Source organism: Sinohyriopsis cumingii, chromosome 16 (assembly GCF_028554795.1).
Source record: "Sinohyriopsis cumingii isolate HCF-2022 chromosome 16, ASM2855479v2, whole genome shotgun sequence".
In the NCBI taxonomy this organism is placed as follows: Eukaryota; Metazoa; Mollusca; class Bivalvia; order Unionida; family Unionidae; genus Sinohyriopsis; species Sinohyriopsis cumingii.
This window is the reverse complement of record NC_142976.1, coordinates 31429808-31501896: the sequence shown is the minus strand read 5'-3', so window position 1 is coordinate 31501896 and position 72089 is coordinate 31429808. Positions and strand designations below refer to the sequence as shown.

The window sequence follows — 72089 nt, the reverse complement described above, 5'->3', positions numbered from 1 at the left end:
TATGAGGCCCAACGGTTAGGAGCCCTGTATCTTATGAGACCCAAACGGTCAGCAGACCTTTACCCATTGTTCCAACAATCAAGAGTCCTTTACCCTATGAGGACCAATGGTGAATAATCCCTTAATTTATGAAGCCCAATGGTCAAGACTCCATCTTACGCAGTTCAACGGTTAAGTGCTGTTAAAACGGATCAGACCCAACGGTAAAGAGTCTTTACTCTGATGAGGCTGAGTGGTGACGGGTCCTTTATTGCGCGATGTCCAAGGGTGAATAATACTTTATCTTACGAGTCTCACTACACCAAATGACTGTGCTGCTTGACATGCTCACCTCAATTCTTTTGATATTTTCAGCGGGCAATATTGGAAGACCATATCACATATTAATCGTTAGAAATAACCAACATGGTTTTGAAAAGTTTTTTCTTCATTTTTCTTATTTTCCGTTAGTACTAAATATAGTATCGAAATGGTGTGAAAGTTCACACGTACACGCTGTATGGCATTGGTGTACACGTACTTTGCAGGTTAATAACTGATTGTCTCTAAAGTCCGCGATTCAAAGTTATAAAACTTCGGAGATAACAGGTCACACTTATTTCACGTGATTGCTTCAAGGTTGCTTTATCTCACTTATACTAATTACTTATTTCTAACAAAGTGTATTAGATATAAAATAAATATAGCTTTATGACTGGTGTTTCTGCCGAGACAACTTTACACTGACATTTTACTACCTGGAATTTAGTTCAATGACTTTTACACAGGGCACAGTCACTTCACCTACGAATCTAAACAGTCACCATGCAGTAGTTTCACTATTACTCTACACCTGATGAACCTGTTCATCAATATTCTACCAACTAACTTGAAACATTCTGTAATATGCATTTTAGGAATAACTAAGAATTTTTTTACGGATTAATGCCCCGTTGCCTTCACAGAAGCTGCTTCTTGGGGCAACTATGCATTATGAAAAGCCAGAGACTGCAGATTTTTTACTTTTAAATGTGAGTAGTTAATACTATATGACATACAGATAAGTGCACACCCCTGTTTTCACAGTGAGCTATGGCATTCTTTATCGATCCATGTGCCAGCATAACATATCATACAAAATATGTTTCTAACTGTATTATTTTAAGTGTGTTGCTTGATTATTTTGTCGAAAATGTTTGCGGGTTCGATTCCCACCGTCGGATCAGCCAGGACCGGCGTCCGTGTAAGGAATTTATCTTGCATCGCTCTTTGTTATATTGGTGTCTATGTTGTGCCGTTAAACACGACAGCAAACCAGGACGAATCAAATATATTTGTACAGTGACGATTTAGGTCAGGAGAAAACAGAACAGGCATTACTATAAAATGTTTCACCCGCCAGGTTCACATTTAATATTTAGTAAATACAATAACATTAATATGACCAATAAATGATTTGCTAGCGTGAATAATGTACAAAAATGGAACATTGCATGTGGAGCCATGTCGTTTTAAGAGTCTCATAAGTAAATTAGTCTTGACAAGTCACTAGGCCAAATATTTCGGACTCAGGTATATGTTAATCAGAATAGTAACAACGTTAGGTTGTGATACAAAATAGGAGAGACTTCAGACTAAAGTCAATGTTAGAAAGAGTTTTCTGACATTCAAGGCTATAAAACAAGTTTAGGACTGTCTGTACACTCAAGTCAACTTTGGAAATGGTTCTCTGTTATCATGAAGGAAAATGTATGAATTGTCATTTATACACAACGTTTTTATTCATACATAAATCTCTTTGCTCACTGCATAGTTACCTATGTATGTTTTTATTATAGTATGCATTAGTATTACTATTTATCTATATTTGTTACGCATTAGTGCCTGGGTAGTATTAGATAGCTGGACACCTATAAGGAGGATATAATTGACCCACATAGGTCTGTTAAGACATCTAGCTAATACAGGAATGTGATCAGCAACTTTAAGTAGGCAGCCAGCTCATTTGGCACGATATTTACTATAACAAACTGTTGTTTAAATTAAGGATCTAGTCAAAGGCTAATCGGAATTGACTTCGCTGAAACATTTACTCCAATGAAGATCAATCAAGATGTACTTCAATGAATAATTAGTTAAGTTAGTTATTAATATATTTATAAGGTCCACACCCTGCTCTTCATCGTATCAATGGATAGGTCATTTGTAACCAATCAAAAATGAGATAAGATAAACTAGTCGATAATGATGTATATGATGTAATTACTACCCAATCCAACTTCGGATTGGGAAAATTGTTTGGTTCTGAGACGTTATACATCTTTATCTGGATTCATGATCAGTCAGCAGAGACACATAATTTCGTGCTCTTTTAACCTAGAATGAGTCCTTTCTATTTTCGAAAGGTTTTGAACTGAAAATCCAGCCACCATCCCTCTTCGCCACCTTAATGTATTCTATGTCATATTCACATTATAAACTAAGTTTTCTAGTCATATGCTTATGTGACATTTTAGGCAACTCATGCAGCATTGGCCTGCTTCTGTTTTATCCCAAATTCGGATACTATTTCACCTACTAATTTAGTAATTACCAAAGGCCTTGATTTCACCTCGGTTTTCAAACATGTAATGATCGGAAACCATCCTCGCTATTCAGCCTCTAGAAGCAGCTCAGATCTAGGATAGGGATTATGCTGGAATCACCCAGGTACAGACCTCTGGATCCCCCAAGATCATTAGAATATTGGAATAAGGGGTATGATAAGATTGACATCGACACACCTCTATCGGCTTCCAGATCAGCCCATCTTTAAAGTAGGGATTATACTCGAATCACCAAAGTAGAGATCTGGCGATCACCCCAGGTCATTAGAATGGGATCACTCCAGTTCTGAAGTAGGAATAATAATGTGATCACCCCAATAGAGATCTTGGGATCGCTTCGGGTCAGTTGAATAAGTGGTATAATAAGGCTGGTATCAACCTGCACTATGCCAATTGTTTTTATTCTTCAATTGAATAGCCCCAGAGAGAAGCCACTTTGTATATTTTATATATGTTGGGGAAGTTTCATTAAAGTCCTGAGTAGCCTCTAGGACGCCTACAAGTGTCATAGTGTTTAGCATTATATAATATTGTTTATATGATATTCTAGTTACGATGGAGAGAGAGACTGTAAATATTATTTATATGCAGATAATCACAGAATATACAAATTTGAACTACTTCTAGTCTTTGTACCACCTGAACTCAGCTTTAATTCCTCCTTAAATAGAAATACGGCAATTTACCCAACCAACAAACGTCAAGTATAGTGTTTGTACGGTAAGAGTTATGACTACTTCAGTTTTTATCACTATTTGCAACAAGGTAATCAAATATGAATTTCAAATACAGGTATGTTTATTCAGGTGTCCACTTGAATACATCAGGCTGATATAATACACTAAGTCACGGGGATAATATTAAGACTTTGTCCTTTGGTAAACAAGTACATGTACATAACCACGTTCCACTACATTGATGTGATTTTAAGAAAATTACTATATAGGAATGCGACTTGCACTTTGTAAAAAAATAATATATCAGCAAGGACATTGTATAGACCATTTTTAAGGAGCTTTTTTAATAAAATAAAGCACCCTTAAAATTGACGATTATAAGCCTTATTTTTATAAACCATGGCTTCCATAAAAATGCCCTCATACCAGTCGGGATTCTAAACCAACCCTTGTAGCAAGAGCATGGGCTTTTCGTCAAACGTCACAAAACGTGAATCCAGGTTTCAACTACTAGGATGCCATTTATTTCATAATGTTTTACATGATATACTATTGTTTATATGATTAAGATGTTATGGTTATGGGATAGAGAGAGAGAGAGAATGTAAAAATGCAATATATTTTGGATCATTACTCCTGCCCTTATTTTTTCTGTGATATATTTTATAAATCCACTTGTTCCAGGTTTTACGATTTACATAATTATCAGCGTATACAGTGTAAGAGAATTGTAACCGAGTCGGGTTTGGACTAAATAAATAACGCAAACACAATGTGATGGACGATGGCAATTTATAAAATGAATTAATAAAGGAAAAAATATATGGCGTATACATACAATGATTCTCTCACGCTCTCAGCACACGATTGAACCAATCACTCTACACAAACATTCACAAATTTAAAAACGATGTGTGATTTGGATGTGATTTGGATTGTTAACGTAGCTTTAACAATTTTTCAGTCATATCGCTACGATGTCTGCTATGTGGCCGTTTATAGTGATGTCTAGCACTGGGGCATCATGCCGCAGACATGTAGCACGATGTCCCACCCAGTCACATTATCCTGACACCGGGCCGACCAGTCCTAACACTAACCTCTTAATGCTGAGCGTCAAGCGAGGCAGCTATTAGTACCATTTTTGTAAGTCTTTGGTATGACTCGAAAATATGATTCTTGTAATCTTACGTATGGAAAGTGAGATTCAAATAACCTCATGGACTGCAAATACATTTCAAATAATATTATGCAATGTAAGAGAGATTCACATAATCTCACGTATGGAATACGATTAAGATTCAAATAATCTCAAGGAATTCAAATAGGTTTCAAATAATATTATACGCTGTAAGTTAGATTCACATAATTTCCGATAGTATGCAATGTAAGTGAGATTTTACATAATCTCCTATATTACAAATAAGATTCAAAATAATCTCAAGCAATTGAAAATGTACTCAATTCACGGATCCACCACATGTACAGGCATACGTATACACATACGTACAGACAGCATACAGCACCCATGTATTGGCTAAGTCTACATTCGTGGCTGCACCACGTGTACAAACACAGGTATTAACATACATATAGACAGCACGAAGCACTGAACACATACAGTCAGCTCTACACAGCTACAGTCAATCCTACACAGCTACCGTCAGCCTTAAACATCTTCAGTCAGTTCTAAACAGCCCTGAACATCTTTAGTCAGCTCTCAACAGCCCTGAACATCTTCAGTCAGCTCTAAACAGCCCTGAACAGCTACAATCAAACCAAACTGGTCATAATAATGGGTTCTGAAAAATCTTTAGATATATGCTAATAAATTAAACTCTAATAGCGACTTGTAATGCAAAGTTCACAACGTTTCCAATCTGCGTAGTAGTAAATGCATCATTATACGACATGACATTGGAACCTGAATAAGCTTCACATGTCAAATAAAATATGCATTAAACACTTACACCAATGGCTGGAGAACACATTGGAGAACGTTCACTCCTTGACAAGATCCAAAACGACTAGTGTCGGTTAAAAATGGAATCTACCTTAACTCCATAGGAGAGTGAGTAATAGTCAGTGTAAAGTATCCGTGCATATCATGGTTTTAATGTCTCTCGTCGCAAGTATTTTTCTACGAGATACATGCTAGTACAGTCGCTTACCTTGAAAAACAATTATATACCCTAGGTAACGTAGTACGCATGTACAACGAAAAATGGTCAAATCGTTTTAAGGCAAAACCAAGTTATTTCTTGCCTTATTCCGTGACACTCAGGTTTCAGAAATAATTTGTTGCTATCTTAACTACTCACTGCAAGTTCAGGTAATCTTTCCTCTTCAGTATTTCTTATGTAGAAAATAACCATATCAATAAATTTCTCGTTTGATTTAGTTCAGATTTTTGCTTCTCCTGGTTCTGTTATACGGTCTTTTATTTCAAAACGAGCTTGGTCAGTACCCTCAAGTATTTCTTCCTCCATGGGAGGAGGTTGAGCAGCAGCTATATCAGTTGGAAGATTCTGTAAAATATTTTTTGTTTGTTTAATTCTTCTTGCTATCTTTTCAGTCGCTCTAGCGGTTTGTTCTAATGTGGGAAGAAGGCCCATGGTGACCTCTGTAACTCCTTCGGTGCCTTCGTAACGGGTTTGAAAAATTGTTCTGCACCTTCTGCAAATTCCACCTGAGACTCCTGACATTCTTGTAATTTTTGTCTGACAGAATCATAGACTGGAAGAAATTTCTTAATTGCTTTTAATCATTCTCGAGCTAATCTATCTGTGTTAGATTCCATAGCTGGTGCCTTATTATTGATATAACAATGATCTATTTATAGCAGCAGAGGAGGCGGGACCTCAATTAGACGTCGGTTTGGCGTTATTGACCTTATATTTAAAAAAATATTTCATATGAGGTTTTAATTTATAAATTTACGTTTCAGCAAAAGGTATGCTCGCCTCCTCTGCTGCTTTAGCACAACTGACTCAACCAGACTGATGTTAAGATATGGGATATAGCAATGTGAGAGATGTCCCATGCTATATCTTGCAAAAGTTTTCATAAACATCTTTAAATATGATTAAAATTATAGGACACTTTACGTTTTCATTAGAAATGCAAAACCATTCGTAACTCCTTCAAAGGCAACATATTGCTTCTAACAAACTAAAAACAACAACATGCTGGGCAGGAATAATCCACTTGATCATGTTGTGAGATACATGGTCTAAGTTTGGTTTTGTTATCAGCCACATGAGTACAGTAAATGGTACACCAAACACCCATTCCCACAATTATGAGCGTCATTCCGTGCATTCCCCAAAAATCAGTAGCAGCCCACGTACCTCCATTATGGTGGGTGGCTCCTGAAAAGTCTTTGCCTGGTATATTTTTAAATAATTCGTCTTTCACAATTCAAATGCAACCAGCGGACAATATTTGGTCAGGGAAATAAATGAAGTTTTCTTTTTATACACGGTCAACCCGGTTTTCTTCATAGAGCAACTGTGCCCATTTGACTCCAGTATCAAAACATTCTTTTGCTTATGACATGAAATGTAAGCCAACAAAAAACTCTAAAGCCACAAAATCAATAGATCTTTTCCCTTGTCTAAAGTGAGTAAGCCACAAAAGATGGTCAAATTAGGACAAGAACTTAAAATTATTTCATTGAAACTGTATTTGGGGACAACTGCCTCAAAATCCAACAGTTGTCTTTAGTCTCAAATGCATGACGTCCAGAATTTCTGGTTTTTAGTAGGTAACGAAAACAGAATATATTGTCAGTAAACTATATTTCTCTAAATGGTCAGTGACCCTGACCACTAACTACAAAATCAATGTATCAGTAAGAAGTTTGGAAGATGATTATTGCACTCTAACTGAGTGGAATCTTGCTGCATCAAGGTGACATGTAACAATTATCTTTAACGTATAGGCTTGGCCCGCAATAAAAAATCACCGCCTGTGAATGATGCGATGATCTGCTGCATGGGATTGATTTTTAATTAGGACCTGATGGATTAATGGTTAGATGTATAGAAGAGGTGACATTAATATGGGGTTAAGTGGCATGAAACGACAACGTAGAGACAAACCAGAGACAATTCTGTGACATTTGGATTGCGTGCGTGTGATTTGGAATTTTAATATAGCTCTTACAATATTACAGTCATATCGCTACAATTCTGCAGTACGGAAGTTTTTAGTGATGTCTAGCACTGATGTATCATGCCAAAGACATATAGCATGATGTCCCTACCAGTTACATTATATTAGGCCGACCAGTCCTAACACTTACCTTTTACTGTTAATCGCCTAGCAAGGCAACTGTTAGAACCATTTGTATAAGTCATTGGTATGACTCTGCTGGGGTTCGATCCCTCAAATTCCCGTATCCGAGGCGGACGCACTAGAAACTAGACTATCGGAGCAGTCTGGTGCCATTTGATAATAAATGTCTTCAATTAGATTTTCCTGAACAGTTATTAATAAAGGCGGAGCAGAGATAATTATTATAACTTTGCTGAGGTGGTTAAAATTTTAGCGGTTAGATATGGTTAACCCTGATTGGCTAAGTTAAACTGGGGGTGTGTTTCCATGACGAAATTCAATGTTTAAAGTATTCTTCCCTAAACGTTTTGGCAGTCCAAGTTTTTCTGAGGAAGGGGAAGCCCGATTCCAAGAATAATAGCAAGTATCTTTTCTCATTAAAACATTTGCCAAGGGATGTGTGTCTGGAAGCGACGGACACGAAGACAAAAGAGATAATGTCTTGGAAAGCATAATGGGAAAAGAGATCTATATGTAAACCACACAGTGGGGAAAGAGAACAGACAATCCGGTTATGGCTGAAGACTCAAAATAGGCTCGAGAGAGACAGAGAGAAAAGATGAAAAAGGAATACAGCGACTCTAACCTCTCACAAACACTGAATTTGGAAGGATGAGACACAAACAGGTTATGCCGGCATGCTGACTAATGAGTTTTATCGTTCACTCGACTCTATGATGAAATTTGTTTTATCGGTATAACAGAAAGGATAATTGCATTTTTTTTTCCTAAGAGAAAGTATATCATTCAACCACGGTCGACCATCTCCTAGATAAGAATAACCAGCAAAAGCGCCATGTCTCAATCAATTAGTGTCTTTCTCGTCTCATATATGAGCCATGTAAATGGTTTGGTTAAGACAGTATATTTGTAAATAACTACCCTCGGTCTTTAAGTCCTAGTCACCCTGACGTTGGACACCTAAAATTAATCAGATTCTTCCCAGAGGCAAGCAGATCAAATAGTTTTGTAACCACAGATTGTAGAGAACCTAACTTATTCTGAATAAAATTAAAGAACAAACAGACTGCCATCTAGAAAACTGTTACACAAATAATATTATTATATGGCTGTTAAATAAAAAACTATAAGAAGAAATATTAAGGTTGCCATAGTTTGCTTGAAGGTGCAGCTTACATGTATCTAGTCAAGTTGTCTCAAACCGATAGCCCATGGCAGTATTTCCTGAGACCTGCAACGACATACGGAATTTGTTGTTGTTGTTATAGGGTTTAACGCCATTGTTCATAACAAGATAGGCTATACATGGCAGCCAGTATAAGCCTTGGTAAACCCCAGAAAAAACCACCGAGAAGCGTCCGGCAGGCTTTCTCACATACCACATCGGCTTAGACCGAGACTTGAAGCCACGCAGATAGAGGTGAGATGGCAGTGATCCATAACTGTGAGCGCTTTCGACCACTCGGACACTGAGGGACCGCGGAATCGGTAAAATAACCAATAATGCAAATTTCTTTTCCACAGCCAGCCAGTTTCATATAAATGGGATTGTTACATCATTTACTTTTTGTTTCCGACATTTCAACTGGATACCATTTTTTATATGAACCGCTTTGACATATCAAAGCTTATTAGACTTTGTATTTCAACAAATGTCGAAAAAGTCATTAGTCTTTGAATTTATATTTTGAAACTATCCAAGTTATATTTATTACACATGTCTGGCATGATGTCATTATAACTTCAGCTATGGCAATCATAAATCGTAACAATTGCTCACTGGTTGAGGCTTGCATGCGCACGTCTGTCATTCTAACAGACCAAAAAAAAAAAAAAAATACAAATGTTACTACAATACAAACAATAAGAGTCCATAGAATGGACTGATGCTTTACTGCGTGAGAAGAATTGTCATGGATTTAATACAATGCCATGTTTTCGGTTAAGACTTAGTAGATTGTAATGAATATCTATATAAATTTTTTAATGATTATACATTGTCATGGGTAGTTTTGTAAAGAACATATTAAGTAGTAATTTTGTCCGTTATTGTGGGCCTGCACTTTATTTTAATTTCGTTTGTAAACATGTTTACTTGGATCTGAATTCAGGACATTGGTATTCCTCCCAGAAAAACATGGTCTACCTGCCCGTTTCCAGACAGCTTGCTAAAATTTATGTAAACAGACCTGCCTTTCTTACGAATTCGATGGAAATTCTACTAAGATGGCAGACTATTTACAGATAATGGTTTATTGCAATTTATATCAAGTGGGAAGGTGTATACATTTAATGTTGTTTGAATCAGAATTACTATTCGTATCTAAACAGCTGTAGTGGAATCGATCTTTTGGTAGTGTTTAATTATTATTTGAGGAGATTTATTTATTTAAGTTTCCATTATTCATTGGAATTACAAAGTGCTCGTTGACTTTAGGATAAAATTACTTTTTAATGATTACTGTGAATTTATTCAAGGACATATTCTAGATTACATCAATTTGAAAGAGTAAGTCCATTTGAAAATTCGCAAATTCATGACAATTTACACATCAGTGCATGCGAGATTGGAATTATTTGGAACACCACTGGAATTCATTTGGAACATTATACTTCTGGAAACGTGGTAAAATATTTAGGACTATTTTGGATGTAAAGCGAGTTCAATTAAAACAGTAATAATCAAAGGTTAAATGCCTGAAGATATGTATGTACACAACATAGAAAAAAGGGTGGGACCAGTCAGTGTGTGCATATTGGGACATTGTTTAAATAAAATGTCATGTTGTAATTGCAGGTACTTGCAATTCCTCGTGAACATCTATCATATGTGTGATCCTCAATTTCGCTATTTAACTGAAATACCTACTATTATCCAAGTTTAATTGTGAAATGGGTATCACAGGTAGATATGTTTGTATTTACTACATGATAAATAGCCTACAGTATTGTATGTCAGTTTGGTTCTGGCTTCGTCTAAGTAGAATTGTTTCTTGTTCATACTATTTTTCCTGCTTTGTTCAGTCTGTACTGTATTACGTATAAGCTGAAAACGTTATATCTACGCCTTGTAGTTTGCCCCTAATTGCTAAGCCACAAGTTTGCCTGGGCTATACAGTTTGTTGCTACATGCATTGCTGTTATTACATGGCTTTGTGTTTATTTATTGGCTTTAAATAAATATCCTTTTAGAACTTCCATAAGTACTCCGAATTTGAGGTGAAAGAGGTTTTGGTTTGAAAGGTTAATTATTCCTGTTTATCTTGATTTGTTCATATTAATTTTTATTTTGATGAAAAAAGGGTATTTCTACACATTACAAACATGCATTGCAGAAACCAGCCAGAATTTGTCTACTCGATACTGAAACTGTTCCAGTGCAATGATGCATGGCAGAGTGATGGGATTAAAGCTAACAACAACAACAAAATCACAACAAGCTGTTAATACGTTACCTTATTGTTGTAATCTGGATTTTTTAGGTCCTTGTATGATGATTAATAAAGGATCAAACATGGTCTATGATGGCTTTATATTCTTTGATTAAACATCGGCTTTCATTTGGCGAAGGTGAGATAGAAAAGAAAACCTGACCAAAAACTCCTTACTCACTATCACTATCATTTGAGTAAGTATTTTGATTTTTTGGGGGTCTTGTTTCAATTGCAATGTTGTTGTTCAATACACAACGAGATCAAGTTTGATGCATCATAATTGAGCTGATCTTTGCTCACGCTTGCACTAGTGTAATGCAACAATGGTTAAGGATAGTAAGTGATACCTATGAACAACATCAAAAATATTAAGATAAACTGTATAAAGCAAGACACAGACGCTAATGAACATTAATGAGGACTAGTGGTCAGTTATCTGACCTTGACAATGTATAGGCAGCATCATCACTACTGGTCCAGCAGCTGATACAAACATAAATGTATATTCTGAAATATGGTTTGTTAATGATCATGGAATTAAAATTTGGTTTAATAACAATTCCTCAGTTGAGAAAATAAATGCGAAGATTTCGGAACGAAGGAATGAGCTGTTTGAAAGGTTTGCATGTTAAATGCATCTTTTGACACATGTGACAAGATGTTATTAAAGGAAGCTAAAGTAGAAAGACTTTATACTATAATATACCCATATATTGGATAAATAGCACTTCCTCATGTTTTGAAACAATACAAAATCTAAAATAGCACCAAATAAAACAAAATGAAAGTTATTTCTGATGCCAATTTTGTCTTCATACTAGTCAAGGGATTTGTTAAGGTGTTAAATGCTTTGACTAGACCTATCATTCTTTCAATATGTACTTTTACTACTTATTTTCCTGTCATTTAATACTACCCAAGCACACAACAACACATACTATACATAAGTAAAGAAATTTCAACTTCGTAATTCAATTTAGGAACGGTTTTGTTTTGTTAATGATCGAAGGTAACTGCACAGGAAATCAGATTGATTGACCAGTAGCGTTGGTGCCACCTAGGTAGTAACACTAACCTGTTACTATCTACCACTGGACAATGACTGACATAAGGACCTGGAGGTGAACAATGCTTTACTTGAAACAGTTTGAGATCAGAAAAAATACAAAAGTCAATTTAATATGATTTGATTGATTTCGTTTCATATTTGAAGTACATCAGTTTCAGCGCTGTGTGGCAAATAATAGTTTTAAAATGTGGCAATTTTGAGCACATGGAAACTGAACTCAGAGTTTGTGATTTTTTTAATAAAAGTCACCAGCCCTGGGTCAGCATCTGACAAAATGTTTCCAGTCTTGCTGATACCCCAACTACAGCTGACTTTGGCATACAGAGACATACATCACTGTTCAACCAACAAAAGTGTATGTAAACGGAACTTGCAAATGCATCCAATGGCTTGTATCAGAATTTTATTCCGTCAGGAAATGTGTCTGTGTGTGTGTGTGTGTGTGTGTGTGTGTGTGTGATTCACATATTCAATGTAGTTTTAACAGTTTTGTCAGATCGCTACGATGTCGGCAGTATGGCAGTTTATAGGGATGTATAGGATTGGGGCATTATGCCACAGACAAATAGGATCATGTCCCATCAAGTCATATTCTCCTGACACCAATCTGACCAGTCCAAACACTAACTTCTTATTACTGAGTGCCACGTGAGGCAGCTGCTATTACAATTTATATAAGTCTTTAGATTCAGCTTGGGTTCAAACCCATTGCATCCAGCATCCGAGGCAGATACTCTAACCAATTAGGCCACCTGAGCGGTCTCCATCAGAAAACACACTTCAGAGTAGGCATAGTTAGTTGTTGTTGTTGTTGTTGTTGTTGTTGTTATAGAGTTTAACGTCATTTTTCAGAATAAGATAGGCCAGTATTAAAGGTGGAGGAAGAACCCGGAAAAACCCCGGAAAGAACCAACGACCCACGAGAAGCTATCGGCAAGCTTTCTCACATATCCACATTGACCGAGCCTGAGACTCGAACCCACGAAGACAGAGGTGAGATAGTAGTGATCCGTGACGGAGAGCGCTTTAGATCAATCGGACACTCGGGGCCCGGGCATAGTCAGATTGGCAATATGGGCTGATGCTTGTGAGAGATATTCTTGAAAATTTGGCATCTAGTTACCCTGTAAGTCAACCAGGGAACATACTACTCAACACTGTTCATTCTGTAAGAAAGAATCACACAACATCAATATCAGAGTATACACTTTATATCTTATTACTGGGGTTAAGTGTAAATAGAAGTTCACACTACTTACAACTAAAATTTTACTGCCATTTTTCTGACATATGAGTAACCTTATCATTCCTGGCACCACATACTTTCATATTCGTTGCATATGCTTTTCTGGGAATAGATAAAATCCCCACAAAAATGAAAGATAGTACATAATCTCTGCTAGAACAAGTGTTTTAACTTTTTAAACTGTCAGAAATATGCTAGCCTATTTTTAAGATTGGATAGGGAAAATAGAAATCGGAAAAATTAACATTTAATTTAATCATGGAATTTCTCGTTTGTACAATAATATTTTGGCTCGGATTTTATGTACTTCTCAAAATAAGTCAAATACAGTACACACAATTATAATGGATATAGTTCACTTTAAAAATGCAAGTGTTATAGAACAGCTGAAGGATTTAATGCAATGGCTTAAAAGTGTTGTAATGATGATTAAAAAAGTGATGTGAAAAACACATATGCGTGCAATGCGTACTAATAGCATTAGACATCTTAATCTCCTTATTTGTTATAGTCATGATCTAACATTTAACATGCACACAGAATTGTATTTATCTACTCAAAATAGGCCCACATTAAGCATCAGAATCAAATGATCCATGGCGCCACAAAATATGTATATGTGTGTTGGTTAAAAAGTTTAAAAGGGGAAAAACTTATACTGGGTGAGGGAATTATGTCCTGTCTTTTATTTTTAGGGTGTGGGAGATGGGTGTTGAACTGGGGCTATTTTATCTGTACCCGATATTATTTATTGGTAAATTGTCCTAAGTAACGATACGAGACCAACCCCCACCACTATAATAGTTTGGCATTTTGCGTTATCGCCAGCACCTAAACAGCACGTAGATTAAATCAAAAACCAATCTTTAATCTACAGTATGCACTCAGATTGATGCAAGTCACTTTGATCTTTTTTGGCCCAGTTTGCAACAAAAGTTATTGACTGAATATTCCAGTATAAGCAACAGTCACATTCAGTTAAACTGCATGATCAACAAGCCTCTTCCATACTTTGGAATATTCCTCCTTCTGGCTACTCTGTTAGATCCCTGTTACGTCTACAAATCCTTGCATTACATCTGAAGTAATTACAATGCGCTTTCTGTAAAGTAACTGCAAACCCACGATTACTTTTGAGAATATTGAGACGGTTTGTCCGGAAGCTGACCAGGCATATATATAAGAATGCGCATCACGCTTGAAGTTATCACTTCGGAGGTAAAACCTAGAAGGGGACAAAATATCTAGCTAATATGTGTGGCTATGGTATTTCATTATCTATGCAGACGGTTCCATACGTAGGAAGGATGATGATCAAAAATAAACTTGAAATCTAATTTAGTGATATATACATTCTCTCTGTCAACATAGATATAGGTAGCATACATGATGTCGCCGAAAGTTTGCACCGTCAATATATATATGTATATAAATGAAGTTGACTTAAAAAAGTTTTAATTAATGCTCATGCATAAATGAAACACATGAAGGTATTCCTTATACCTATTCACATAAATACTTTCTTCATTGATTCTTTCTTATCTTGAATATGTATCTTTATATCATTACATATTTTTAATAATGTTAGACCACGCTATCGTTAAATATGAAACTTGTACATAATAGTTTTATCCTATTCAAGTACATTACGAGGGTAGGCTGATCGTAAGACAAAATAAAGGTAATTTGCATCTTTTCCAATTCGTACTGTTTTGTGCAAAGGATTCCCATTCATGAAATTATGTCTAAACAATGAACAATATACCAGCATTATGCAACTACAAAACATAGTGATTTTAAGTAGCTGATTTTAGTATAAAAATTGTTTTATAAACTTTTCATCTACACTTGAAAGATAACTAAGATAATATTGTGGCAATTATATAATCTGACAGTTTACAAAGGGTAACCTAATGTTAATTTCCTTTCTGACCTCTTTCAATGCACTGGTATCATTACAGGTAATGTGGGAATTGGAAAGGAATGTTAATTTTGTTTAAACATGGAGGAGGAGGGACATTACTAAGGTGTTGAGACTTTACTTTATTAATAATGGGAATCATATGTCCAAAGGGCAACCCATCGACATTCTATTGGATGCATAACAAATATAATATATCAACATTTCTAACATATCACTTGCCTTTGCCAGTAGAAACTCATAAAATGTAATGCAGCGAAGTAATAAAAAAAAAACACAAATGGCAGACTACTTTTCCATCTTCTTTGACTACACTCGTGAAATTATAGAGATTATAAGAATCGTCAAGGGGCTGGTAGTTATATCTGACAAAGGAGTTTAGTGTAGGTTACGTATATTGTACTAGATATTTTGTTTTAAATGTGAGTCATATAGCGGAAAGTGGCAGGGGAAAGAATTGTATTTACGAAGAGTTTTAAAATATATTTTCATACCCCTTCTTTAACATCCTGAGTAGTGAAGGGGGATAGTATAGGGTCTATGGGACTTATCATTAAAAATACCCTTGGGAACATATAGGGTCTATGTAAATTTAACATGGAGAAAAATCGTGGGAACATATAGGGTCTATGGGAATTAACATGGCCAAAAATCGTGGGACAATATAGGGTCTATGTAAATTTAACATGGCCAAAAATCGTGGGACAATATAGGGTCTATGTAAAATTGAAACAGGGAGGGTCTCTATTTTTAAAAAAATAAAAAAACAAAATAAAAAAGGGGTAGGCAATGGAAAGGCTATCTCTTTTCGAGAAATATGGGGGCCCTGAAAAGGGCCTTTGGTTTATGTTAATATGCCCTTAACATAAAGGGCATTTGCGACATCTTCTTTTCCTCAAACTTCGTCTTACAGCAGGGCCATACATCAGATTCCTCTTGAGGCAACCTTGTCTCTCTAGATAGACTCTTCTTATCCACAGGCTGCTGCTGGTCCTGTGGACAACGGTCCACTTGGATCGGACATACATGAGCATGTCCGTCCTGAACATCATTGTTGACACAAGGGTTGAAGATTCAACGTCGGTCCACATGTTGAGGCTCCGAGAATAGGTGAATCAATGCAGTGAACTGCGCTTATTTATAGGGACAGAAAGGATTGAAACGGATTGAGTTCATTCACCAATCCGAACACGCGTTACAGAATTCAGTCAGCCCGCATCCAATCCGAAGAGATCAGTCTGTGACGTCACGTAGTCTATATAGATTCGCTAGCGCTTGTGTGCAGTCAATCTATGCGACAGTGATTCAACATGACGGAAACTCAGAAAACGATCCAATGGGGTGCACCAGCAGGGGAGACCGCCCAAGGGAACCCAGACTTACTTTCAGAAGAGGTGAATTGGGATTTTGTGGATTTTCTTTCCTCGCAAGAATTTGTTCCGGAACCTTCGTTACCTTCTTCATTACCGCAAGTGGAGAATTTTAGACAGAGACAGAAAGAAGAATTGGAGAAATTTATACAACGACAAAAGGAAGCGGAACAGGCTTTTCTCCTACAGCAACAGCAGCAAGAAGAAGAGGTAAGAAAAAAACAACAGCAAGAAGAAGTAGCAGCAAAGAAACAAGAGGGTGAAAATCAAACGGTCACGGTACTGTTGGACATTTTAGCGGAGTTAAGAAGTCTGAAACAAATGTATCAGACTTCTTTATCACCACCGAAGAGAATACGACCTTCCCGAGCTAAACACGTCAACCCTGTGACTAAGCCTACCGTACCACCCTTAGTGATTTCAACCCAATCATTATCATCATCATCATCAACATTACACAGTCCAGAAGTAGGCCTTGGCATAAGGCAGTTAAAATTGATTGCTTAAACTCACCCCTACACCATAAAGAAAAAAAGGCCCTTTTCAGGGCCACCCATATTTCTCGAAAAGAAATACAATTTCAATTTGCCAATAACTCAAAATAACTCACCCATTTTACCCTTATAGTACGTGTCTTTGTATGAGTGCGTGAGTGTAGCTTCTTATTTTAAAATCACAACTCAAAGACACTTACCTTATATCATTCATTTATTCTTTTCTCCATTTTTTTACAATCCAATTCACAATTCATAACACAACACTTTAATAAAAAGTTAATTGACTTCTTCTTTCTCCTTGTTTAGTCTCTCTGTTTTTTAAATTTCTTCACCGTCTTTTCCTCATTTTCTTCCCTTCTTCTTTTCTTCTTCTCCTGTTTCTTTGCCTCTTGTAAATAGAATTGTCTTTTTTCTTCCTCTTCTCCCTCTGAAGAATCCCTCTCTTCTTCCGAAGAATCCCTCTCTTCTTCTGAAGAATCCCTCTTTTCTTCTGACTCCTCTTGTTTCTTTTTTGGGCAATCTGGAGACCAATGTCCTTTTTCTTCACAATAATAACAGGTATCTTGACTTTTGTCTTTTTTAGTCCCTGTTTTTGTTCTTTTTTGACGGTCTGGACACTCTGAAGACCAATGCCCTTTCTTCTGACAGATATAGCAAGTATCTTGACTTTTATCTCGAAAGGAAGGAGAGTAGTCCGTAGGCTGGTCTGAAGAGAATTTTCTAATGACCCCTCGCAAAGCTCTGACGAAACGTTCCATCTGGTTAGTCTCTTCCATCGTTGTGCTCGGCTTGAGAGTGAAATGAATAGTGAAAGGACAAGACACACACCCTTTTATATACGCTGGTCTGTTATGACTATAAAGTAGCTCATGGTGTTTGAACTTGAGTCATTTGACCTTTTTCACTCAAGATGAAACGATCTAATTCATTCGAGAAGAAAGAAGAAAGTAAGAGGCAGAAACGTGATCTATCGCCTCGAACCAGGGCTGAAATCTTGGCACAAATTCATGCCAGTGATTTTGAAGAGGACATGAGTGAACCAGAATTTGAAACCTCTAAACCAAGTTCACCACCCTTAGTCAACCCTGAAAAGTACTATTCCATTCGAGAGACGGAAAAGCGCTCCTCTAGAAAATTTAGAACCACGGCTTACAAATACACAGTGAAGTTTAAAGATTTCAAGTCCGAAGTACCGTTAGAGAAAGCAGAAGGGTTCATCACCGGAGTGTGGGATTCTCTGCTCACTTCACTCAAGCAACAATGTCAACCCAAAGAAGACGATCGCTTGAGACTTTCCATACAACACGACGGTTTGAAATCCCCTGTTTGGATCGAGTTTAGCACCCCTGCAGAATTGACCGCTTCCAAAGTCATGGACAAGATTCAACACGTGCAACAATCTAATGACCAGTTTGACATCACCGATGGAAAAGCCACATTGGACATGACCCACGTCTCTCCTCCTCAAGGGACCGGACGCAAAAAGATGTTATTGGTGAACGACCTTCGCAGCATTAAGCGTAGCCTTGTCCAAATTCACAATCCTCATGACCAGATGTGTTTAGCCCGTGCCATCGTGGTGGGACGAACCTATGCCAACAAGAACGACACGGTAGAATGGAAAAGAGACTGGGAGAACATTCGACAATCGGACCGAGCCAAACAACGAAGTGAAGCAGAACTCCTGTTACGACAAGCTGGCATGTCCAAAGACACACCCTGTGGCATTCCTGAGATGCAAAAATTGCAAGATGCCCTAGCTCCACGATACACTTTGAAAGTGCACCCTCAAGAAGTGCGCGGGTCTCTGTTGTTTCGAGGGCAAGATTTTAAGGACGGAAAATACATTCATGTTTATCATCACGATGACCATTTCGATACCATTACCAGTATCACCGGATTCCTGGGATACGGTTATTACTGTGAGAAATGTGACCATGGTTATAATAATCGAGAGCAACACAAGCATTGTGGATTGAAATGCTCAGGATGTTTGGCCTCTTCACCCTGTCTGAGCGAAGAACCAGTGCCTTATTCAACTTGTCTGCGCACGTTTGTCAGCCCTACCTGTTACCAACAACATCTGAAAACGCAAGGTTCACAGAAGAAATGTGCTTGTCAACTCCTGAGATTGTGCCCTACGTGTGAACAAGTCATACGTACCAATAATACCAAGGCACACGTATGTTCAGGAAAGAAAAAATGTCACATTTGTCACCACATCGTGGACTTGGAACACCAATGCTACGTGCAAAAATACCAACCCCCACCAGAGAAAGAGGACGGTCACAAGAAGAAAGGCAATTTCATCTTTTTCGATTTCGAATGCATGCAAGAAACCGGCATTCACATTCCTAATTTCTGCGTGGCTCATCGAGCGTGCGAGAAGTGCATTCAAGAACCTATTTTCAGTCATTGCCCTCACTGCAGCAAGATTCCTGGAGGGCGTGAAAAAATCTTTCGGGGGCCAAACACGTTAGCCGATTTTGCCCAATGGGTCTTAGACCCCATCGACAAGACGTGGAGCCAAGAGGACATCGAACTTTACGAAGATTGTCATCGTCATGCCACGGTGATGGCTCACAATTTCTCCGGATACGATGGACAGTTTCTTTTGAGGTACTATACGGTACAAGGCACCGAACGTCCTAAAGTGACTTTGAACGGAGCCAAAATCATTTTCATGCAAGTGGGACAAGTACAGTTTAAAGATTCGATGAGCTATTTGGCCATGCCTTTGAGTCGAATGCCTAAAACGTTTGGAATGACAGAAATGGCTAAAGGGTACTTTCCACACTTTTTCAATACGGAAGCCAATCAACACGCCGTTCTACCCCATTTGCCCGAGGCTCACTATTACGACCCCGACAACATGCGTACCGAACAACGAGAAGCTTTCTACGCTTGGTACCAGGCTCACGCCTCGGACCCTTTCGACTTTCAGGAAGAAATGTTAAAGTATTGTCGTTCCGACGTGGACATTTTACGGCGTTGCTGTGGAAAATTTCGAGAACTGTTCATGGAACACGGAGGGGTCGATCCTTTGAAAGAAGCTTGCACCATTGCCAAAGCGTGTTCCCTAGTGTATCGACAACGATTCATGCCTCAAAACACCGTGGCTGTCATCAGCCCTCAAACGACCCACTTTGTCAAACGTCAATACTCGGTCAAAGCCCTACGTTGGTTACATTACTTGTGCGACAAGGAAGACAAATGGATTCAGCATGCCCGCAACGGAGGAGGCGAAAAGACCATCGGAACGTATTCGGTCGATGGCTGGGACTTAGAAAACCCCAAGATCGTGTACGAGTTTAACGGTTGCTTATTTCACGGATGTCCCGTTTGTTACCCTGACCGTGGCACTAAAAATCAGTTTTTGCAACGAACCATGGAAGACTTGTACCAGGACACTTGTCAGCGGCGCCTAAAGTTAGAACAGCAAGGATACCAAGTGGTGGAAATGTGGGAACACGAGTACGATCACCGTATGAAAACCGATCCCGAGTTTAAACGCCTCGTGGAAAGTTACCAGTTCATGGACCCGCTGAACCCGAGGGATAGTTTGTACGGAGGAAGGACCAATGCCACCTGTTTGCTGTACCAAGCCGACGAAGAGAAAGGAGAAGAAATGAAATACTTGGACGTGTGTTCGCTGTATCCCTACGTGTGCAAATATTGTCGCTTTCCTGTAGGGCACCCACAATTGCTTACGGAACACATCGACCTGGTCAACATTCGACAATACGAAGGCTTGATCAAGTGCAAAGTTTTGCCTCCCACGAACCTATACCATCCCGTCTTACCTCACCATTGTCAAGGCAAACTGATGTTTCCCTTGTGCCGTACTTGTGCCGAAACGTGCAACCAAGACCAGCCTTGTCATCACAGCCAGGAAGAACGGGCCTTGACGGGAACCTGGGTCAGCGTAGAATTGTTCAAAGCTCTGGACATGGGATACCAACTGTTAGAAGTGTACGAAATTTGCCACTTTCCCAAGACACAACAGTACCACAAGGGTGATCCCAATCAGAAAGGCATTTTCGCCGACTACGTGGATGCCTTTTTGAAACTGAAGCAAGAAGCCAGCGGCTATCCTTCCTGGTGTCACACTCCCGAAGACCAAATAAAATTCGAAGAGAAATACTACGAACAAGAAGGCATCACTTTAGACCACATCGAGAAAAACGAAGGCAGGCGATCGTTTGCCAAAGTGATGTTAAATTGCTTGTGGGGTAAAATGGCACAACGACCGTGTTTACCCAAGACGGAATATTTGACAGAACCTTCCCGCTACTTCCAGATGATTCACGACAAAACCAAATACATGAAACACGTGGACGTCGTTCGATAGAATTTAATCTTGGTTAATTACGAAGAAGATCTGGACTTTGTACAAGACGACCCTTTTGGAAATGTCATCATTGCGGCTTACGTGACAGCTCATGCTCGCTTAAAATTGTACGAAGCTTTAGAACTGTTAGGGGAACGCGTCCTGTACTTTGACACGGACAGTTGCATTTACATCCATCACCCGAGTCAACAGCACCCTAACATCGAAGGAGACCGTTTAGGAGCCTGGACAGACGAGCATCCCGACGACAAGATTCTAAGTTTCGTCAGTGGTGGTCCCAAAAATTACGGCTACGAATACCGGGACAAGCAAGGAGAAGTGCACACGACGTGCAAAGTGAAAGGACTGACTCTGAATTATCGTACCAGTCGAGTGGTCAATTTTGGGGTATTGAAAGAGGCCTTGCAATCGGGAGAGGATGGAAACTTTAAAGTGACCACCTATCAACCGAACAAGATTGTACGTTTACCCACTCACCACATCGTCAGTCGACCCCTGGAAAAAATCTATCAAATCGTGTACCAGAAGCGAGTGAGACTTCCCAATCATTTCACCTTACCGTATGGTCACGTCGGTATTGGTCTGTATATAAAAAAGGAACCCTAGGCAAGATCGATAGTTCATTGGGACTACCAAGACCGAGCGAACAAGCTGAATACTTTGAAAGAGACATCGTTCCAGTTTGGGGATTGTAAAAAAGTTGTATCTTCCTCTAGTGTGACTAATATTGGATGGATAAGACCCATGCATTGCGACGGAAAATGTCCGGAAGGAAACTGCGATTGTCCATGTGGTTACCATTGTAATTGCGTAACGGAGTTTGCAGACGAGTGCGATTGTGAGCCTTGCGATGGATACGATGCTGTACCTTGTGACCTGAGCGATGCCGTAAAGCATCATGGGAACTTTAGTGTCCCTACCCCTATCGTGGAAATGGATGCTGTGCGTGTCAAACCTGTGGGATGCGAAAGTGATGCCGCTCGTCCTCTTGGACATTTTACTGGGTTTCGTTTTAAAGGGGAATGTTCACCTTCACGTCTACCCCCCTACGGATGTCATCCAGCCCTGAGCAAACTCCTACCCATGTCACTCAACCCTCATCGAAACGAACCTGTGAAAGACGAATATTCGTTTCCTGTGCGTTTGTCGGAATACTGCGACTTTGAAAATCGTCTTCAATCGTTCAAAGGAAAATGGCCTAAGTATCTGGGAGGACCGACCCCTGAAGAATTAGCCAGAGCCGGATTTTTCTACTTGGGCGAAGGAGATAAAGTCAAGTGCTTCAGTTGCGGTGTGTCACTTCACCAGTGGGAACCGCAAGATTCAGCCTACGTAGAACATGCTCGATGGTCACCGAATTGTCATTACTTACCCTTAGTGGGACCGAGACATTGAAGTAACTTACCATGTCGTTGACGAAGAAGAAACCAGATTGGCTAGGAGTCAAATGTTGGACATCACCGAGACCAGTATTTAAACTTCATTTCAAAAACGATATTGAATCATTACCTAAAGAACTGCAAGAGAAGATTTACAAAGAAGTTTGGCAAGGGTTTGCCAGAGTGAAATCTCAATGGGTCACTGTAGAACTTTTGTGTCGAGAAATTCATAAGAGGAAAGTGAAAAAAGTCAACCAGTGTGTTAGATTTCTTTGGGTCAAGGGTGCATTCATCCTATTGTATCGCTTTAGACCGTTTACATCAAAAGAGTTCAGTGACATTCTTGGACGTTACCCTGAATGGCAGTGGTCAGAAATTACTCACTATGTGGATTACTTTTGTGAATTGTACGGACTGACCTATTCATGAATACTTTACAAGAGAACATTCGTGCTTTGCCTGTGGAGTTGAGAGAAAGGATTTACCGAGAGCTGGTCAAAATACAAGTGAAACGTAAAGAACAATTGCATCCGTTACGTCACCGGTGTTTGAACCACTGGTACCTGAATGCTATACAAGGACTGATTGAGTTGAAACTGTTCCATTGGACAGACATTGATCAACGACCTCCTGGTTATAAAAAGGAATGGTTTGGTATGGACGATTCTATCTACTACATTGTAAACGTACTGCATCGAATTCCAGAGGAAGAGTTAACGAATTATCAACATCTTTCACGCAATGTCAACTTGGTGAAAGAGGAAACTTCTAAACGAATTGTAATGTGTAGATTAGTGGTGAAACGATTTAGATTCGACAATGAATTAAAACCATGTTTGTGCAAACAGTACATTTCTTGTGTCAGACCAAAGAGGATTTAGTATGACCTATTCATGGATACTTTGCTAGAGAACCTTCGTGCTTTGCCTGTGGAATTGAGAGAATGCATTTACCGAGAGCTGGTCAAAATACAAGTCAAACGTAAAGAACAATTGCATCCGTTACGTCACCAGATCTTTAACCACTGGTACCTGAATGGTATAAGAGAACTGATTCGTCAGAAATTCTTTCAATGGTCAGACATTGTTCAAAACTTTGAGGTCGCTAATGATCGACATGTTCATAATTATGGTTACTTCGAGATTCACCTAGTGCAACGCATTGAGGAAGACAAGTTAAAGGATTACCAACATTTGTTACGTGGAATCTACTTAGCGGAAGAGGAAACTTCTAAACGAACTCTGACGTTTCGGTTACAGTATGCAAGATTTAGATTCCCTACTGGAGAACGAAGATCTCTGGCTAGAAAGTACGTGTATTGCATCCGAAAAAAAGAGAATATAAAAACAGGCTGCCATGCCACGGTTTATGTCACATGTCATTCAACAGATTCCGTGGAAGGAACTCAATGACCATATTCAAACCGTGGATCATTACCATCAATTATTACAAGAACTGTATCCATTCAATTTGGGACGACAAGTGGTGTGTGTCTTAGTGACTTGTTTTTTGGGATTTCGTTTACCAGCCGATTCTTTGTGGACTCTTTACGATCAGTACTTACCACCTCAATGGCCTTAAATGGTCACGAAAAACTCCTTTTGCTCAAAGCCTTGCGTTTTCATCTGGATACTTCTCAACCTCAACAGGAAAAAAAGATTCGTCAACTTTTAGCTACCCAAGACGTGTATGACGGTGTGTGTGTAGCTTGTGACTTACATCCCCATTGGACAGATGTCCGTGCCTGGAAAGAATGGGGTTTTGAGGCTTGGACCCAAGAAGTGGCCCAGTATGCACGAGAGTTGTTCAAGGAAAAAAGTTACTTTTCAACCCGTGTTAGTGACGGTGCCAGAAGAACCCGTCACCCAGGACAGGACTGTCGTGGACAGACCTGAAAGACCCTTTCGGGAGGACACTTGTGTGACCTTACCCCCTACTACTATAGAACTGGTTAGAACATTACCCAAAACATGTGGTTGTTGTACAGACACTTGTGTTTATTCCACGTTCATCGTTATCATGTGCCTTTTATCCTTGTACTTAAGCCTTTGGCTTTTATGTATTTTTGTCTTTCGTATTCATGTTTGAAAAAAAAACATTCAATAAACGTGTTCTGAAAAAGTATATAAACTCTTGTCTTGTTTGTTTTTCGTGTCACAAGTGACATTTCTCACACCATGGCTACCTCTGCTGTCTCTGCTCCCTCTTCCTCTACTGTCAAAGTCATCGACGAACACTTAGATCGTGCCAGTTGGGAGGCTTTGTATCTTCGCCATCCCTTTAACATGCTCATTGCTGGACCTAGCGGTTCAGGCAAAACCGAATTCGTCAAACGTTTGATCGAACATAAACATCATTTGATCGATCGACCCCCTCAACGGATCGTGTGGTGTTACAAAGAGTGGCAATCGGCGTACAGCCTCTTGCGAGAAAGTCAAGGCGATTCCATCGTGTTTGTGGAAGGTATTCCTAAAGAAGACGATGGCATCGTCTCTGACTCCCGTCTAACCCATTTGGTCATTTTCGACGACATGTTAGGAGAAGACGAAGAAGAAATTAAACTGTGGTTCACGCGCAAAGGTCATCACCGTAATGCCAGTGTCGTTTACATCACCCAAAATTTGTTTCAACAAAGTAAAGCCCATCGCACCATCAGTCTCAATGCGCATTACGTGGTCTTGTTTAAAAGCCCTCGAGATAAATCGCAAGTGCAAGTCTTAGCCAAACAGTTAGGAACGCCTTGGCTGACTCAGGCGTACGACGATGCCACTCAAACGCCACACGCCTATTTACTCGTCGATTTGAAACCTACGACTCCCGAGGATTTGCGATTTCTTACCCACTTGTTTCACCACTGGTGCCAAGACGGAGGGCCTGTCCTGTACACGTCTCCGTCCTCGACTTCATTTCACTCCCCATAAAAAAAATCTATAAAAACCTCAGACCCTTTTTCGTCTGTCTCACTCTCAGTGCGAACATAACGTCCCTTCAGTCGCATCTTCCCGTCAAATTGATTCGTGCCTTGTATGGCATCAGTCGAGAAAAAGATCCACAAACACGAGCTCGTGTCTTAGAAGCTAGTCTCAAAGAAGTCTTACGATGGTTCACGGTGACGGCACGTCAATTACTCCAAGGAATCATTCAGATTCCTCATCAAACCAAACGCTTTTTCGATCGAAACAAAGTCGCTTTGGTCCAACTGGCCGATCCCCGCATTGACACTCAAACCAAAAAACAAATCATTTTGAAACCTGGAGGGAGCGGTACTCTAGGAGGGGTCATCATTCGCTCACTCTTAAGATGGGATCCTAATGCCCCCAAAGTTATCCCCAAGACAAAAGTTCAACGAAGCCCCAAGAAGAAAAAGAAAAAGACCAGGTCCCCAAGAAGAATAACTTCTCCAGTGGCAGGACCCTCCTCTTACCAGACACCACCCCGGAAAAAGAAAAGAAGCCCCCAGAAAAAGAAACAGAGAAAAAGGCCCCAGAAAAAGAAAAGTCCACAGAAGAAAACTAGTCGCAAGAGAGGCACTTCGGCCAGGACGCAACCTTACATTCGCAAACCACGACCTGCCACAGCGGTGACTGCGTCTCCGGCAGCCTCACGTTTATCCACTTCTCCGTTGATGTCACCAGGAACTGAAGAGTACTTAGAGACGTTGATCACACCAAGAACTTCTCCGTTGATGACCCCCAAAAGAACTTCCCCAGTGGCAGGACCCTCCAATTTAGCAGCAGTGGCTGCTGCTCACAAAGTACCTTCTCCCAAAATCAAAGTCCATGAAAGATCGGGCATGTTACAAAGTTTACTGGATTTGTCCAAGCAAGCACTGGCTCGATTTAGTCCGTTGCGTACCCCTGCACGACGTGTCATGCCTGTCCTCAAACTGATACGACGTAAAGACAATCAGTGGCGACGCGTTCCAGTATAAAAAGACCTGTGACCAAGTCGGGGTATCAGTGAACTTGTAAAAGATGTCACCTCCAAGAAGCCACAAAAGAAAGAGACAAAGGCAGACGCGTCATCCGACAAAGCGCTTAGCCAAGCATCGACGTTACCCTAAGAAAAGACACAGTCGTTCCAAGAAAAAGAGGCGTCAACAAAGGGGAGGATTCCTTGGCGATTTTGGGAAAAACATTGTCACCTTTATGACAAAGCGATAGTCCCAAAAAAAGATAAAAGGGTGTGTGTTAAGTCATCGACGTTAGTGTCTGTTTGGTGAATGTCCCGGAACCCACAAGCAAAGATGTCACCCTCCAGAAAACCCCAAGGAAAGAAAAGAAAAGGACTACCACCACGTTTAGCCAAACATGGGGACATGTTATCTGTCCTGTCCAAAGCTTCTCCACCCCTACGAAAAAAACTCATTCAAACGGCCTCCAAAGAGGTCATCGATACCGTGTGCGAATGTTGTTTGAACGTTTTGAAAGGCACGATCCCTTTGTCCAAACACCAGAAACAATGCTTAGGCAAACATCGTCACGTTCTTCGCCAAATGGTTCAAAAGAAAATTCCCATTCGTCAAAAAAAGAAGATGTTGGTCCAACGTGGAGGCATTTTACCTCTCTTGTTAGGCCCCATACTGAAAGGAGTCTTGGGAACCATGTTGGGAGGACTGGTGGGAGCAAGATAAAAAGGCCCTCGGAAGTCCCAACATCTCAGAATTCACCCCTGACAACCCCATGGAAGGACGAAAACTAGCTTTAGTGCCTTACAAACGATGGATGGAATACCATCGGTGGCAAGAACAACGCACCCAGCATTTACCTCCCAATCCCAATTGGAGCGAGATGTCCCAGTTACAACACGAATTGCAATCCTTGATGGATCGCCAAGATTTGTCCGAAACAGAAAAATCGCAAAAGTACGGTCAACTCTTGCAAAGACTGCAACTCTTTCACCAGAAAGCTTTAGACGAAACAGCTTTACCCACTCTGAAAGATTTTAAGACCTTGATGAAAAGTCCAGCACCATCATCATCATTACCACCACCACCAATACCATCCCCAACGGTCACCAGAGATGCTACCCCACAAAGACCTGAGGAAGAAGAGATGCGCGAAGTGTTTCAAACACCGTCAGCAGCTCCCATTTCGAGTAAGATTGCAGCATCCTTGTTGACCCCGTCCCCCACACCCCAACGAGAAGAAATCAAAGCTTGGGTTAAAAAGATGATGTCCACGCCTCCTTCGACAGAAGTGAAAAAGAAAGAAGGGAAACCATAACCAAAATAAGAAAAGAAAACCAATGCCATTCCATTGCCACCTCCACCACCACCACTACCTTCGACTTCTACTCCCGTAGCCCATCGGACACGTAAATCCGTTTCCAAACCACCCTTTCGACCCACCCAAAGTAGCATCACCGAAGAGTGGGTGACTTATTAACACACCAACCAACACAAAATAAAAAATGGAAAAAGTCTTAGCCAGCATTTACTACGATCCCTCGCATCCTGCAGGTTACGCAGGAGTTCAAAAATTGTATCGTGCTGCCAAAACGCGACTGAAAAGTCTCCGTTTACCTCAAGTGCAACGATGGTTACAAGAACAAGCTACCTACACTTTACACAAACCCATTCGACGCAAGTTTGCCAGAAGTCGCACCCAAGTGGAAGGCATCGATCATCAATGGCAAGCCGATTTAGCCGATGTCTCTCATTTGGCCAGCTACAATCGTGGTTACAAATATTTGTTTTGTGTCATCGACGTCTTTTCCAAATTTGCCTGGGTCGTGCCCTTGACTTCCAAATCTTGCAGCGAGTTAGTGCGAGCCCTGCAACGGGTGTTGAAACAAAGCGGTCGTCGCCCTCTTCGATGGCAAACGGACAAAGGCACCGAATTTCTGAACCAAGCTTTCCAAAAAGAATTAAAGAAACGTGACATTCATTTTTTTACCACCGAGAATCCCGAAACCAAAGCCAGCATCGTGGAACGTTTTCAACGCACTTTGAAAGAACGCATGTGGAAATATTTTACGCATCACCACACTCTGAAGTACATCGACATCTTACCGCACCTGGTGCAAGCGTACAACCAATCTTACCATCGAAGCATCGGACGTGCCCCGCAAGACATGACTCCCGACAACGAAGTGCTGGTGTTCGAACGCCTGTTCGGTACGTCCCCGACGAGGGCTGTCCCCAAGAAAAGTGGAGAGTTGGCCGTAGGAGATTGGGTGCGCATTGGCAAAACCAAACGCACTTTCGACAAAGGTTACTTACCTAACTGGACGACCGAATTGTTTCGCGTCACTGGACGAGTGCATGGCCGTCATCCTACCGTCTATAAATTGGAAGACATGAACGGAGAAGTACTCAAAGGAACGTTTTATTTGCCCGAGTTACAACGTGTCACCAAAAAAGAAGACGACGTGTACGACATCGAAAGCATTCTCGAACGCAGAACCCGTAAAGTGGGCAAACGACGTGTCAAAGAAGTCAAAGTACGTTGGAAAGGATATCCACCCAGTTTCGATTCTTGGATCGACGCTTCGCAAGTCATCGACTATAAAAAGAAGAAGTGACCATCATGCCCTTTCACACATCAGACGCAGCTACGTCGACCACTCCTTCTTCACCCAGTTCTTCTGTGCAAGTTTTACAAAAACAACCCTTGTGGGTGTGGTGTGGAGAACGTGTGCCTAAAACGCAAATCGTCTTTTTCTGCCAAATCTTCGTGGTGTATTGTGTCATCGGGGCAGCCATCGCCAATTTGAGTTTGCAACAAGGAGACAAACAATTGTGGACCATTTTATTGAGCAGTTTCATCGGTTACCTGCTTCCCAATCCCTCCCTGAAATTCTCCTCGAACGGGAACGTTGTGTCCAGTGCCAGTGCCAGTCACCACTCCAACAACAACCACAACCAGAACCCCATTTTGGGCGGAGACACGCCTCTGACGTCCACTAACCCCTCGGACAGCCACAGAACTCTGGAATTATGAGTCACCAAAACCAATTTTACTTAACCTTACCCAGTGACAGTTCCATGGAGGTGTTTCCCAATAACACGTTGTGCTGTTACACGGCCAAATTACCTCAAGCCATCCCCTTAGATCACGAAGCCCATTGGGAAGTGGCTTTAGTGGAAATGATTCACCCGACCCAAGTCCTCAATGTCCTTCCCAATCAAAATTTTTTTATGGTGGAAGTTCTTGACGATCAATTGCAACAGGAGTTGGATAAGAGAACCATATCTGACATTAAAACCTATAATGAGAAAACTAAAACGACCACCTACCACTTGACCATTCTCCCAGGCTGTTATTTCAGTGGTCAACATTTGGTCAACACCATAGCTGCCAAGTTTAATGGCGTGTTTGGGAAAGCTTTTGACATTGTCAAGAACAAAAGTGTCACCATGGAGTACCACAAAGTAGCTCGTCGCTTCTTGATAAAATTTGAACGGACTAAAATCATGTCCATTGTATTTTGTCCTGAATTGTTTGACATGTTTGGCGGAGACATGAACATGAGAATGACCATACTCAAGAACAGCGAATCACCCAGCGTTTACGACAACGAGTCTTTTAGCAAGTTATTTCGTACCCCAGTAGAACTGAACCAAGGACTGAATTTGATGTTCGTGTACTCCGATGTGGTGGAGTACAACGTGGTGGGACACACCTCCGTACCGTTACTGCGTGTCATTCCTTTCAAAGTGGATTCTGCCGCGAACACTGACGAGGAAGGTGGAAACACTTACCACGTTCACCGCGAATTTGTCCATCCTCACTATTTGCCGGTCAGCAAGTCGTATTTGGACACGGTCAACATTACTATAAAAGGAGATTTGGGACAAAATATTCCATTCACCAAAGGAAAAGTCACGGTGAAACTCCATTTTCGAAAACGGTTCTCTCACGACTCGTAAGTAAGTCATGTATCCAGTGTACCGAGGTGTTGCACGACAGCGAGGAAACGGTTTAGGAGACATGTTAAAATCGGCCTTTCGTTCGGTGGCTCCGGTGTTGAAACCGATGGTGACACGCGGATTGCACGCCTTGAAAGATGCGGCACTGACGCAAGGCAAAGAATTTCTCCAAAATGTCATCATCGACAAACAAAACCCTAAAGAAGCCTTCATGAGGGCAGGCAAAAATGTCTTGCTGCAAACGGGTAAAGACATTTTAGGCCGACGAGACACACCTATAAATGCCCTGCACGCTACCGAGTCAGGCATTCAGAAAGGACAAGGCAGAAAGAGACGACGAAGAAAACACCCTTTCACCAGACTTCAAGCTAGAAAGGCCAAGAAAAGAAGAGCCGTTCGAGACTTAGACGTTTTCGATTATTGAGACACAGCAACAAAAAAATGATGCACCGAGAGTCATGCGCTTGTTCCAAGACGGAACTGGATCTGTTTGCCATGCCCCCCACCATGATGACGATGCAAGAATCCCAATGGGTGGAATTTCACCCCGTCTCCTCATTGGCCGATTCTGCTCCCATCGAGTTTGAAATCAAGGGACAGCCCGAAGATTACATCGATCTGAATAGCAGTTACTTGTACTTGAAAGTCAAAGTTCTAGATAAGGGAGGAGATATTATAAGCGGCGAAGAGAAAGTAGCTCCCGTCAACAATTTCATGCATTCCTTGTTCAGCTCAGTGGACTTGTACTTGAATAACAAACTGGTCAGTAGCAGCATGGATACTTACCCTTATCGTGCCTACCTGGAAAATCTCTTGACGTACGGAATAGATGCCAAGGATACTCATCTCAATGCCTGTGTGCTGTGGGAACATGACGAAGCGGGCGAATTTAATGTAAAAGGTCTTGAAGCTGACCCCAAAACAAAAACAACCACCAATGAGGGATTTGTAGAACGAAGAAACAAAATCAAAGATGGAAAGAGTTTAGAACTGATGGATCGTTTGCATTTGGACATGTGGTTGCAAGAGAAATATTTGCTGAACGGGGTCAATGTTCGCTTGAGACTGAATCGCAGCAGTGCCGCTTTCCATTTGTTGGCTGATGGTGATGCTACTACTGGTGGCAATCCCAAAAGCAAAATCGAGGAGGCCAAACTCTACGTACGACGCGTGGAAGTGTTACCTAAAGTAGGTAACGACATCAGTCAAACGTTGAGCAGAACGACCGCCAAGTATCCCATCCGACGCGTGGAAGTGAAAACGTTCACCATTCCCGCTAACCATCATTCCATGATCGAAGATCATCTGTTTCAAGGACAGTTACCCAAACGTTTAATCCTTGGTATGGTCGAGAATTCAGCCTTCAACGGAGCCTTCGATGAAAATCCTTTCAACTTTCAACACTTCAAGGTGAAGAAAATCGAAGTCAGTCGCGATGGCAAGACCTTGTGTACCAGACCTTTCGAACCCGACTTTGAGAAGAACAATTACTTGAGATCGTACTTGTCCTTGTACGAAGCCACGGGCTAGTTAGGAACCAACACCAGTCACGGCATTACGTACGACGACTATGCAGGAGGCTATGCTTTGTGGGCTTTCGATTTTACTCCAGACCAAGGCAGCGACGAGGGACATTTCCACCCTATAAAATCCGGCCAGATTCGTGTGGAACTTCAGTTTGCAGATAAACTGACAGAGACAGTGAACGTCATCCTGTATGCAGAATTCGATAATACCATAGAAATCAACAGTTTGAGAGAAGTTATCCTAGATTACTAGAAACCATGGAAGACTGTTGTCCCTCTTTACCTAGTGGAGAGACTTTGGAGATGAAATGTGAGGAGACCGTGGAAAAAGAAGAAGTGATCATGATGAAGTCGAGATGGCCAGAACAAGAAGCCCATTTAGTCTCCTGTTTTGCCAAACACTTGGTCGACAAAATGACGGAATTGATCAAGAAAAATTGTTATGGATGTCAAAACGATCATCCCAGTCAAATTCAACACGATAAATGCCTGATGTTGAGTCAAGAAGAAAAATTGGACGAGTATCTGGACGAAGCTTGGAGTCTCATCTCGATCAAAGACGTGTTGCACCAGTGGTATAAAGACTTGCGTGAACATTCTTGTCCACCATTAACCACTCAAGAGATCCATCGTATCGAAGCTCTCCTGAATCAGAGTGAGGAAACAGAACGAATAACCGTTTATTTGTCAGACATTTTCAAGCAAAAAGTCAGGATCGAATTGACGACTTATTATTACCTGTGAAGAAGAAGAAGAAAAAAACACAAAACAATGGATACGTGGGAACTTTATTACCTTTTGAACCACAGTTCGTATACGGCTTCTTGGAATCCTGTCGTCTGTGCTAAAGATGAACTCCCTCATCGCAAACCTAAAGACCATCAAGCTTACGTGATCAACACGGACGACAGTCATCTCCCAGGAACCCACTGGGTAGCCGTCTACTTTCCTCAAGAAGGATGTGTGGAATATTTCGATTCGTACGGATTGCCCCCTTTGGAAGACGATATCATTGACTTTATGAGAAGAAATGCTCAGAGCAGCAGGGAAGTTGTACAGACCAGACGTTCCAGACCAAATAAAGCCTCCTACGCAAACTTTCTCCGTAGAAGCCTCAGATTTCAAAAATAAGCCTTCCTACGAAAATTAATTTGCGTAAATTCACTCCCGACTGCAATTTTTTGTGTACAAATTCAATGATTTCAGACAACGATTTTAGGGGGGGGGGGGGTAGGAGAAATTTATTCCGTCGATGAAGTTTGCAAAGTTTGGCTGCAAGCCTCATGAATAAAATTGATCAAGACCGATTCGATATCTACTACGCGGATCATGAAGATTAATCGTGATAAAACCATGCGGCGTTGCCTGGGCGCGGCTGAAGAAATTTTTAAATTTGTTTATGTCCATATCGCCGTTGCACCAAGTCTGATGAATATTTCTCAACGTGTGAGTATCGACGCCATTGAAAACTGATAAGATGTTACAATTGTCCCTAATTACTTTTGGAATTTGCGTATATCGCTGCGTCACGTAAATCACATCGGTGTTCTTGTGTCGGCCACGCGAGAATATCCTAGCCGGATTAGTTTGCTTATCCAGCATAACATCATCGAAAACAACAAGATTATTAACATCGCCATCTAAATTTTCCACGGATGGGGTTTCATTGATGTCTGTGATGAATTCGATTGTGCCTTCGTCGGTATTGTCGCTAAATTCTTTTAGTACCTGATAGCAACGCTGATCATCAACGGACGGTGCAACCAAATACAATTTATCCCATTTTAGCCATCGCATTATCAAATTTAGCAACAATTGCGTCTTTCCAGAACCGGACGGGCCAATAATTATCATCCTTATCGAATTTGGTAACACCGCGTTGTGTTTCGCTTGCTCGCGTTTCTTCGTGGCCGAAAAATCAATTACATTCATGTTACTAGAATATTATGGATCTATATTGTGTTAAGTGTCGCACGCGCACAGCTACGATAAATCCAACCGAAATCGTCACACGCAATAACAGGAACGCAATTACAGGGGAATGCGAAGTTTGCAAGACACGCAAATTCAAATTTGTAAAAAAAAAAAATAGAAGAACCGGAGGAGATGTTACCGCCTCCATGAAAAATCTACCTGGGCTGCCTTGGGCAAAATATCCCGGAGAAAAGCATCTGCCAGGATACAATTACTGCGGACCCGGCACAAGGCTCGATATAAGACTCAATGATAATAATCAACCAAATCCCGGCGAAGATCCAGTAAACGCCATCGATAACGCGTGTTACTATCACGATCTTGCGTATCGTAGCGGGGATTTACAACAAAGACATCTCGCTGATATTAGGCTAATTCATGCAATAGACGCGATTCCTGACAAAAAATTCAAAGAAAAATTGGCAACCTGGTTGATAAAAGGCGCGATGAAAGGTAAATTAGTACTCGGCGCTGGTAAATAATAATGGAGCAAATATATTATTCTCCGCGAGGTTTTTGGCGAGGAAAATCAGCAATAGCCAAACTTGCCAAGGCAGCAAAAGTAAAACAATCCACCGCTGAATCGTGGTTATCGAAACAGGCAGTCTGGCAAATTTATCTTCCTCCGCCTAAGAGAATACCGTATGCGAGTTTCTCAGTCAGCGTCCCTAATGAAGTTCATCAAGCTGATTTAATGTTTCTTCCTTACGATACCGTCGACGGAGTCACATATAAATACGTGTTAACGGTTGTTGATATCGCAAGCAGATACAAGGAAGCCGAGCCGTTATCGAATAAAACAGCAACGGAGATCGCTAAGGCGTTTAGCGAAATTTACTCGCGATCTCCGCTGACCTGGCCGAAGCTTCTCCAGGTTGATCCAGGTCGAGAATTTCTTGGCGCGGTTACTTCATTGATGAAAAAGAATAATGTTAAAATCCGTCGCGGTATTGTAGGTGTTCATCACAATCAAGCTATCGTTGAGAGATTCAATAAAACTCTCGCGGAAAGATTATTCGGATACCAGTACGCGCGTGAATTTATTCAAGATAATCGATCTCACGATTGGGTATCAAGATTGCCTCATGTGATTAACGCGCTAAATAATGAAGTAACTCGAACAATAGCAATGAAACCCGCAATTGCAATTACAAAACCGAATATACCCCTAAAGCGAGATTCCACAATTCCGCCTGTGCTAGGTAGCGTCACGGTCCGGTATTTATATAAAGAAGGCGAGGCCGAAGGAGGAAGAAAAAGAGCAACCGATCCAAATTGGAGCGTTACGACACATAAAATATCAGCCGTAACAAGATCATCGGGAAGACCGGCAATTTATTTCCTAGATTTGCTAGCGCCACAACGCGGATTTACCAAGGAAGAATTACAAATAATACCGAAAGATACTCAACTACCGCCAGCGTCATTAATGTGAAACCGAATTCTACCTAACTGAGATAATTTTCTTACTCTTGACACGGCTAAATAAACTAAATTTGACCAGGAAATTCTATCATCGACGATCCAAACCTGGCCATCCACGGTCAATCCTTGCGATGAGTGTATCGTTGTTGCGTAGCCTAATTTCCATGGCGATCTTTCTGCATTTATCGCGTCATTAACAAGATTAATATCAACAAGAATAATATCGTTCAGTACCAAGATCTTTTCATCTCCGCATGGTAAAGTAACACTGATATTTTGTTTCCTGGTATCAGCGGGCCTGTAACACAACGGCACCTGCAATGTTGGAAATTTCTCGCAATGAAGCTTGAATAGCATTTCCTGAATAACATTACGAACAATTTTCCTACTAGCAACGATCAAATGATCGGGACGCCACAAATTAAGAAAAATATCCATCGGAGTCTCGTCGATTATTCTTCTCATCACGTCACATTGAATTTTATTCGGTTGTAATCGAATTATTTTTTTAAATTCGGTCAGTAAAATATCATCGGATCTATAATCAGCGTCGATTTCCTCATAATAGTCAACAAAGTTCCTGAGCCATTCGTGAGGAGATTCACCATCAATCGGATCAGGTTGGCCATGATCTCCGCACATTATCACGGCTGTATTTTTCTCCTCCAGCCATGCCAGGAACGATTTTAATACAACTAAATTTACTGTGCAAATTTCATCAAATATTATAATTTTGTTGATATATTTATTTCCCATGCGAGCCGAATCCCATAATCCACCGCTGTATTTGAAATAACTATGATACGTACCAGAATCAACGCCGCGTTGCCTTATTTCTCGCGCTAATCTGTGAGTTGGAGTCAACACTATCATATCAGATTTCGCAAATAAATTTATCGCTCTTGTTGTTTTACCGCTACCACCAGGACCATTCATGTAAACGAATTTACTACGTGAAATCGGGTCGAATGCGGATGCAGCCGTCGATATTTCCTCAAATTTATCTCGATGAAATTTATCGCAATCTTCGACATCAGCGTCCTCACAGTAATCTAGGATATCCTCGTTTTTTATCCTCCAAGTTCCCCAAGAACCATCAGCGATTAAATTTTCTAGCCTACACTGGTATTTCTTATCGATATAAAACGAATCCGTTGCGACCCTTACCGCGATATCAGAAAATTTATTTATCATCGACAGTAAATTTATACTCACATAAGCGAGCATCGATGATCTCAAATGCGTATACTGCGCTGATTCTCCGTCGAGATAAGTGATTACGGTACCCAATTTTTCTCCGTCAATGATAATATTTTCTCTGTTACAGAATATCCCTCGCGATACCGTATCGGCAATAATAAAATCCATCTCGGCATCGTTGATAAATAACCTAGCATGCCTGTGTTTATGATCAACGGATCCTCCTTGAGTAAATTTGCCAATTATTTTTCTTCCTATATCCTTCGCGTTTTCACAATCCGTCGGCAACCACACTTCAGTTTGTTTTCTATACGATATAATCGCCTCGCTAACCGTCAACGATACTAACATTGACGAATCCAGCATATATCTCAACAACACTATAGGGACCCATCTGCGTTGAGATAAATGCCGACCAAACCAAATATAGCAAATTTTATGTAAATTTTCAGCAAACTCGAATGAAGTAACACAAGCGAATCCGGTCATGACAAAATCAGGTAACGGCCCGTTAATTGCTACCCTTGTCATTTCGTTGGTGGGATGGCCAAATTTAGCAAAATAATCCGCACAATCGCCATATCCGAGGAAACTTCCAGGATAGCACGCGCTCATATCAACGGAGATCATATCTTCGAAATAATACTTGGTATTCCACAATCCGCCATGGCCGTATTCGATACAGCTAAGTTGAATATCAGCGAGGTATTCGTTTCTCGTAGGTTTCCACGAATTTCTTTCTCTGGCAGCGTGAGCAGCAACAGACGGAACAGTAAAACAATTTGTCAGTAACTGATCAGGATTTGACGAATATTTCACCGCGATATTTTTCATAGATTCATGTAATTTTTCATCTCGATAAATATCCCCTCGAGGCAAGATAAACTGATCATACCTTTCTTCGCTCGAGAATAACCAAACCGATATCGGATCAGATGCGGCTAATATTTTGATATATCGAAACATAGCATCAGCGCCTTCCACGGGATAAAATTTAACAGCGCGATTTCGCGGAAATATCATTACCGATTGTGACCACGCATGTGAATTATGATCAACAATTTCGATTGGTACTCCTCGAGATCTATACGGCGACGAATATAATATTTCTCCTGATAGCGTTTTCACCGTGATAGGAAATTTAAGTTTCTTGCTCAACACAGCAACATCGTCAATCGATGCGCCATCAACAACTGTCTTCGCCCATGAGTTAATTTTATCCAGCCTCAACTGAGTCAGACCAGATCCACGACGAGCGTTTTTCATGTGCTCGATAACACGCTCAGCCACGCAGTTTATCATCGGTGATTCTTTCATCGCAGGTAGATTTTTCATGTCGGGATTATTATTTAGCCGATAAATTCCATAAACAACAGCACTAGATGGATATGCCCTAGCATAATAAGGACCGTCAATTCCCAATAATAATCCTGGCTTCGAATTTTTATCAAGAACGACGTTTTTCTTACCGCCACGCACGGGATCTCGTTTATCGCGAATAATCCAAGTGTCGTCAGGCATTTGTGCGATGAATTTTATTCCAAAGATAAATCGCTCCTCGGAATGCGAGTTTTTTATATGCTCGATTATCTTCTTGGCCCGTTCCAGATTCATCGTAGCATCAACAGAGTTAGTTTTCCATGTCGACCAAACATGAATCCCCCCATCATCGAGGAATTCTCTCTTGGCACTATCGACCTCAGGTATGATATATTCTGCCTCATCAAGATCAAATGTATCCATTATTATATTTTAGACAAATATTTAAATTATAATATGCAGTGCAAATGGATACCAATCGGATCAACAAAATCATGCGACAAATCCTGCAGAGGTGATTATTGTGGCGCTCACATATATGCGATTCGACGAGGCAGTAAAGGACCACAACGGTGTTTAGTTTGTCAAGTTGGCACTCGAGGAAAGACTCGATTGTGTTTGTCCTGTGGAGGGAAAAATTATCGGGAATTGCTCAGATATTACAAAAAGAAATCTTCCTCGGTGATAACCTGCGAAGAGGATTATATTAATCGCTTCAAGGCAAATTATGATTTAGACAGATAATTATTATATAATGGAAATGAAATCGACGATTCCTGCAATGAAAATCACGCACGAGTATAGATCTCATCCAACAATTACCAAGTACGAGTCATCATCGGATGGTATCGTTAGGCATATCAAAACGAAGAATCGTGTTGGTCATGTTTGTAATTCAGGTTATTTATTATTTACCATCAGAGAAAATAAAAAACAAAGACATGAAGGTTATTTCTGTCACAGATTTGTGTTCGAATGTTTTCATGGACCTATTAGAGATGGGCTTGTTATCGACCACATTGACGGAAATAAACTTAATAACGAACTTTCCAATCTCCGAGCAGTGACTCCGAGTGAAAATTCAAGATTTGGTAATACGGGTGGCATACGGCGACCAGCTAAGGCCGTCAAATCGATAAATCAGGAAACGGGCGACGAGCTTATATTTGAGTCGATAACAGCCGCTACGAAATATTATAATATTAATCCAGCATCGGTGCATCGTGCGGCAGAAAGAATAATCAACGCGACGTTTTCATATAATTTTTTTGCGTGGATCGAATTTTCCTATATCCCAATAATATTCGATTCGGAAAGTGAAGATTTTGAAGAATAATTGAATATTACAAAATTAATATACATGGATGAACAAACCATAAGCAATATTATCGAAGCCATCGATGATCTGAGAAAGAAAGAAATAAATCTTCCCTCGGAGTTGGACACGAATAAAATTCGATCCGAATTCGAGACAATTGTTCAAGGAAAACTTGAATACAAATACACGCTACCATCCGAATACAAATTAATAAAGAAAATCCAAATCGCGATGTATCAATCACTTTCGACAGTCAGCGATGATCGCGTCGAGGAGTTTGTTAAATTATCTACGCTAGTGGAAAAAGCTAGATTGATTTTATCAGACGCATACGAGTCAAGAAAAATTACAAGTTCGCGCATCAGACAACTGAAAAAACTTGTCGATGAGAACAAAACCAAGGAAATATCCTCCTGAAAAATTCCACAAATAACAAAAAAAAACAAAAATTATTAATTTTGAAAATTTCCCTGGATTTTATTTATTTTTTTGTAATTTTGACGGGTATTTACCCCAGCAGATTCACGAAATTATATAAATTACATAATTTTGACGGGTATTCACCAGAGCAAATTCACGAAATTATATAAATTACTCGATTTGACGGGTATTTACCCCATAAAAAACATAAAATTACGCAAATTTCCTAATTTTTCTGATTTTTATTTATTTTTTTTTGTTATTTACCAAATAATTTTATTTACTGAAATTATCCAATTTTCTTTATTTATACGGGTATTTACCCCATCAAAAACATAAAATTATACAAATTTCACAATTTGACGGGTAATTTACCCGGCAGATTCACGAAATTATATAAATTACTCGATTTGACGGGTATTTACCCCATCAAAAAAAAACAAAAATTACTAATTTTGAAAATTTCCCTGGATTTTATTTATTTTTTTGGCCTGTTTTTTTCCGTGTACAGATTTACGATTTGAAAATCTATGATTTCACCAGCAGATTGATACTTATCGTTTCCCCGCGTATATCAAGCAAATTTCCTTTCTGATCCGTTAGTTTGAAATTTATCTTCGACAATAATCGATTATGACATCGCAGATAAAACGGATTCACCGGCTCCTTTATTATCAAATAACCCGGAGATGCGCTAGGTGAAAACGAATACAATATAAAACCCTGCTGCGCTTGATTTGACTCTGACGAATCAACATTGTAACTGCCCTCGACAACATCCGCGTGAAGATAAATCGCGATAACTTCCGTTATATTAACAATACCTGGCGAGATATGCCGCCCGCCTTTGGTAGGATCATTATCGTGTCTGAGTAACAGCGCTAATTGTCTTTTCTCTGCCCATGCGGCGTGTAATTTCGGAAATAACTCATCAATGGTATCAGTGACTGATTTTCTCATTTTATCAATATCATAACCGGGGAATTTGAAATTTGGTAGCGTTTCCTCGGTTAATTTATGTAATTCCATGAATTTTTTCTTATTTCCTGAATTTTTGATCAATGTAAATTTGATAATAGGAAGAATATAATCGCCGATTGATATATCGTCGATGATTGCCTGAATGAGCATTTTATGATAATATTCAAGATCATTCGCAATTCGATTCAAGCTTCTCACGCTCCCTGGGAGAAATTCGCATAATGTTGATTTATTTTCGATACATTCATTGAAAAATGATCGAAATTGAGAAAGAAATATTTTATGTACTCTATTAAATTCGCTGATAGTTTTTTTCACATAATCGCCGTTTATTGGGGTTGTTGCAATTTTTTTATATTCACCAGCATCTACCACTGTATCCGGGGGTGGGATTTTGGGAAGAGCCAACCATGAAATATATCCCCATCCCCTATAATTAAAAGAAAATACAATACGATCGTGTTTATGCTGCTCCATGAGATCAACGGCATCATTGATTATATCAAAGCTGGATGTGGGGAATAATCCCGAATCCTCGTCGGTGATAAAGTCGGATTTTTTTGGTTCGGGCTGCCTTGGTAAATCCAACGAAGTAAACCCGGGAGTTGTATCATCCGATGTTTCCGCAGGCGGAATTTCGGGCCAACCTAATACGGTCCTAATCGATGATTGGTAAATATCTACCATGTACGGCGATTTCACTTCTATCATAGATGATAGTGTTGGATCGTGCGCAGATATTTTTATTCCCGGAGTAGCATCGCCGGTTATATTTGATATTCTGGTGGTAAATTCCTTATCTAGCTGATCAATTTCGTAACTGCCTGTTGGTATACCGACATATATCCAATCTGGCGTTCCATCGGGTTTGATTTTGTTGGCAAAAACGAGCGAATTATTCGATGATAATTTTCCGAATGACGTCGATCTAACATTAGGCCAGCTGTTATAGACACGCAATTGTGTTAACGCAATTTCCTTGACGCTGATTGGTGTTGGAAAATTAATGCTAAATTCAGGCTTGGTTGAGCTTACCGATATTAACGTTGTTGTCGGCGGTGTCGTGTTTGTCACGATCTGGGCTAGTTCGGACATTATTAATATTCATTTGTTCAATCTCCGAGTAAATACTTATCATTGCCGAAAATTCTGGATCGGAGATAATGCCATCGTTGAGACTCTCGGAAAGCAACGATGATAATTTCGAATACGCGTCATTGACCTTGGATAGTTTGTTTTTGTACAACGATAATTTTTCACTCATGCACGAGGATATCTTTTTCGCTACGATATTGAGAACACCAGCGATTGTCGTTGTTGACGAGATTATTATCGTTGCTACGATCGGCGCGATTGTTGTTACCGCGGATAAAATTATCCCCGCGCCGGCGACTATCGCGGATACCGTGTACACAGCAACGTCAATGATAATTAATCTACGCTGGTATTTTTTTATTTTTGATTGATACTCGTCTAGTAGTTTTTTTATCGAATCCTGCCATGATCGCGCCTGATTGTAACGGTAATCCGATGCGGTCATTTATAGTTAGTTTCCAATCAATTGCGGATCGGTTTTCCGTTTTCAAATGATCTAAGGTCATCTATCTCAGCAGCTGAATCTACCGTGACAATTACGATCGGCTCGAGTTGACCAATATTTTTCCAACCAGATAAATATTCGAAAATTACAAAATAATGCACTGGTTCCGTGGTGGTTCTATCCGGTGGCGTTAGTGTAAAAGTTTCAGAGTGATCTTTATCCATGGAAATAATGAAAAATCCAGGATAATATTCGTAAATTTCATGACGATTTGCCTTCACGTTAAATTTTGTTGACCCCGATATAACATAAACTCGATATACACCCCGAATTTGCGCGATAAAGGTAAAAGAATCATTATCGGGTGTCCAGGTAATATTTTGTGTATTCATCATAAATGATACATGACAAGGAAGATCTGATGTTTCTACCTCCACTGGTACGTGAATTAGCGCTAATTTTGAAATATCCAACGGTGATATTTTTGTGTTGATTTCGTCAATTTTTTTAGTTGCGTCGAGAAGTTTCGCGTTGATATTTTGAATTTCTCCGTCGTACACTGATGTATCGACTTTTTTATTCGCTAATTCTCGTACCACGGAGGTTTCCTCGGATATTTTAGTAACATCTTCGCTGATTTTTTTTGTTTTCTCGTGGAGATCATCGTGTGATGTTTTATCGACTTTTTCGTTTACGATTTGGCGTACCGCGTTAATATCATCGTTGATGGATTTTGTTTTCTCGTCGTGTGATGTTTTATCGATTTTTTCGTTTACGATTTGGCGTACCGCGTTAATATCATCGTTAATTTTAGTAATATCCTCGTCGATTTTTCTTGTTTTCTCGCTGAGATCGTTATGTGATGTTCTATCGGCTTTTTGAAATATTAATGCACGTGCCGATTCAATCTCTCTGTTGATTTGGGCGATATCCTCATTGATGGATTTTATTTTCTCGGTAAGATCGTTATGTGATGTTCTATCGGCTTTTTGAAATATTTAATGCACGTGCCGATTCAATCTCTCTGTTGATTTGGGCGATATCTTCGTTTATTTTCTTTGTTTTCTCGGTAAGATCGCTGTGTGATGTTCTATCGATTTTCTGACCCATCGCGGTATTTATTTTGGTAATTTCCTCGTTGATGGATTTTACTTTCTCGCTGAGATCGTTATGTGATGTTCTATCGGTTTTTTGAAATATTAATGCACGTGCCGATTCAATCTCTCTGTTGATTTGGGCGATATCTTCGTTTATTTTCTTTGTTTTCTCGATGAGATCGTCGTGTGTAATTGAGGAGGTATCAATGAATTTTTTTATATCCTCGTCGAGTTTTTTATTGAGATTTTTTGATACCTCCTCGAGTTTTTTAAGATCGTTAGTTAGCTTGGTAAATCTTTTTGTCACTCTGTCCTGAAGATCGTCGTATAATGCTTTATCAGCCTTCAGAAGCAACGTTGCTGATAACTCCTTGTCGGATTTTTCCACATCCGCGATATTGGCCTTTAGTGGTAATACCGCGATAATATCGGTAATATCAGCAATAGATTTTAATACCATCTCCGATTGACGAGTAAATTGACTAATATGATCGCGGTATTCGTCTCGCTTGATTATATCAGTTATTTTGACGTTGCTGGTTTGTAATCTTCCTTCGGTATTTTGAAAAACAGCAACTTCGCCAGGGTCCACCTCTGACAGCGATAGAAGATTGTTAATATCGCTCTTGGTTGCGAACTTTGATAGATCGACGTCAGTCACTTCTGCCTTTTCCTTCCTGTAGATAAATCTACCGTAAATATCAACCATGATATTTATCTACGGCGTATTCAATTACAATTTTGTTATAAGGGCCGGATGATTTTGAAATTGCGTCAAGAACATTAATTGACTCTGGACCGCATATTGGCGGATCCGCTAATGTCTGCGTTGGAAGTGTCGAATACCAAATCGGAAGTTTCAACGAAGACACGTAGTTGATAAATTCATTTGGTGGCGCTAATCCGTACGAGTCAAAGTAAACGACTTCGCGAGGATTAATCGCGTAGGCAATCCAATGCGTGCCAGGGCCGGTATTTTTATCGAGATTAATTATTCCTGTCTCGGTAGGGTTTGGTTTTTCTGGTAGCTGATCCCGCATAAATACGCCTCTGAAAAATTTTTTTTTTTTTTTCTTTGCTTCGTTGATTAGATCTAAATTTGAATAGGCCGTGCTAATCTTAGGCCGGATCCGTATGGGGGGCGTCTTAGATAAAGGCCGGATCCTTTTTGTTGTTTTTGCATCATTTTCGCGATTATGGGAGAGAGGAGGGGAAATAATCCTCCCTTTTTTTACGGTATCTTCCTCCCACCACCTTTTCTCCTAATTTGGAACCTATGCCTGTTAGCGCGCCTAATCCTACTGTTTTTGCAATCATCGGAAGAGCCATTTTTATCAGAGGAAGAAAAGGAAGAAATCCGCCTGTTTTGACCATGTCTCTGATGGCGCCTATGGAGAGACTCACATGAACACCGGAATTCGCTGATTTGGCCTTGGAAAATCGTTCACGCTGACCTCTAGTTAGCGATAGTTTGTTAGGCCCACCGTGAATCTGATCGTTTTTCAGTGTTAATTTCATACCGCATCGCTTTGATATCGCTGTTTGGAGTTTTTTCATCTGACCCGGGGTCAGAGTTACACTGACGTGTTCGTATGGCATATTAATAATCGCTTAATCTAAATTTGGAATTTATCACATATTCTCGACAGGAGCATCGATGACTCTCATTCTGCCGCTGATGCCTTCCAAGATCATTGTTCTATCGCTGAGGATTACCGCGATGGCTCTTGCTGCTCCGGCTGTGTTAATTCTGGCTTTGAAATGGATATCGACAACGGATTGTTTTACCAAATCGAGATGCTCCAGGGAAAAGTAATAGATAGGATAGTGAGTATTAAAATCTAGCTGTGATATTTGCAATCCGGTATCGATATTTTTATCATGACCCATGAAACTTAACAATCGATGATACGCGCGAGCTGTCGAATAATTTTCAAAATCAATAGATATTTCCTCCGATGGTTCTTGCTGCCCGTTTATCCTCAGTGATACATTTGTTGCTGCAAATTTGTCGACTATCATGTGACTGTGAGTTTGATCGTATCTGTTTGCGGCTTGAAGAGCAACAAAGATGTGCCTAGGTGCCGAAGCGCCCTGTTGTGACGCAATTCGCCAGGTAAATATTCCGTTAATATTAACATCGCAGGAGTCGGTCATCGTTGTCAGCCAGGACATGACGGATTTTCCACCTTGATTCATGAATGATAATAATTTTTCTTCCTCGAGCATCGATGGAACTATCGCTGGCATCCACAAGGTAAATTTAGTTAGTAATACCTTGCCTGCATCACCTGCACCCGCGCCTACTTCTCGCCAGATGGCTTTGTCACTGCCAGCAGCGTCTCGAACGAAAGTTATCGTGTGTTTTGCTCCGTAAATAACTTTTCTGAAATGTCTGCAAAATCCAAAAATGTGAGATAGCGGAATTGCACAGGAAAATCTTCGTTCATTGCCAGTCAGCATAGCTCTTCTCATGGCAAATCCAAGGTTATAATTGGGATTGGTTTAAATTATCATATCTTCGAAGGGAGTAGGACCAACGGCTTGAGCAACAACAGGAGGATCAGCACGATTATTCGGTTGTCTGACGATATACGGATTATGATCAGCGTGATTAGAATTATCCTTGGCGAACATCATGCTAGGACCAGCTGATCTAGTAAAATCATCCGAGTATCTCGCTAGGCCTATAATCGTCGTTGCTATATCAACGTTGTCCGTGATTGATTCGATCTCTCTTCCGTCGATCATGTAAGTGGCACTCTTGAATAATGCCATGATGCCGTTGTTGACAAATCCGACTTTTAAATCTGCTCCATAATCGGTATTATCGTTTTTCTTGATTTTTCCAACAACCTCGATATACGCCTCTGATGGAAGAAAATATCTTGTTGTATCGTGAACTTGAATTTCCAAGCGATTAGATGTATTTGGGTCAACTGCATCGTACGAGAAATACTGGAAATCCCGCACGGATGTGTCTCTGCCTACCGGCTCATCCATGTCAAACACTTCATTTGACACTTGTGCGAACATTTATTATTAAGAATATCATCTAAAACGAAGACCGCTGCCTGAAATGAAGCTTGTATTTGCAACTTCCTGCGATAAATCGTTTATTTTTTTATTTGCCGCGTCGTTTATGGTTTTACTAATTTCGGGTGGCATTTCTCTGGTGCTAGGTAATTTGACGGGTTGTTTTTTGCGCATTAAATTTGATATTTTGCTTTTGACAAAATCGTAACCTTTAGTGGCCAAATTACCGATACCAGAAATGACAGTCTCACCAATTTTTCCTATTGCTTTTGATGCAAATTGCTTGACTGTGGGTCCGATTTTAGGGACTACTCGCGTAACGAGACTTTTGACAATATCGCCGAATCCATTACCGTGAATATATTTGTACACGGGCAATCGAGAGTTTACTACGCGGACCTGTTTGGGTCTACGCTGATGCTTGTGAACAATCATGTTATTTCAATTGTGTTGTTCTAATCGATTAGCTCATCGACAAGTTCCTTGTAAATATAAGAGTTAATGACGCCACCGCGGAATAATCGCTGACAAATATCTGATGCTTCGTTGATTACTTCGCGAGAGTTATTTCCGGCTCGTTTTCCTCCGATTAATACTTCAAGGCGAGATACATCGTTGACAACACTGTCAGGGCAAACGGTATATCCACTTCCTGTCTTTGGTTTTGAAAATGACGATGACGATAACGCTTCCTCGAATTCTTCTTTTTTATCGGGTAATTCTCTCACATCCTTTTGAAATTTTTTGAATTTGGGGTGATTAGGATCGATTTTCTCTCTCCATGAGGCAAAATACACAACGGGAACCCATTCCTCGCGGGTATATTTTTCAAAGGCTGCGGGACGTAAATATTTGCCTTTTTCGTCGTAACCGTATTTTGCAATTTTGACCAGGTCGCCTTCATTTAATCTTTGAATTCCAGTATTCGTAAAATCTTCCTCGGGTCTTCTTCCAGCGATATTAGAAAATTCCATCGGTTCAGTAATTTGAGTAGATGCATAGTTCTCAAAATGAGCAAAATTCACATCATCCCCCCTGGCTTGAGATTTATCAAATTTTAATCGGTATATTGCCTTATACCAAGAAATTCGTGAACTATAAAAATTTGATCCCACATCCGTTAAATATTGATGTCGATCATCAAAGCTGCGCCTCGCAAAATATCCGAGCTCATCAAGATTATTAGGATTAATTTTGTCTAATTCCAAATTCATTTTGATAATACCAATATCTTTAAATTTATTCTTTATATTTGCAACAGGATCGGTTCTTTTTTCCTTCTTTTCTTTTTTTTCTTCCTTTGGTGTTTCTTCTTGTCCTTCTTCTTCTTCTAGTTCTTCTTCTTCTTCTTGCGCTTGTTCTTCTTCCTCCTCTTTTATTCGTTCTCGTTGTGCCCGTCTCCTTTGTTGTTCTTCCCTTAATTTCTCCACATACCGCTCCTTCTCATCTTCTTGTTGCGCTTGTTCTTGTTGCGCTTGTTCTTGTTGTAATTTTTTATCTTCATCTAATTCTTCAATAAGTTGACTCATTCTCAATTCTGCTTGTGTTTTCTGTAATTGTTCTCGCAGCGCTTGTTCTTGTTCTCGTTGCGCTCGTGCTTGTGCTTGTGCTTGTTCTTGTTGTGCTTGTGCTTGTGCTTGTGCTTGTGCTCGTGCTCGTACTTGTGCTTGTGCTCGTGTTTGTGTTTGTACTATTCGCTCCGGCAACAATCGAGTGTGTTGCTCGATGTCTCTCGTCATAGGAATAAGCCCCTTCTTCCTAAGTTCCTTATCTTTCTTTTCATCGCCGTATGCTACCTGTTCGATCGCTCCAGTGACTGGACTCAACAACTTTGACGATATCTCGGTAATTCCATATTGCGAGTCTTCGTAATCACGAACTTTTTTCTTAAATAATTGTTTTGCCGGGATAAGTTTCTTTACTGCCGCTAATTCTTCTCGCGCTAATCTGGCAGAATGAGGCTCTCCAACTCTACTAGCTTTCCGACTCATATTATTTTCAACTATATTGTTTTAATGCGAGGTAAAATTAGGATCAGCAGCCAATCTTTGCAAACTTTGTCGACACCAGAATAAATTTCCCCCCCCCCCTAAAATCGTTGTCTGAAATCATTGAATTTGCACACAAAAAATTGCAGTCGGGAGTGAATTTACGCAAATTAATTTTCGTAGGAAGGCTTATTTTTGAAATCTGAGGCTTCTACGGAGAAAGTTCTCGTAGGAGGCTTTATTTGGTCTGGAACGTCTGGTCTGTACAACTTCCCTGCTGCTTGCTCAGACCACCCGATTCAATAATGTGAAATTACAAGGCACAGATTCCTTGGTGTGTGGACAGTACTGTGTGTATTTTCTGCATCATCGCAGCCTGGGCTATTCCTTAGAACATTTAGTGACTCATTTCGATCCTCGTTCTTCTTCAAGAAACGATGTGAAAGTAGATCGATGGTTTTGTGACCATTATGCTTATCTTTTGTCTCAAGCTAGGAAACGTAGTGTCCATCAATGGCCTAATGATTTCCAACAGTGGAAATCACAATTTCATTCACAACGTTGTCAGCCCTGTTTAAAGTAGATTGTGCATTGAGAAAAAATGTTTGTGATTTGAAAAAAATTGTTTGATGTTATAGTGTTGGATTATTGTTAAAAATGTTAGAGTTGTTGTTTAGTGTTAAGTGATTTTTGAATAAAAAATGTTGTGTTTTGAAAAAATGCTTTTGTCTTTTGTTTAGCTATAAGAATGTTGGATTGATGCTCTTTCATTTCTTACTATCCCTCTCATGAACGTTGCGGCTCGAAAAAACGTGTGGGGATGTTTTCCTTCACGTCCGCGCTTTGACTTTAAGAACCGGGGTTGTTCCCAGTCTAACCATCCATTGTCGACTCATCCTCCTAAGAAGATGTGCTCCAAACTAGCTAAGCTCAACGAAGCCTACGTGAATCTGCATAGGGTCAGACACAGTCTGATACCGAAGCCAGAAGAAATAGAGAATGTGAGAATGTTAAAAATCACTGAAGACCTGATAGAAGAGCTCTTCAGAGAAGAAATGAACAGGGAAAAAGAAGAATGGACAGAGAAGTACAGACTTCAGAGACAGCAGCATCAGCAGCAACAGCAGCAACAACAACAACAACAGCAACAACCTGAAGCTGACAGAGGCTTTGTCGATTGCCGTATCGACACCAAAGAGTTCTTCTTCTCTTTCCGAAGAAGCAGACCTATTGCCAGAAAGTCTATCCTCAGAGGACATCGCATTCTTAGAAACTAAAAAAGAATGCCATAGCAAACAAAAAAACAGCCCTTTTCAGGGCTACCCAATACTCTAGAAAAGAAATAACTATCGATTTGCCAATGTGTGTAGGTAGAGTAGTGTGAAAATAAACACTAACTCTTTATTAATAGTGGAAGTGTATGTGTTTGTGTGATTGTGTTTGTAAGTGCTCAAGTAAGTTGGTATGGATAGTAGATTAAAATGATGTTTGTTTTTTTGGCTGTTAGAGGTGTATATTAAGGGTTAGATTGGATTGCTTTGCGTATGTGGATAGTCTATTGAAGTGATTTATAAAAAATTTTATAATAGTGATGGGTAGCATAAAATGTGAGTGAGTGTTTCTTTTAGGTCCGCGCGTTGTTGTTTTTTTTGGTCATGATCTAGGTAAGATGAATTTTATGTTTTTAGGGGGATGTTTTCCATCACGTCCGCGCTTTCAGTATAAATTGAAACTCGCTGGGCAGTCCAGCTACCCTTGTTGATTGATCAACACAAGAATGAATAGCAGAATAGTGAAACTGTTAGAACTCCAGATGCAACTGGAATATGCCAGGCGCATAGTAAACGAACTATCAGCGGAGGCTATCATAGAAGAAGCAAGAATGAAAAAAGAAGAGGGGGAGAGAAGAGAGAGGGAAGAAGAGGAAAAGAAAAGAGAAGAGAGGATGTCGTTCAATATTCCCGAGACAGAGGATTGGGGTGTTGAAGCGAATCATCCTCCCTCTGCGCTCCCCAGAAGAAAGGTGAAAGAAGACTGGGGAAGAAGATGCGTGTGTGGCGCCAGGCCAGGAAGGTGCAACCATTAGATAGGTGCATCAGGAGTTTAAAACAAACAGCCCTTTTAAGGGCTACCCAATACTCTAGAAAAGAAATAACGATCGATTTGCCAATGTGTGTAGGTAGAGTAGTGTGAAAATAAACACTAACTCTTTATGAATAGTGCAAGTGTGTGTTTGTGTGTTTGTGTTTGTAAATGCTGAAGTAAGTTAGTGTGAATAGTAGATTAAGGGTTTATTTATTAATTCTTAGTGTATGTAGAGAGTATGGTTAGGGTTATATTATATCAAACGAGAAAGTAGGGGGATGTTTTCCTTCACGTCCGCGCGTTGTTGGGTCATGATCTAGGTAAGATCCATTTTATGTTTTAGGGGGATGTTTTCCTTCACGTACGCGCTTTCACTATAAGAACCCACAGTGTTCGTCGTTCAAACCATTCTGCAAAGAATAAAAAGAAGATGGCGTCAAACCAAATGGACAAAATACAAACCTTGCAAGACGTTTTAGACAACTTAGGAATAATGGAACAGATGCTAATAAGACTGGTTGAAGACCATTATTCCTATAGTCCCCATCGTGTAAAGATGGAAATTAATAACTTAAGAAAAGCAAAGGACAAGATTAGTGGTGTGATGAAAGAGATAAAGGAGGAGAAGGAGGATGAAGAGGAAAGAATAAGAATAAGCAAATGGAACGAAAAAATTGAAAAAGAAGAAGAAAATGAAAAGAGGAAGAAAGAAGACGAGGAAGAGGAAGAGAAGAAAGAAGAGGAGGAGAAGAAAAAAAAGAAAGGGAAGAAGAGTGTAGGAGATAAAATAAGAACTTGGTGGAGAAAAAGAAGAAATTAGAAGAAAAAGAAGAAAACCCAAAGGCCCTTTTCAGGGCCAGCCATATTTCTCGAAAAGAGATAGCCTTTGAATTGCCTACCCCTTTTTTTATTTTATTTTATTTTTTTTTTTTTTTTTTTTTTTTTTTTTTAAAAAAATACAAAAAAATAGAGACCCTCCCTGTTTCAATTTTACATAGACCCTATATTGTCCCACGATTTTTGGCCATGTTAAATTTACATATACCCTATATTGTCCCACGATTTTTGGCCATGTTAATTCCCATAGACCCTATATGTTCCCACGATTTTTCTCCATGTTAAATTTACATAGACCCTATATGTTCCCAAGGGTATTTTTAATGATAAGCCCCATAGACCCTATACTATCCCCCTTCACTACTATCCTGCCCTGTTTATGGAAATGAATTTTGTTTGACAAGATCATTTACGGGTGGCGGTATGATCATTATAGAGGGGTGTAGTGTTTACTTTATCTATAACAAGCTTCATAGGGTGGTAAGAAGAAATGGATAGCATTTTTATTTATAAGGGGATTAAATATTGTTTATATCCTTCTTTTGCATCATAATTTGTCTGTTTGGGATGGTAGGTTGTTTTGAATACTGTGTGTAAGGGTATTTTAGAGGCGATAGCTGTTCTACTTAATTTATCATGAAGTTTAACAGTCTGCTAGAAAATATATGAAATTGTTAGTGTAAAGACAATTTTTTTAAATAATCATCTATGTGTATTTCAACTAGCTTAATTTAAAGGGTTATGTTTTGAAACAGTGTATTATTCTAGTTAGCATTGAGATAAGCATAACAAACTTTTTTGCAGCTGATATTTTCTTCAATATCGTGTACGTGTTTGAAACATTATAATGATTATAATGAGATTTTTACGCATCATGTGGCACGTTTTCAAACTTAAAGTGAACTAGGCACTTTCTACATGCACTATTTCCACTATAACTTTTAAATGTAGTATAATAAGTCAAATACAGTATAATTTCTGTTTTCTTGAAATGACTTAAAGTGGTTGATGATAAAAAAATAAAATAGTAGTTCATTTGTTGTTTCTAGATTTTTTTCTTTCCTTTATTTTCATATCTCTATTTCGTTTGATATTGCAAGTGAAGACGATGTATACTGTGAGCATTTCCAGAGAAGAAACAAACTACATTTATGGTGGACGAAATTCATGATACTGATAAAACTATTTTTGTGGTAGTTTATCACTCTTTTCCAGACTTTGAATTGGGGCAGAAGAGCCTTTGAACGAGTGCATACTTGTGATAACGTCCTTGAAACAGAGGATGTTGATTAAAGTATATCGCGTTTCTGTACAAAACAAACATGATCAATATACGGCCTTCAATATCGTGTACGTGTTTGAAACATTATAATGATTATAATGAGATTTTTACGCATCATGTGGCACGTTTTCAAACTTAAAGTGAACTAGGCACTTTCTACATGCACTATTTCCACTATAACTTTTAAATGTAGTATAATAAGTCAAATACAGTATAATTTCTGTTTTCTTGAAATGACTTAAAGTGGTTGATGATAAAAAAATAAAATAGTAGTTCATTTGTTGTTTCTAGATTTTTTTCTTTCCTTTATTTTCATATCTCTATTTCGTTTGATATTGCAAGTGAAGACGATGTATACTGTGAGCATTTCCAGAGAAGAAACAAACTACATTTATGGTGGACGAAATTCATGATACTGATAAAACTATTTTTGTGGTAGTTTATCACTCTTTTCCAGACTTTGAATTGGGGCAGAAGAGCCTTTGAACGAGTGCATACTTGTGATAACGTCCTTGAAACAGAGGATGTTGATTAAAGTATATCGCGTTTCTGTACAAAACAAACATGATCAATATACGGCCTTCAATATCGTGTACGTGTTTGAAACATTATAATGATTATAATGAGATTTTTACGCATCATGTGGCACGTTTTCAAACTTAAAGTGAACTAGGCACTTTCTACATGCACTATTTCCACTATAACTTTTAAATGTAGTATAATAAGTCAAATACAGTATAATTTCTGTTTTCTTGAAATGACTTAAAGTGGTTGATGATAAAAAAATAAAATAGTAGTTCATTTGTTGTTTCTAGATTTTTTTCTTTCCTTTATTTTCATATCTCTATTTCGTTTGATATTGCAAGTGAAGACGATGTATACTGTGAGCATTTCCAGAGAAGAAACAAACTACATTCATGGTGGACGAAATTCATGATACTGATAAAACTATTTTTGTGGTAGTTTATCACTCTTTTCCAGACTTTGAATTGGGGCAGAAGAGCCTTTGAACGAGTGCATACTTGTGATAACGTCCTTGAAACAGAGGATGTTGATTAAAGTATATCGCGTTTCTGTACAAAACAAACATGATCAATATACGGCCTTCAATATCGTGTACGTGTTTGAAACATTATAATGATTATAATGAGATTTTTACGCATCATGTGGCACGTTTTCAAACTTAAAGTGAACTAGGCACTTTCTACATGCACTATTTCCACTATAACTTTTAAATGTAGTATAATAAGTCAAATACAGTATAATTTCTGTTTTCTTGAAATGACTTAAAGTGGTTGATGATAAAAAAATAAAATAGTAGTTCATTTGTTGTTTCTAGATTTTTTTCTTTCCTTTATTTTCATATCTCTATTTCGTTTGATATTGCAAGTGAAGACGATGTATACTGTGAGCATTTCCAGAGAAGAAACAAACTACATTTATGGTGGACGAAATTCATGATACTGATAAAACTATTTTTGTGGTAGTTTATCACTCTTTTCCAGACTTTGAATTGGGGCAGAAGAGCCTTTGAACGAGTGCATACTTGTGATAACGTCCTTGAAACAGAGGATGTTGATTAAAGTATATCGCGTTTCTGTACAAAACAAACATGATCAATATACGGCCTACTTGCTGGTTATATAAGCAGCGGAGGTGTTCTACCCCTTACTACTTTAACGCTCACCGTCATCATGTTGATAACTAACGCCGTTTATTCATGGGTTGTATCTTTGAGCCACTTCTTTCCATTGATCAGAGCAGACAGACAAACATATAGAGCTGCTGTTTATGAGCATGCGGTCATCCTACCTCCTAATCCGGGTGCAAATGTTTCAAGGGAAGAGGCTCTGCACAATATGATGATCAATCTTCATGTCTATGAGACACAGGCCTCTATAGCAGCGGAACAGGTTGGTAGCAATTCAATATATATATATATATATATATATATATATATATATATATATATATATATATATATATATATATATATATATATATATATATATATATATATATATATATATATATATATATATATATATATATATATATATATATATATAATTCGCTGACTGGATGATATTAATATTTGTATTAAATAATAATTCTGCCCAGTAGTATCAAGCATTCTAGTTAATAATCCAGGGATAGCACTTTCCGTTTGGTGTATATTTGTAATTTTCTATAATTAATAATATGTACATTGATTTCTTTTATAGGAATCTGGAATGACTGTGTAGACATGATAATCAATTACTACGTCGTCATGCATTATTGTAGGTGATTTGTGCATGGTCGTGACTGAATATTGACTGGTACGTGCATTCAAATCGATGGGTACCGTTTGCCCGCGGACCTGGGTTCGAATCTCTGTTGACTACGAATTAAAAATTATCTACCCTGTACCATAGCATTATTTTTTGTATTATAAATATATATGAGATTTATACGAATAATCTTGTTATTTTACTTATTCTTACAGCTGGGAATAAAACATGAGCACATTTTTGTGTGTACATCGAACCTATTTCTTTAAATATTTGGGGTAGATAAAGGAACTGAACTTTTGCGAAAACAAAACGCATCTTTGACGCGTTCGATGACTAATAAATGCAGTCTCTTAAGTGTAACTTCTATATTAGTTTATGACCCAACTGTACAACTCACTGGAAGATATATAGTGAATAAATGTTTTGAAAAGTATAGGGAGGTTCAAGTTTTAGATGCATGCGGAGACACCCTATAATAAAAGACAAAAACACGATATTATTATTTTGAACAAGATCCACCGCTATCTACCATATCCATATCTCGACCTTCAAATTGTTGTTCTAGTGATTAAATAAACTTGGGGACGGAGTTATGCAGTGTGTATGTATCTGCGCAGTGGCACGTAAATGCGCGACGTCTCTAAATTCACTATGCACCGTTAGTCCATTTTGATCCCTGGGCATTAAAAGACAGATGTATCAATATAATTGACCCGGTAGTTGTCCCTACTACGTGACAAATGCCTGGATCAGAACCTTTATAGTATTGGGATTCACACCCTGTCACCATAACTATAAATCTGCATATGGTAAGAACGATTTATACCTGCAACATCCTTTGGCGTCCTGGTCAATCCTAAGCGCGCCAACCTACTATAACTACTACTACTAGTATATATATATATATATATATATATATATATATATATATATATATATATATATATATATATATATATATATATATATATATATATATATATATATATATATATATGTATATATATTCATATATATATATATATATATATATATATATATATATATATATATATATATATATATATATATATATATATATCATGGCATCATGGCACTGGAAAGACCAACGAAAACGGTCAGAGACTGCTGGAGCTATGCACCTACCATGGCCTGTGCGACACAAGCACCTTCTTCAAGTGTAAGCCACAACACAAAGTGTCATGGAAACGCCCCAGATCTTATCACTGGCACCACCTCGACTTGGTCATCACCAGGCGCTCTGCCCTTAACAGCGTCCTCTCCACCAGGACCTACCACAGTGCAGACTGCGACTCCGACCATGCCCTCGTGAGCAGAAGAGTGCGACTACAGCCACACACGCTACACTTCTCAAAACCAAAAGAACGTCCTCGCATAAACACTGCGCAGATGTCAGTCCCTTCCAAGGTGGAGGAGTATGTGTCCGCCCTGGACGATGCTCTACAGGAACTGCCGGAGCACGACGCTACATCCAAGTGGAACGCCATGAAGGGTGCTATCTACAGTACAGCTATGTCAACGTTTGGGAAGAAGGAACGACCCAGCCAGGACTGGTTCAGCGCACACCTATCAAGGATGGAACCACAAATCGAGGAGAAACGAAAATCCTTCATAGCTTACAAAAAATGACCTAATGAACGGACGCTTGCTGCTCTCAGAAGTGCCCGAAGTAACACCCAACGCATTGCTAGACAGTGTGCGAACGACTACTGGCAACAACTGTGTGAAGGGATCCAGCGCAGTGCCGAGTCAGGAAACATCCAAGGTATGTACAGTGGCATCAAGAAGGCTCTAGGCCCTACAGTGAAATGGGACGCTCCACTGAAATCACTGACGGGAGAGAAGATCACAGACCGTGGTCAACAGATGTCCAGATGGGTAGAGCACTACTCAGAGCTATACTCCCGAGAAACATCAGTCATCGATGCAGCTCTCAGCTGCATAAAGAATCTGCCCACCATGGAAGAACTCGACAAAGTGCCAACCTTAGAGGAGCTCAGCAAAGCAATCGACTACCTTCCAAACGACAAAGCACCAGGTAGTGACAGCATCCCGCCCGAAGCCATCAAACGTGAAAAACCAACATTGATTAAACCACTGCACCAGCTACATTGGCTCTGCTGGGAGGAAGGAGTAGTTCCCCAAGACATGCGCGATGCCACCATTGTGACCCTTTACAAAAACAAGGGCGACCGCAGTGACTGTAATAATTACAGAGGGATCTCGCTCTTGAGTATCGTTGGTAAAGGCTGCGGTTGCTAGCGGATCGTGTGTACCCGGAATCACAGTGTGGCTTCAGAGCAGGCAGGTCGACGACAGACATGATCTTCTCCCTATGACAACTCCAAGAGAAGAGCAGAGAGCAAGGTCAACCACTCTACATGATGTTCATCGACCTCACCAAGGCCTTTGACCTGGTCAGCAGGAAGGGCCTTTTTGAACTTCTGAGTAAGATCGGTTGCCCCCCAAAACTCCTCAGCATGATAATCTCTTTCCATGCAGATATGAAGGGAACAATCCTGTATGAAGGATCCACCTAAACCTCCTTCCCAATTAACAGCGGCGTGAAGCAGGGCTGCGTGCTTGCACCAATACTTTTTCGGTTCTTCTTCTCCATGCTCCTGTCCTACGCCTTCGACACGTCCACCAATGGCATATACCTACACACCAGGTCCGACGGGAGGCTGTTCAACCTGGCACGACCGCGCTCAAAGATCAAAGTGAGAGCTGTGCTCATCTGGGAGATGCTTTTTGCAGATGACGCAAGTCTTGTGACCCACACTGAGGAAGCCCTCCAGAGACTGGGATACCGTTTTGCTGATGCCTGCATGCAGTTTGGTCTCACCATCAGCTTGGAAAAAACAAATGTCAGCGTGCAAGATACCTCCATTGTCCCTTTCATGAAAATCAACGGTGTCACCCTGGAAGCAGTCAACAACTTTAATTACCTAGGGTCAACCATGAGCAACACTCTCTAGACTGATATGGAGACGGACAGAAGGCTTAGAAAGGCAAACACCATCATGGCTCGATTAACGAAAAGGGTGTGGGAAAACAAGGCGTTGACAGAGCACACCAAGGTCCGAGTCTACCAGCCCTGCGTTCTCAGCACCCTTCTATATGGAAGTGAAACCTGGAGTACCTACATGAGGCAAGAACGCCGGCTCAACTCCTTCCATATACGGTGCCTAAAACGCATCCTGAAAATCAGCTGGAAAGACCGTGTTGCACACAGCGAGATCCTGCAGCGTGCAAGTACCCCCAGCATGTACTCCCTGCTGAGCAAACGCCGCCTTCGATGGTTAGGGCACGTCCGACGCATGGAGGATGGAAGGCTGCCAAAGGACATACTATATGGACAACTGGCCACTTTCATGAGAAGAGTCGGACGCCCCTCACTCCGTTTCAAGGATGTATGCAAGAGGGACATGAAGACATGCAATGTTTCACCCGATGGCTGGGAAGAGCTGGCCGAGGACCGATACACCTGGAGACTAACGGTAAACAATGGCATATAAGTCGCTGATGCGAGTAGAGGCCAGTTGGTGACAGAGAAACGTAAGAGAAAGAAGAACGCGGCAGCAACCACAGTAATACATACTTCCCAGTATGTCTGCACCAACTGCAATAGGGACTGTCACTCACGTATAGGATTGCACAGCCACAACAGACGATGCCAACAGAGACAAACAACACCCCAAGGTCGCAATTCGCATGGTCTTTCGAGACTGAGTCGCCAATGATGATGATGATGATATATACACACACACATGCACTCTCCCTACGGGAATAATTATCTGAGTCAGAACTTGCAAACTACTGAGATGCCAACCATATACCCATGTACATAAGTTGTTGTATGGAGAGAAAAATGCATGCTCACAACTAACTTTGGTCTTTAAGGTAGTTCTTCCCCTCAGACATTCTCCCAAGGGGCACGACCTTTGGGGTGGAGATGGTAAGTATTTTGAGATGTGTTTTACAAACACATTCTTCTCGATATTGCTTAACTTTAATTCTTTCAACATATGTTCCAAAATATCAAATTATTGGAAAACAAATCTATATCTTATAAAATGCAATCAATTTGCTCCGGCTTTAGTAAACTGCTTGTCAATCTTTAATAAATACAACATTCATTGTGCAGCCTAGGTAACTTGAAACATATCCTGTATGTCATAATAGGTAATTAGAAGTAAGATCCACAGTGGCTCATTGATTAGTGTACCGGATACATGATAGAAAGTATGCAGGTTCAAAACCTACCATCGGATCATCCGCTCATCAGTTGACGTTGAATGCCCTTTGTCTGAAACATATATAGCTCTCGATTGTCCTTTGTTGTTGTTGTTGTTGTAAATTTAATGCTATTTTTCAGCACAAGATAGGCCAAACATGGCGTCCAATACAAATGGTGGAGGAAGAATCCGAGAAAACAGCGAAAAGAACCACCGACCCACGAGAAGCTACTGTCAAGCTTTCTCACATACCCACATTGGCCGAACCCGGGACCCAAGCCATGAAGACAGAGGTGAGATGCCAGTGATCCGTAACGGTGAGCTCTTTAGACCACTGGATCACTCGGCGTCCCTCCTTTGCACCAAATAGCCTATGTGTGTAGCTGTGCAATGCAACAACAAACCAAACATATAATGAATTTCATAATGACCTATTTAAATAGACTAAGCTAATTTTCCTTTGAATTTACATAATAATGCGATCTTCTCATTTTATTTAAATTTCTCTGATCTGTCATATCAGATAACATACAACAACATCTGTTAGTAGACATTATAGCTCGATTCTAAGATCTGATCCAGGTTTGGTGTCCAAATTTCAAATACATAATAATATATTCTTTTCCAGGGTGCTGATATTCTTGTCTTCCCTGAAGATGGAATACATGGATACAAATTTAAAAGTAGATATACTGTCGCCCCGTATCTCGAATATATCCCTGATCCCAAGTCTGAAAGCTGGACACCGTGCGACGAACCCGGAAGGTATAATGACTCAGATGTTCAAGTATTTCTAAGTTGCCTAGCAAAGAGACATTCTATTTATTTAGTGGCGAACATAGGAGACGCACAGCCTTGTGTAAAAGATGACCCTAACTGTCCACCAGATGGCCAGTATCAATACAATACAGACATTGCTTTTGATAGATCGGGAAAGCTTATTGCTAGGTATCATAAACAAAATCTTTATTACGAATGCCAGTATGATGCGCCTGTCAATCCCGAGTACATCTACTTTGATACTGATTTTGGTCGCTTTGGTTTATTTACCTGCTTTGATATACTTTTTCATGAACCAGCCATTCCACTTCTTCAGGAGCATAACATTACTGATATTGCTTTTCCCACGGCATGGATGGACGCTTTGCCATTCTTCTCTGCAATAGGGTACCATTCATCCTTTGCTGTCGCAAATAAAGTAAATTTCTTGGCTGCAAATCTTCACCGACCACAAGAAAGATTTCAGGGTAGTGGCATTTACACGCCGATTGGACCAAAAAGTTTTTACTACAGTAGAACACAGGATGACGGAAAATTACTGGTCGCTGACGTTCCTGTGATACGTCCTACAGTAGGTTCAACTACTTCAAACGAACACCATCCACTATCCCCAGGAATAAGAGAAAATCATCGTATAACATCAAATGAGTTCAAATCTACCAGTTTCCGTGACTGGCATAATTTTGTAATCATCGGTGCAGAAAACGGTACCGAACAGGTGTGTCAACAGGGTTTATGCTGCTATCTGGAGTATGAAAGACAATATAGTGCAGAAATGTATGCTCTCGGAGTTTTTAACGGAATACATAAATCTCGTAGCCCATATTATTTGCAAGTATGCATGCTACTACGATGTGCGTCATCCACACAAGAAAGCTGTGGAAAATTAAATTTTGACGCTAACACAAGATTTAACCATTTCAAACTCCATGGCAATTTCTCTACACCGTATGTAAACCCACAAGTTTTACTATCCATCAACGGATCTTTGGAGCTTGCCCCGATTGGTACATGGCAATACGATTCAAATACTTTGCAAGGAAGTTCCACCCTGTCTCCTCTGTTGTCAACCATTATGGTGGGCAGAATTTATGTCAGAGATACTATAGCGACATGTTGAAGCGAAGAGACAATAAAATCTCCAAGTAATATTGTAAATAGAATATACAAAAAGTCAATCATTAATTGATAATTGTATGGAATATAACCATATAATTAACAAACTCATAAGTTTGTTAACCTTGACATAAATAACATCTATTACATAATGCACCAATCACATTCTCTCCTTGGTTTGCGTGTTCTTTTATGCCTATAACATGTTTAAAAGTCAACAAAAATACAAAATAAGATATAGATCTAAATAAACTTAATTTTCCAGTTACTAAGCTTATTTTACATCTGACAGCATGTGGCCGAAAACTAGGTTGTGGATAATATGGTCAATGACTCATATCTATATAATGTAAACATTTAGATACGAGTTCTGATTCTAGCAAAGTTGATCAATTTAATTAATAATGGCAATTATTTCCAACTGAAACTTGATGAAACATACTAGAAGTTCAATGATTACAATGGCATCATTGTCTCTTTAATGAATGACTTCAAAGACAACACAACATTACAATTGCATGTACTACCCCAGGCTTGATATTGGCTGGTTTCATCAGACAAAAATTATTTGTTACAAAGAAAAATTGTTTTACCTTTTCAGACACACTTGTAATGCGTTCCTTTCTTATCCAAATGATAGGAACAGACTTTTAATGAGATCACCTGTCATTCTCTTTTTCTTTTAAAAACGAAGTATACTTCAAACCTGAAATTATAATAGCATATACATGACAAAATGGTATACTTTAGATAGATTCATCAAATAGAAAACATGATGTGTGCAGAGCTAGAAGTCTCAGAATTTATACTGTTCTGATTCTTAAGAAACGCAATGTACCATGCATAATTCCTGAATAAATAGCATAGAAACTGGAACCTTGATTATAACTTTTTTGACAAAATATTTCTTGAATAAACGAATGCTTAACAAAAAAGCTGATTTAGAAAAAGATGGCATTAGCTTGTGTTTTACAAAATCATTCTTTAACATTCTTTCTCACTTTCTCCCTATCTTTTGATTTTTCGAAAAATGTTACTGAAACAATGTAAAATGTTTTCCTTCACACCCTATTATTCTAGATTTAACAAAGTAGACAAAGTAGGCAAATGTGTTCCAGGATCAACGAAAGACGTTTCAAAGCAGCTATCAAGGTAAATATGGTCACGTATATACGGTCATGTACTTTCATAAATGAATTCAATAAGTGGATCTTTTTCCTAATATGGAATTTCCTCAATATAACCTACATTTATAACAAGCTTTGGAAAGAATCTACCAAAACGATAAACCAATGGCGGAAGTGGAACAGGGTCTTTGAGTGTGATTGTATGCCATTGTCTTCCATAAGAACTAAAATTTAAACCGCCATCCTCTACTTTTGTATCTCTTTGATGGTCTGTGAGTGTGTTTGCCAATGGGTTTGTATGAAACAAACGTTTCAGAGCACGCGTTGACTCTGAAAGTTAGCAGCATGTTAATTGGGTGATACAAATCATACCATGGCTAAAATGTGTCACACACGTTGTTTGGTCGGTGAAACCGCGCAATTACTTTTCATCCGTCCGTCGACTATATATGGATGCGAGCTTGCTTCTTGTGACATTCTTGGTTATTTTTCGAGTTGGCATAAACTGCTAATTAGTGGATGATACGAGTGCAGTACACCCTTAATTAGGTGACTAAAGAAAATAACATTAAATGAGCTAATTAGAGAAGTGATGAAGTAGGATAAATGAAACTTAAAGATAATGACAAAAGGGAGGTGAATAGTTGCAACATCGCTTCAGCCAAAACTAGAATAATGTCGATCAGAGGGTAAATGAAGGGGAGAGCACATACCGATTGAGCGATATGATTGGCAAAGGCAAATCTGACCAACAGAAAACCCTTTTCTGGGCTAAAACCAAAGTTACCCACTCCTCTACAAAAATAGTGATATATTAATCAGTATACGCCAGGAGCATTTGGATATCGTTTGTCTTTAACAACTAGTCACTAATCCCTCATAGATGTTTTCTATGTATAGTGGGTGAGCACTCCATCCATTCTGTGTTATATTCTGATGTAGTGTTTGTACATATACTGTAGGCACCCCAATCTTTACACTGGTGACAATATATTTGTATGTACGTGTTAACATTCATATTCTAGGTGTTTAGTAATTGTAGGTGCTGGTCAGTAGCTTTTTGGTTAATTGAAACAGCGGCTTGCTATGTGACTGCAGGTTCTTGTCTGTCACTAAGTGCAGCTTAACATTATTTTCCCCATGTCACATATGATAATTTTGTATTCAAGTCCATTGCACCAGGAGTTTTGTGAAACCTTTGTGCCTTTTAATATTACCAATCCGCTTGTAGCAGAGTGTCAAATTAATATCAAGCCCATAGAATAATGTTAAATTTACATTGTCTCCAGAACATTCCGCATTCAAGTTTCAGACCATAATGCTAATTCATGTTGTTTGCAGTGTTATATTTGTCCCCAAACTGACAGATATTACTTCCTTTCGTTCGTCCTTAGCATTTTTACTAGCACCATTAATAAGTATTGGTTGACACATGTATGAATTGCCATGTTTTGGTACTATATTTTCAGAAACAATCCTTGAGTTTCGTAGTAAAGTGGTTTGGGATCAAACACTTTAAAAAAAACTATACATTTTTCCCAGACTAGGTATTTATACTTCCAGTGGTTGTTCTGGTGTTATATTTCTGAGTAATAATATTGTACAATGATGATCCTGGTTGATATTTTTAAATTGTGACGGTGCTCTTTTGCTGTTTGATTAAGTTTATGTAAAGAAATAATGTTGTGCATGTCTGATGCACACTAATAGTTTATGGTATCACAGTTTAGAGGTACCTAATAATGACACCAAACAATCATTCGTAACGTGGATTGAAATAGTCCCTATCAAAATTAAGCTATTTTACACATTAATATAAAATAAGAAATCTTTTTTTTTAACGAACTTACAGCAATGAACAGAGCCATCAGTTCTAACTTATTGTTAAAGGAAACGTTTGATGAAAAATGTACTTCTTCAGCTTTGCACATTGATTATATCACAATCCTGCGTGACACGGCTCGAATAACAAATCTGCACAGGATGTCTGAAATCACTAATTTACGGGTTCACATCATATTTCTAGCTTTGATATATCATCTTTAAGAAAAGCAAGATAATTCGTTCTTAAACCGTCCATGAGAAATTCAGGCATCATATGAAACTAAGAAGTCACAATAAAATCCGGAATGCGAATTTGTTTACATTATTGTTGACTTTACGGGTCCTGCTGAGTTGATACCATCAGATGAATTCCTTAATGCTTATCAAAACAGCGTGAAAATAAAGGGACAAGAACAAGCTTTTACACTCATACCCAGTATAACAAATAAGTATACACCCATAAAAGATATGAACGCCAATCTAAACAATGGCGGGTGGGAGTGATGTCCGACGCTTAGAAATGGACAAAACGCAACACACACATAGTATGCATTATCAGTGATGCATTAAGAAAGTTATCAATGATACAGTCAGCATGAGACAATCTTGACAAACTCAGTGGATTCTGAGTATTTAAGGAGAACTCCGCTCGTAATATCATAAAGGTATTTAATTATCATACCTCTTGCATAGCAATATGACATTTTTTAAGAGGTCCTTTGAATTTTCTTTGCACAGGGTTCGCCGCATGGTTTACCTTTCAATAGCTAGACTAAAACAGAGACAGTGTCTGCATCAATAGCCAATACAAATAAAAGTGATTTAAACCTCATCAATAACACTGCCAATCTAGTAATTATGGTACAACACGTTGATGCAACTAACAGTAGTCTTGTAACAAAAATATTAATGCTCAAATGCTTAAAGCTTCGGAAGATACAAATTTAAAAAATAAGAATACAACCTGAAACTAATTATTGAAAATAAATTATACGGTACTTAGCAGAGTGGGAATACGAATAGCCAAGTAAATCTTTGTAGATAAGGATAGCTAAGAACGGAAAAAGGATTTAACGTACATTGAGACATTTAAATTATTATGTATTGCTGTACAACCATCACAAACTGTGCGAAAGATATGCCCAATCATCGACGACATATACTGTCGCAATAGGGAAGTTTAAAAATAAAACACGTAGTTTAGAAGCTGATATGAAGAAAATAAAATTAAAATTAAAGAAAAAATCACGTTACAATTACAGCGAATAAATCTGCATTGACAGCCGAATATATATTTGGCTCTCAGAATAGCGTACTCGTATTGATTGCTTTTTATATGCTGTGTACCTCTTATAACCGTTTATGATAAATAACTTTCTTTCCAACTCGTGGCTTTGCATATAATGTCATCGATAATGCATATCTTAATGACTGCATGTTTCACTATTTGATCATATTTTCAAATTTTGCGGTAGATCAGCTTCTCTATTGAAGAGCGTTTCCGTTAAAATTGCTCTAAACCCGCTTAAAGTGAAATGAGCAACTATGCCTGTAAACATTCCTGAACTATTGCTATCCTAGCTTGATTCAATTAAAATAATTAAATTTTATATTCTTTTCATACGTCACTTGTGTCGACATTTTTGAGAAAAACATATTTAATCTAATTAATATTTGGAACCTGAAATCAGGACTGTTGTCTTTAGGTCCCTTAGGATATAACGTTGGATCAATTGCAATAAGTTTACTCATGTATGCAAAGATTAGACGTTTGTAGTGGTACTGGGATTATCGACTCTGATGATCATGGCATGACAATGTCGAAACGTCTGGAAACAGATCTGGATGCAGTGAATTGCCAAATATTAATACTGCACCTGAGCTGATGCCCCCCCCCCCCACCGATGTTGACACAGCTCTTGCATCTCACTTCACATCTATGGAATGAGCATATATGTTCGGTTGCCTAATCCACTAGAAAGGTCTTTCCAGATTGTAGCTAGGTGTAGCTGTACACTCTCGGTCAGCAGTCACAGATAGTACCATCCATTATTACTATCAGTAACACTAGATGCCGTACTTGACTTGACTGTTCGCAACCTTCCCTCACTTACACCAAACGTACGCGCAAGTCACGTTACTTTTTATATTCACATTATCAGATTCCTTCAAATTATATGGCGATGGGCGAGCGGCAAATCAGCAGGTGTGCATACACAGGGAGCTGTAGCTTCAGACCAGGAAAAGGGCAGTTCAGGGCATTGGTGCGCTTTTCAATTATCTGAAACATAAGTGGACATCAGTAGTCCCTTGGGTGACTGAGCAGCCCTTTTTAGGATCACAAGGTTCACCGAAGCACTAATAATATGCTAGAAAAGGTGCAGATTCAGCCTAGCACACTACGACTAGGCAAACATGTACCCGAAGAAACCTAATGGCGCCAAATTGAAAAAGGAGAACGCGAAACTGTTGTTGAAGAAGTGTGCGGCCAACTTAATACAATCGATACAAACACCAAAAATGTTGAGGAAGACTGGATATTTTTCATCTACTCAGTGTGCTTTATTACATCCAAAATAATCAATATAAGAAGACAAAATGAGAGGAAGAAACTACAGTTCGTGATCTTCCATTTGCTGACTACTGTTCCCTGCAGATTAAATACTATATAAGACGAACTAGAATGTAGATTATGTAGAAGTCATGATGTCAAATTAAAACACGTGTATTCTGATTATAAAGATAAAATAGAAGAGCCAACAAATAAATGAATACAAACAGACCTAAGTAAAGATACTGTATAGCAAACTAAGTTGAAAAATGATGAAAGTACAAAAGCAGAATTATTTGGATATACGCTACGTGAAATCTCTTTCGGGGATAAAATTGCAAACAAAAGTTTAAAAGTAAAGAATGTTTCTATTGCTGCAATTGACTATAATAATTATTATTATGTGTGTATAGAAAATATGGAGAAATATTTAGTACTTGGTTCGTGTATTATCTACCTATCTATCTATCTATCCATCTATCTATATATATATATATATATATATATATATATATATATATATATATATATATATATATATATATATATATATATATATATATATATATATATATATATATATATATATATATATATATATATATATATATATATATATATATATATATATATATATATATATATATATATAGATATATATATATATATATATAGTACACGAACAGCGAACACATGTATATGTTTAGTTTATTGTATATGCAATAAACTAACAACGAACACTGCAAATCTAATTTCTCACTCACTAGCCTGATCGTTTTTGACTTTAACTGAGTCAGTTCCAAAGCTAAACACAAAACATAGAGAAGACAAACAGTAACAACAAACAAGCTTTGACATAGCAAAGGTTGACATTTTAATCAATCCTGACACAAGCGATGCCTTACTGGATCCGGTGTATTTGAAAGGACTGGTGTTTGCCGTATGAGTCGTGTTCTTTATATATATTGCAATTCGGCTGTCCTCAACTAATTCCCTATCGCAGTATGATTGAAATAAAATATTGCTCATCATCAATAAAATGTCATTATCGAATCATTTTTGCAACATTTAATACTCTACCATACATACCATCATATGATTCAATCTGAATCAGCCTTAGAAAAGCAAAAATATTTTCAAATTAAATGCCCGATCACCACCACAACGAGGTAAAATTTTTGTACTCTACTTCCCACGATATAATATTTTAGATCGTATTTCTTCTAGATGATTCTAAAGCACGACCATTTGAATTTTCCAGAGTCAAGCGCCTTCCTCCACCCACACTATACTTTCTTTTTCAAAGCCGAACAGCCTATCCTTTCAATTTGTAATCAAATAGTATAATTCCTAGTTTTGGCACACATATGTTTTTAGAACATCCATGAAACAAAAGCTAATGAGTGAAACATGTCATGAATTATGAAGCTACTGCTTCCGCATTCGATAACAGCATGCTGACTAATATGCGAAATCTTTCCAGTAGATTTCCGTGGGTCGGTGGTTGTTTCTCACATTGTTATGCGTTCTTCCAACGCCAGATATATAATCCGCCATTTATATCCTATCAGGTGCTGAAAAATGACGTTGAAATTACAGCAAGAACTTTAACACAATTAATAATTGACTAATATATGTTCACGATCATACATAGTGAGCTAAAGGCAATCTGCTAAATGAAGGTTTAAATAGTATGAATTGACGAAAACTGTATCCATTGATCGTAATGAACTACTGTATAAACGAATGATTGTGTTACATGGCACGCCTTTTAACCTAGCAGTATGGTGTATCAAGATTGGTACATTCAACGTTTTTAAAAATGAAGCTAAGTGTATTTGACGCACAGCAATTCAAAAACTAGACCTTTCAAATTATGATAATATACAAATAAGGTTGTACAATTTTACACAGCTATAAAATATATATCTTTATAAAACCTGTGATTCTAAACTGATAGAGTTGTCCGACATTCCTTCTCCTCAAACACATTTTCACTAGTTAAGAAAGCACACTAGGACGAAATGCGAGGTGTTATGTATCTGAATAAATCCCCGTATTGGTCTTACAATCAGTAAAACAAAATAAACTTACGGTATTGAGAATTAAAACCCAAATAATCATAGAATTTCAGACACAAGACCTACTAATTAAAGGACTGATTAAACCATAGTGGAAATCCAAGTTAAACCCAACGTTGAAAGTGTTGATGTACCTGTCGTGGCTCGTGTGATGCTGATGCGCCAACATATTTTGTCGGAATACAATAATACAATCCAGGAATTAAATCCGTATTTGAAATTTCACTATAAACGCAAGTCTATAAGAATGTTAGTTTTCAAGAGCACTTTGTATTTCCAGAAAATAACTACTTGATTTAATAATTTGTATAAATGAAATTATAGCGAAAATGAGTTGCTCGACACTAGCATAATGCAACTCATTATGCTAATATCTTAAACCATGAATAATTAATTTATTGAGAAACAATACTATGTAGACCTCTACTTTACCTCAGATCACACATATAATATTCTTAACAAAACTATTACCTAATGGAAAGTAACCTTCTAGAAACTACTTAATGGTCACAAATTATAATCTTAGTCATTATAAAGTCTGTTTATAAAGTTATAATATAAAGATCCTGTGAACACAATGTCATGGACTCAAGCAAAAATAATAATAATAAGTAAACTACACTCACTGAGAAACTATTCAGTTATGTATTGGTTGTTTACAGAATAACAAAGGATCAATGATTCAGGTCAGTTTCTACGTGACTTGAACTTAATTTTTGACAAGGTCAAGTTTCACTTCGCCTCATCAAGAAGAAGAAAGATTTATGCAACCAAACTGTATTGTATATATTAGTCAAATGTACATCTAATACAAAATTTACATCAGATGAATACCTAAGAATGACACACAACATGCATGAAACAATATAATATTTATTTTAATCTGGTAATAAATTGCCCTTTCCCTGGACGTGTTGATGTCAATATTGTATTCCTGCCACATGAAACTTCACCTTATTAATCTTCAATGTTTGCTTTTCATCTTGCCAATGCAAGCAAGGGGTCGTGATTGCTAAACATAATAATCGGAGAAGGAGCTGAACTAATATACACTTCAAAGGTCTGCATTATCTCTAAGTGATTTTTCCATGTGTCGTTTTAGATGATCAAATCATCGATGTAAGCGTCACAAGTATCCAGAGCAGACGTACTCATGTTCACTAAACCTTGTATAGTACAATACGAACATTGCATCCCAAACGGCGTAACTTTATATTGATAAAGTCCATCTGGAGCCACAAATGTCGAAATTTCATTTGCCATTTCCGTCAGTAGAACTTGCCTGGATCCTCTGAAAGGTGAAAAAAGGTGACACTCTTTTGTGTTTCCAATTATTTAGATGAATTGATCGAGTTCTTAAAAATGGAAATTAATCAGTTTTGATTACAGTGTTCAGCTTTCTATAGTCTATGCACATGTGAAAAGTATTATCTACAAGAATACATGGTGACCCCCTGTCACGTTTACTCGGTTCTATGAAATCATTGTCCAGCAGATACTGAATTTCTTTTTTCAAGCACAGGTCTCACAGGTATTGGTGGCCTGATTTGGTCTTATGTAATGGGCCATCATTATGCCTATAGGTTCGTCAAATGAATGAATAGGTTGCACGTAAACCTTAGATATCTTCTGATTGAGTTTTCCTACAACTTGAAAAGTATGAAAAGATCTACAGTAAAATTTAACAACAGCACTTTTACGTTTCTCACAATAAAAGAGATACAATATCTAGTTATCAGTCTTAGTGATCCCAAAATAAACAGCCCATGTAGTTTCATGGGCTAAGCTAATAATTTCCTCTCCATATGACTTTTGGAATTATAATTTCAGTTCACTGACCATTATTCGCCAAAATGTACCTCAGATACCCTCCATTTCCTGATAAGGACCACATAGATTAACATAATAAAATATGTGGCTTTTGTTTAGCTAAACGCCATCTGAAACAAACAGGATAAGTGGTTGTCGTTCGTCAATCTGATTAAATAAAGATAATGAGCAGTTAAATGAGGATCACTGTGAACAATACCCTTTGGCTGATTCAAAAGAAGAGTAAACGTGCTCTCATCAAAAGCCTGACAAATACATGTGTCAGCTAAAATAATACTTTTCTAATTAACATCACTCTCAATAGCGTTCCTTCTTATCACTCTAGCAACTGCACAAGCTGGGTATAAATCAGGGATTTGTTCATCAGTATTGACCTTCTGATCCAAACAAGGTTTGTCAATTACAAGTGGATTACCCATAAACTTATTTCTAGCTAGTTTGTTGCCTTGTGATAAATGGACACCCTCAACGGGTATATACGTCACTATTTGGACCGTCACGGGTCATGAAATCAAGTCTGATGATAAATGTTCACCATGGAGAAGAACATTAACAAACCCATACTCGACCCCCTGAATAAGAACACTCTCGCTAGAAGAAGACTTCTCAGAAAAAAGCAAAGTACCTGATAATAAAAGACTCTGAGAAGCTCATGTGTTCCTTACAATTGTAGAAGCGGTAGGATTAACAATATAACCTATGAGTAGTATGGAACCCTTCTACGTGAATGGTTCATAATTCACCTTGATAAAATTAGAGTAGGGTTTGTTTGAAACAACAAATATAGTGATTTCATTACACGATCATGACCTTGACCACTTAGACCTAAGAGCACTTGGAATACGTCTATCTTGATTCTGGTGCATATATTTCAATTTGTTGCAATCAGGAAAAAAACGTGTCCTTTCTTCATGCCATAGGTACACGAAGGAAGCGATAAGAACTTCTGATCAGCCTTATCAGACATTTAATTTCTAACATTTGCGCCAATTTGAAATTTGGTTGTGCCTGCATTAGACTGAAATAGTTTATCACCTTACTGAAAACGATAAACGTTATGAGCTAAGGAATACTTGTCGCTGGACGAGCAGTATTTTCTAAAGTTTTAATCTTGTTTTCATCAAGGTGAGTCTTAACCTCACCATAAACCCGACTCTAGCACTCTTCGACTAATATGAACTGTCTCATATTATTGTAATCTCGACCAACTTCAAAGCACCACCAATCAAACAAACCATATTTGTCTCTTGCAAATTCAGCAAGAGTTCGTCCAGTTTCTTTCATTATACTTCCAATACGTTTGTCGATAAGCTTCAGGCACCAACTCATAACCCTTCAAGACAGACTCCTTAACCAGATCATAATCAGAACTTGCCGTGGTGACATGGAAGAGCATGTGTCACGAGCTTTGACAAAAAGTTTTGTAAAAGAGAATCCAATGCTCTCTGGGCCTTTAAACATTTTCATTTTTGTTCATCAAAATGAGGAAATATTTATCTTCATCTTTGTCCTTAA

The 72089-nt window shown here is 39.0% G+C and overlaps 1 pseudogene; it reads left to right on the top strand.

Moving 5' to 3' along the window:
- The first annotated feature begins 59887 nt into the window (after positions 1 to 59887).
- Positions 59888 to 62111, top strand: LOC149780152 (pantetheinase pseudogene; annotated as a pseudogene).
- Positions 62112 to 72089: the final 9978 nt, after the last annotated feature.